Genomic DNA, 72,089 nt, shown 5'->3' with positions numbered 1-72,089 from the left:
AGTATTAGGTAGAAATTATATATATGTAAAAATGTAAAAGAAAATAAATTACAGATGATATTATATACTAATATCACTGTTTATATAGCACATGGTAAGCTGAACCTCTATAAATTCCAATGATACATTTTTACAGTTGTGATGTTCGATTCAGAACAAAATGATACATTGGCTCTTTTGTTGTAAACACATTCTATTCTTCCACCACAATATGAGTACAATCAAGGTTCTTCTAATTTCTTTGATCGGTTGCATTTTCGTACAGCGTCACCGACGGTTAGATATATATTGTCTTGTCCAACTATATCGACGAACTTGGAATCGTGAAGTTTTGTCATAACAACAGGTCCTGGATTTGCTAAAATAAGCTGTTCCAAAGAAGAAGAAACATAAATTAATACATATTTATTGTATTGATACATATTATGTTATTCTGACTCGTGTACCCATGTCGGACATAGATATGTGTGTATGTGTCCAGCTTGGTTGTTTTATTAAACATTTCATGTTTCTAACCCAAAGCAAAGTGTCAAAGTAAAATGAGGATGATGTTACTTCAAGTAAAATGAGGAGTCAACTGATTAATAAAGGGTTACCCTACTTATCGTATTGACAAGTCGAAGAAAATAAGGATTTGAGTATATGACAATGAAAGTAATGCAACATAATTTACAAATTTATTCGCCTTTTGAATTTGTGATCAAACAAAATGACCCAGTTAAAACCCAAAAATGACCATAAATTATTTTTCGATTGGCGGTTTATGAGGAGGTAAGGGGATTATATGACACTAAATCAAAGTATTAACTCAAATTTGGAGGCAACACTAAGTAAAAACAATACTAACCTGAATTTCCCTCTTCTGAAGACTTTTATTAAGGTCTTCTAAAGCATGGATACCACTGGTGTCAATGTCAATCACAGCTGCAAACAAAGAGTAACAAACAAAGTGAGTTAAAAAGAAGTGTCAAAAAGATGATGATTTCATTTTGTTATCTATATGTTACATGCCACAAGGAAAATTCACCACATTCCTCTGGCCCTCTCTCTGGAGGGGTACGGGTATAGATTATCCGTTACCTTCCCTCCCTCGAGCGAAATATTGGGTTGATGATGATGATGTTACAAGCCACAAGGAAAATAACTAAAACTATTCAGAAGATGGCTTACGCGACATATCAATAATCAGATGTTGAATTCTTGGGAGGTTGCTTTCTTTGTTTAGCTCTTCTTCATCAGACAGCCATCTCAGAATCCTAAAATCGAAATTGTTAACCAGTTATGGTCCACCAAATTGAAATTAACTTGAAGCGTCTACTGTATTTACACATGATTAGTAACATATTACCTGTCCTTTACGTAGTTAGAGTTCGAGAAATACATCGAAGAATCAACTCTAACAATCAGAACACCAGGGATTGTTGAAGCTGCTGGATACTGTTGAATATTCCTGTAAAGTGTAGTTCCAGGGAGGTTTCCGAGTAGAGCTACCCTGGGCCTCGTCACTTGCAAAAGAATTTTGAAGAAAGAAATGCAGACCTGATGAATTATACACCAAGAAACAATTAATAAAGCATGATTTAGTAGATGAGCCAAAAAAAGGATTTTGAAAAGTTTGTGTATTGCTATACCGCAATCAAGATGCCAATCTCGACAGAAATAAAGATCACTCCAAAGAATGCTCCCATGCAAGCTATGAAGTCAAACTTATCAATCTTCCATAGCAGAATTACAGCTTCGATATCAACAAGGTTAACCACAGCGGATATAATGATAGCAGCAAGAATGGCATTTGGAATGTACTTAAACAGAGGTGTGATGACCATCAATGTTAGGAAAACAATCATTGACATGACTATGTTAGAGACTGCTGTCTGACACCCAGCCATGTAATTGACAGCAGACCGAGAAAATGATCCTGAAAACACATCAAATTAAAACAATTAAGTATTGTTTTAACAATAATTTGATCAAAAGTATAGAAATGTAATATTTTTGTACCAGTAGCCACATAACACGATGTCAATGAACCGACAATATTCATGCTACCAAGGGCAAGCATTTCTTTGTTTCCATCAATGGAATAGTCTTTTAAAGCAGCAAATGTTCTCGCAATAGCCACTGCTTCCTGTAATTATATAGTTTGTACATGATTGAACTCTGTGTGTGAAAATAAATGAATGGTTAAATGATTAAACAAAATTCTCAAAGTTTTGATCTCACCGTTAGAGCTATTACACCAGCAATGGCACCAGCTTTGATGGCTTTCACAAGGTAAGGACCCGTCAAAAAAAGCTTACCAGCTGATGGAGGGTTGATGCCTTGGTCTATGTGTTTCACCTATAAATTTAGCACACAAAACCAATTATTTGCACTTACATAAAAAGTGAATCACATAATAATTTACATCTTCTGCACTCCAGAATACTTACAATTTGAACCCCTTGCTTATCTGCACGCGAGAGGAACACGATAAGAGTAGCTAAAATGACCGAGGTTAGGGGAGCCATTGCAGGCACCCAAAACAATTTCTTGTTTTTCTTGCCCTGTCAAAATAATGAATCAGAAAAAATGATGGTATACTATTATCTAAGTAGCAATAATAATATAATTGACTCAACTTACAATATATTTGGTGAACAAGAGGAAAGCCAAGAAGGAGATGCCTATAGCTATTGTTTGCCAGTTCCACTGTCACATATAAACAAAGCTGATAAATGGACATCATTAAAAAAAAAAGCTAAGTAATGGCCGAAAAGATGATTAGTGCTTACCCCATGGTGAGCTTGGCTAAACACGGAGTGCATAACAGAGACGATATCAGTTTCTTTCGTGAATTTCTTGATGCCTAGCAAGCCTTTTAGCTGCTGAAGAGCTATGGTAACTGCAGCTCCAGCCATAAATCCAACCGTTGCGGCATGAGACAGAAAGTCCACTAAGAACCCCAGTCTGACAATAACAACACAAAAAACCCAAAGGTTCCATTATCAGTACCCAACGTAGAGTAATTGAGCAAGTGTTCCACAATTTCGTTGGAGTACTTTCAAAGTTTCATGTTTTCCACATAAAGTGGTTATTTGGGTACTTCTAAATTTCTTATTCTGTCATTTCATTTCTCATCTATTCTTGTGGGAGTACCTTCATTATAATTTAGTCACTTGTAGAAATTAGAGTAATGTGAGAGTACGTTGTAACGTGAGGTTATTTATTCAACACTCATGAGCGTTCATATCAAGTGCAATTTTTATTTCTGTGAAAAACCTATTTGTTATCACTAATTGGAAACAAGAGTTAATTGGAAACAACCTATTTATTATCACTAATAAGGGAAAACTTATGTATATCCGACTCATCAAACCCCCCATAGGTAGAATTCATTTGATAACATCGGAATGCTGTAATCAACTTTCACAAATTTGAACTGATCTTTAATTTTTTTAATTCTGAATAAGGCCTATTTCGCTAATTTTTTTTTCTTTCAGAGTATTCACATGAAGACTTTTACTAATAATTTAAGTAATTTTTTAAGATCAAAGCAAATTTCATTGATCAAAGCTTACTTTCACTTACAAAAGCTTTATTCCCTTAGATTGCACTAGATGTCTAGATCAAAGTTATTAGAACTAACAAAATTTACTTTGTTGAACTAAACCTGTTAGAATTTAAATGCTAGAGAAATGTAGGAGTAAAACTTGTAAATGATGGACAAAACTTAGTGAAACCGAACTAAATTTATTGTAGTTGAATACTTGAATCATCGAATTGAACTAAGTTTAATAAAGACGACTTGAACTAAAATAAAGTTATGACACCTAAATATAACTTTTGGAAAAATTGGTCTTAAGAATGTTTTCATTCTCTAAACAAAAGGATTATGATCTGAAATCAAAGAAAATTAGAAGGATTGGAAATTTGGAATAGACACTGTCAAAAATTAAAAGGGTTAATAATCATGTTCTAAACACTTTACTCACATGACGTTTTAGTCTTAGAGCAAGTTGAGATTCTCCATACCGAGGTCAAGAAAAGCAAGCAATCACAAGTGAAGTATCCAACAGTTTTTTTGTGAATCATATAAAAAAAGTACTAGCTTTATAAATAAAAAAAAATAAAAAAAAAAGAAGCTTTTTTAGTGATCAAGTTGAGCTAGTTCAACTCTTGGATTGTTACACCTTCTGTCTTTATTAAATTTCACTTTTAATTTGAAGTTTGAATGTTAATTTGTAAATTAAGAAATTAGACAAACACAAGTAGATAATAAATGGATGAGATAAAGAAAGAAAATGCATTCGATATAACAAGATTATAAAAGAGAATGAGACCATTGCTAAAAATAAAAACAGGGTAAAGAGGGACAAATTAAAATACTCCATGTGTATAGTTTCATAGGTGGGAGGGAGTATTTGTTAGTCTATGAATTACTCTCTACTCTTTTCTCTTTCTCATAATTCAAATTATCTAATGAACTTTGAATAGTTATTATTAACATTTTAATGGTTACAATTATTACATGACCATACAAAAAAAAATTGGGTAAATTGTCTTTAAAATAATTTGAAAATAGAAGATTCTTTTCAAGCTAAGATAATAATAAAAAAAAAAAAAAAAAAAAACAGAAAAGACATAAAGGCATATAATAGCACAATGAGTATATATATATATATATATTATATTATATATAAAAATTAGAAGATAGCAATCTAGTTGGAGTACTTCTAACCAATTAAGGATATACCTGAAGAAGCCAAGTGTGGCCTGAGTAATACCAGCAAAAAAGGTAGCGGTGATAGCAAGTCGAGTATAATCAACAGGATTTGTCTCAGGATCAATAGTTTCACTAAGGACAGTCCCAAGCAGGAGCGAGACCACAGCCACAGGACCAATTGCTATATCTCTTGAACTCCCCATGAACGCATAAATAAGAGGAGGAACAAAGCTACTATCTGTACATTCACCGGACATGCATGCATGCATTCCTTTGTTAGTACTTGGTTACACTTACACCCATATTGAAACTACTCCATCCGGTTTAAATTAGTCGTTACACTTCTTATTTTCATAATATCAATTGATAAATAATAGTTACTAAAACTAAATTAACGTAAACTAAAGTAAAGATAGTTAAAAAAAAAACAATCATGGGTGGGTTAATGAAAAAACAGTAGGAATTGAACTCACATAATCCGTATTCAGGAGAGAGATAAGCAAGCTTTGCATAAGCAATATCCTGTGAGAAAAGTAAATGTGTCAAAAGTTAATTTGTACGATAACAAAAGACCATAATAGATCAAATAAAATGAACAATGTTAATAATATTACCTGTGGAATGCAAAGACTAGCGATGGTAATTCCAGCAATAAGATCATGTCTAAATTTAGTAAAATTGTATTGTCTTCCCCAATCAAAAATGGGAAAAACAGCACGTAAACCAAGGACAAATTTTTTCGAAACAGGCTGATCTTTATAAGTTTTCAATGGATCGTCGGGGAAAAATGTCTCCTTTATTGTATCCCCTAAATCCTTCCAAATGGATTGTTTTTCAGGTCTTCCAACACTATGAAGTGGTGGTAAGGACTCATTTCTACGAGACGAAAATGCAGTCTCAACGCCTTCATCCCCGATTCGACGACTCATTTTTTTTTCTGGCCCTTTTCTGTTCAGACCAGAAAATTACACTACAAGAAGAAATAGAAATTATTGATATTGTGTTGAAATGTGTAAAAACAGCAACCTTATTTATAAATGTTACACAGTAAGGCAAAGAACTGTTTCCAAAAAATGAATCTGGATCTTATACCATCCAGATTCAAAATGAAGAGGTCAACCTGAATAAAGATCATATCACAGATCACGGTTGATGGTTCTAAACTAATTTTAAATTAGGCTTATTGTAATCATCTAAAAAAACTATGGAAAAATATATTAGGGTGGCTTTTGGAGAGAGTTGACCTTTATAATAATAATGGTTAGTAGTATTAGTATTATTTTATAATTTTAGTTTAGTTTGGCTAACAAGTCAATGGACACGTTGTAAGGTAGAAAAGCAGGCAGGCGTCATATGACTCAGGAAGAGGAGCTTCATTACTTAATACTGATATAAGTTATTATCAATCAGAACCCAGAAATCAGAACCTGAAATCAGAAATGTAACATTTTCTAAACTAAAGTCTGAATTTTTTGTTTCCAAAGCATATGAAGAAATACATTTCACACTATCATATATTTTCGACTGAATAGGCTTTTTTTTTTTTTTTTTTTTTTTTTTTTTTATGTAAAATCGCTATTGTTGTTGAGTTTTACCCATTTCTATTTTAACAAATGCCTCATTTTTTTTTTGGCATATTCACATTTAATGTTTCAATTTTATATATATTTTTTTGCCTTACCTATACCTCAAGGAATTCAATCAATTATTATTTATATAATAATTATCATTAAATTATCACATTTTATCAAACTTTCTCTTTTCATATGGTTTCATGTGGTCTCTTTCCCTTTTCTTAAAATTTGTGTTAAACGAAATAGAACAATTGATTAAAAAGTAAAGAAATTATTTATTTAAAATTGAAATTATTATTAGAGCAAGGGTTTTTTTGGAGGATCTCAAATTTTCTTTTTAGAAAATCAATATAAATTTGCTACACTTTTTAGTTTTTTTGGCTCTCGAAAAGCATCATAGTAGGATAGTGAAAGTAGTAAAAAGGTAAATCCTTTGATGAATGAGAAGATATACTTTAAAGAAAAGAATTCAAAACGAAAATATAAGAATGGGTCAAGATTGAAGAGACGCAAATATCGAGTAAAAGAAAAAAGAGAATCGTTTAATATGGTTTAGACAAACCTAATAATAGTATTAGCGAACCAGTAAAGAATTCAGAAACTCAACATTCGAAAAACTTCTAAAAAGGATGAGTAAAACAAAAGATAATCCAGAAAGTAGTTGTAAAAAGAGATGTGAAAAATTTAAACTTATACATGGAGATGGTAAAAATCAATATGAATGAAAAATATATGTTAACTACTAAAAAAAATTTATTAGTTTATATTATCAGCGGGAATTAAAGCATTGTGACTTTTATGTTGTGTAGTTTTACATTAAATAGCTACGGAAGGTATGAATTTTTAGTCATTGGAAGGCTGGAGACAACAACTAAAATCGCTCCTCTCAATACTTATCTTACATGAAATACAACTAATGTAATTAGTCGCTTTCATTTTGTTAAGTTAGAACTTAGAACCACAAACAATAATACCGGCTTTTTCTAAATTCATTTAATTAATTAATTGTATGTAGTTGGTATTGTGACAACTGAGAACTTAATTTTAAAGTGATGTATTTTGAAAATTTGGAATCATTTTGATTTATTTTTTTAAAATAACAAAATGCTTCTTATAGTTTACTAAAAATGACACTTTTTTTTTTTTTACTAATTATGAAACATTGAGAATTGACACCATAAGATTAGGAGAAACAGAAGGACAATCAACAAAAGTAAAAATAGAATAAAGTGATAGAAAGCAACAAAATATTCCTATATTTAATTTATTTTGCATTATTTTAAAATACAATATAAAAGTATTTTAGTCTAAATGATGCAGAGGAACAAAAAATATAAATTAATTTGTTAAGGAAAAAAGGAAGTCATACACTCGTACACCTATAATTTATGCAAATGAATAACTTTAATATTCCCTCTTAGGTTCTATCATAAACCCTAAGTTTCTTTCAATTTTGTCCGCTCATCTTTTCCACTTACTTTTTTTTTGTCTAATTCTAATCAATTTTCACAAATCGGTGCCGATATCAATAATGCACTCATGCTGCTAATTATACATCCAAAGCTTTGAAAATTTTTCACATTAGTCGCAGAAATCAGGTTTTTATGAGAACCAATAATGCACAATTTTGATCAATTCATTAAGAAATCACAAATTTCAAACTTCCAACAAATTACAGAAAATTAAAACAAAATTAAAACATTTGCATGATTAGCAGAAACAATGTATCAAGACAAATTGAACAAATTCGGTCATAGAAATTCGAAACTCTGTTTCTCCGGGGGTACTTAAAGAGAAATTTGAATCAATAAACTCAGCCACATTCAAAAAGTGTTTTTAACTGAGTAGATAAAATTACAAAAAATCAAATAATTCAGGAAATTAAAGTTGGAACAAACCTTAATAGTGTGTGATCATACGATACGATACGATCAAATAGGGGAAGATGAATATACATTACAAGAAATTTGCAGAAATTATTGAAGTTCAGCGAGTATTAGGGTTTAGTTTATATTAGAAAGGCTAATCAGAAAATTCTAGAAAATAATTATCTAGAACTATCTAGTGTTAAATAAGAAGTAATAGTTAGAATATACTAGGGTATAGTGGAAGAAAGGTGTGAAGTAAAAAAAAAATATATCCAGATAAAATCCTAGCTTAATTATAACAAGTATAAATAGAGTATTATGATACTTGCATTATGTGGAGCAAGAAACTCCCATAAAAATAGAAGATTGAGCCATGAACTCAAATCACAAAATATATACACAAAAATAGAGAGATTGATAAACGAGACATGAGCTCACATAAAAATAGTAATGAAGAGTGTATAGGTGTAGAACAAGTGTCTCACAAAAAAAAATAATCGTATTATTGGGAATACGGCTTCCGCTTCATCATGACCACATTCTTCCATTGAGGTTACATGTGCACTTGTTACAAATACAAGTAGGCATTGGATCAACAGAATTCAGATCATCCCATAGTACCTTAAATTTAGTATAAAATTCAAGAACAGAAGACATTCCTTGTTCAATTTCAGCCAATTATTTTTCAAGATTGTAAATCTTTGTAGGAGAACTATAAGCAAACTTCTCATCTAAATCCTTCCATATTTCATAAGCAGTGTTAAAGGTCATAACACTATCAGCAATTTTGGGATTCAGATTAGAGATGATCCAGGACATGATCATATCATTGCATCTATTCCAAGCTGATATTTCAGGTTCTGTTTCTGGAATGGATAGAGTTCCATCAATGAATTTCAGTTTGTTTCTTGTAGAAAAAGTCATCAATATGCACTTCTTCCAATTAGTGAAGCCTGTGCCATTAAATTTGGTGCTAACTAGCTGTTGTGGAGTATAATCAGAAGGATGTATATAATAGACTGAAGAAGGATTATTATTTGGTAGCAAGAAATCAGATTCAAGATTAAAAAAATAAGACTAATGAAAAAGAATTAATACAAAATTGATGATGTCGTTGATGCCTCAAGATTGAAAACAAGAACAATTAGGGAAATTGTTTGTTGTTTTCCATTCGAATAAATCAGACCACAGATGGGTTGTTGCTGTTATCTGGTTCGTTGTTGCTCTCTTCTTTCTTCTTTCTGATTCTTGATTAAAGTTTTCAAAGGAACATAAATTTTGATTTTAGGGACTTAGAGGAAGATGATGAACATACTTTCTGGAGGATTTTTCAAAGGAACACAAATTCTGATTCTAGGGATTTAAAAGAAGATGATGAACATTATTGCATGCTCTGATACCATGTTGAAAGACAGAATTATCAAAAGGAAAAGACAGTTGTAATGGAAAATCGTTTTGATCTTAATAGATCAAGAAGCAAAAATTATTCTGAGAGTGATACAATTTTCTGTTTTTAAAGAAGGCATAAGGTCTCTAGACAAGCTTGCTTAGGTGGCAAAAACCTCTTACAAAAAGAAAACTAATTAACAAAAAAAAAAGTGGTCATGATGAAGCGGAAGCAGAATGTGGTCATGATGAAGCGGAAGCCGTATTCCCAATAATACGGCTTCCGCTTCATCATGACCACATTCTGCTTCCGCTTCATCATGACCACTTTCTTTTTTGTTAATTAGTTTTCTTTTTGTAAGAGGTTTTTGCCATTTAAGCAAGCTTGTCTAGAGACCTTATACCTTCTTTAAAAACAGAAAATTGTATCACTTTCAGAATAATTTTTGCTTCTTGATCTATTAAGATCAAAACGATTTTCCATTACAATTGTCTTTTCCTTTTGATAATTCTGTCTTTCAACACGTATAATTTATGATGTAATCAAATATTTGTATTCAGTAGATGTAATATAATATTTATTTGGATTCAACTACAAATTTTACGTGCGCTCAAAACTTCTATCAGTTTATGGACGGGATGAATGAGCGGGAAATCAAGAGAGAAGCAGGGATGGGAGGTCTAAGGAGAGGAGCGTGAGAGGGAATCTTACTGAAGACTCAAGAATAGGGTTAAAAGTTAAAAAGTAACTTCATTTCGATTATGAGACATTGTCTTTAGATGAAATAACGTTTAATAATTTATATATTAGTTAAGGGTTGAGACTATTTAATTCATATATAAAGTGTATCTCACATAATCACATTGAAATCATCTTATACAAGAATTTATAATTTCTCGAATTCAATTATAGTAATTTACAAATACATGATTTTTTTTTACATGGATTTTGGGTTGAGACATGTCATTTTAAAGTGGACTTTAAAAAATCTCTTGTTTTGAAGTACATGAGAATAACGAGAGTTATCCATAATTAACCGGTTAAGATCCGATCTGACTTGAACTACATAGGTAAAAATAAAAATCTAATTGTGAATATTTAATTCCACTCATAAATTGAAATTTATACATCTTAGAATATTATACTCAAAATCCTCTCCAACATTCAAATGAAAGTATGTAGCCTCTAGGAATAAGAAATGGAATTTAAAATCATAAATGAAAAAAAAAAAAAAAGAATTGTATATTTTCATCCCTTATCAAACGAAGGTAAGGCGATTAATTGATAGTTGATAGCAAATAGCTAATTATAATGAGTGAATTTGAATATGTTAGTGAAAACAATTTGTTGTAATTAAATTACTTTTTCTATTTTCATTTGTTCTTCTCATTTACTTTTTGTGCAGATCCCAAAGTTCTAAAAAATTGATATTTAGAAAATACATACATATATATATATATATATATATATATATATATATATATATAGATGAATTTATCAAGATCCCACATCAATATGTTTTTTCATACCGATCAATGAGAATCATAGTCAAAATTTAAAACTAAAATTCGTAAAATTTTATTTGAGAAAAGTATATGAAAATGAAGGGATTAGTTGATTCATAATATTAAATTATTATAATAGCCAATTTACTAATCACTAGCATCAAATAGTATGAAAACTCAACCATCTATTTGTATCTAAATAAGCTAACATTGTTAACAAACTATTTTAGTAAAAATCTCTATAATTTGTCGAGTTTTTACCTTTTAATCTCATAATTCACATACTTCATTGCCAAACCTTGCAGATTCAATAAAGACTAATCTTAGTTCAATTTATGCCAAAACCTAACAATACACTGACATCGATTTTTAAATTCGACTTTTTTTAATTGGTTAGTAGATTTAAAAGGTGTGAAAACCAATTAAAATGGTAAAAACTAAAAATGTGTATATACAAACATAAAGAGTGTACATATTTGGTGGCAGTGTTGTAAATAATTGTATATTTGCTAAAAAGTGTACATATATACTTAAACTGTATACATATTTTTGTGGCATTTCTATAAAAAACTCGAATTTTTTCTTTCGCAAAAATATATATACCCTTTAAGACAGTATTAATACCTTTTACAACAACATGTTTATCTCTGAATAATTTTCATTTTCAACATTTTAGTTAGTTTTGCATGATCTTCTACGGTTGATTAGTTATCACTAAATATTTTTTCTCTAAAGAAAAGGCGAAAGGAAATGTTATATTAAGAAATTAAAGATATTTATAACTATTTATTTGAAATTGCAAATGATGTATAATATCAAGGGTAAATTAAAAACTTTTGGTATTATCACTGAAAAGTGTATAACAAAGATAAAATTGTTTAAATACGATCCTCTAAACCCTACTCTAAGTATGAGCCATTTTTAATCTAATCAATTATACAATGTTCATTCTCCACAATATTCTCCAACCGCATATGGATGCTTATAAATTTTAATTAATTACGAAAAGCTTAGCTTAGCAAAACTTTATGATATTCAGAGTAGAGCTTTATTCCCTTTTTTTTTTTTCTTCTTATTTATTTTTTTCACAATTTTCAATACAATTTTTAAACAACAATATCTCTAAGTACATATAATAAAAATTATAAAAAATACATAATAAAAAAGTATACATTAAGACTAATCTAACAAGATCTCACATGGATATATTTTATTTTTTAAATATGTGTCAAAAACATTAAATAAATTTCTCTCTCATTAAGGTGGGATAGGGTAATATATTATGTAATTATTGCAAAGGATTATTTCTTAATGCAACTTTTTTCCCTGTCATATAAAGTAGTTTACATTTTATTTTCGCAAATTTCAATTATGATATATTTGATTGAGTTAATTTCAATTTTTATACCTGTAAATATCTTGAAAATATATATTTAATTTTTATAAATTTGTTATTAGACTTACACATAATAAAATCCACATAAACGAGAGTTAATTGTACAGAAACTTAATATTAGTGAATTTTTCTCTAATTTTTAAGAAAATTGTTAAAAATAATCTAACTTTTCACTCAACCGCTTTGAATAATTTCACATTTAGATTATTTTCTGATAATGTCACAGTTGTTATGTATTTTCGCCCAGAATACCCAATGACCTAAACTACTGTAACCCCACCCCAAACTACCATAACCCCACTTCGAACCACCACAAACCCACCCCTCCTCGCCCAGAGGGTATCATCATCATCATCATATTCAATATCCTACTCGAAGGCAGGGCCTAAGTGAGGAAAGATGACGAACAATTAATACTCGTAATCCCTTCAGAAGGATTAGAGGAATGTAATCAATTTCACCTTAAAAAAAAGAGCCCTACCTAAAAAGAAAATAAGTGACAACGCTATTTCAAGAGTAAAACTATATGCAAACAAAAACTAAGACAAGCAAATACTATGTCTGGAAAAGTAAAAAAATTGATGAGTAGATTATATAAATAGACAAAACAGAGTGAATAAAAAACAAGTAGACTATAAGACAAAATAAGTAAAAAATTAAATTGATGAACAGCAAAGTAGCCAAAAAGGTATTCGATGTTGTGAGGTAATTAGAAGGGCACTGGTGTGCAAAGGAAGGCCAGTCATTCGTTTTAAATGTTAAACTTTGTTTTAGGTGTGCGTAAGATTCTCTATAGTCTATAAGCGGGGGAGTCAATTAAATATTTTCTCCCTTTTGTTTTATTTGCTAAAAGACCATTTTGCATAAAAATTAAAAAATAAACATAATTATACCAAAAAAGACTATTATAACCCATAAAAAATAAGAAAAATTACCTAAAATAATCCAATATTTTTATGATTTTCCTACAATAATCCCACCTATTGATTAATTATGGATAATCCCAACTATATATAGGCTAATTTCCTAGAATAAACGCAGATAATCGGATGACCTATTATAGTAGGTAATTTACCAAAAAATAAACTGATTAATATAATGTTAGAAAAAAAAATTTAAAAATTTTCATTAAAAATTCTTAAAAAATTTTAACATTTTTGTACATTTTTTCGTCATTTTATTTTGATTTATCTTTTTTTAAATAAAACGTGGTATAGCAGGTTATCCGGTTACCCGAGTTTGCTCTAGGAAAATACCTCATAAAATTGGGATTATTCATGGTTAATCTGAGGTTATTGTAGAAAAAACAGAAAATGTTTGATTATTAAAGGTAATTTTTCCTAAAAAATAAGAGTAAAAGTTAATGACATACGAGGTCGGAAAAAAAAAAGCAAGGATAAAATAGACATGTATATAGTTATTTGGTTGCCAAAAAAGTAATATATAGCCAGTAATTTAAAACGATTAAATAAGAAAAAAGTAGCACATATAATTGAACAAAGAAAGTATGATAATATTAAAGAAACACTCCCTCAGTTTCGATATATTTAACTGCTCTAAATGATATTTTATTGCTTTTTAGTGTTAAATTTTATATTGGCTTGTAATATTAATTCTACAAATTCTTGTGAGAGGCGGCCTTTTTGAGAGACCATTTCTAATTGGGCCAACCTATTATATATTTTTTAAAATATTGTAAGTAAGCATTACGAATAATGTAAATAGACATTTAAGATTTTGAAAGTAGGCACTAAGGATACGATAACTAAACATTAAAGATAATGTAAGTAGGCATTAAGAATACTGTAAATAAACATTAATTTTTAATGGGCTGGACTTGAGATGCGTCTCTCAAAGAGACAGTCTCTCAAGAGACTAGCTGAATTAATTCAATGACAAACAAAGAAAGTTTTCCTTTACATTTTGACTGATATACTTCCTTATCAAAATTATTTTTAATAGGATATAGAGATGATAATTAAAAAAAATTGGCTTGGAAATGATTAATTTATATTCGATTGATAAATAATTTTTCTTAATAAAGAAATTAGCAAATGATTTAGAACAAGCCAAAAAAATTACAAATACAATAACTTTGAGAGGGACCAACACAAACCAAAGTGTCACTAACAATTAACAATACGTAAAATGGAAATCAAAACGTTGGTGTCTACTACAAAGTTCAATTTTAATGACATATGATCATGATGGAATTTCTTTTCATTATTAAAATCATAATCATATTATGTATTTATTTAATTATTTTATTTCTATTACTATAAAAAATTTTATATTAATTTTAATATTTATCATATTCAACTTTTCAAGTTATAGTTGTGGAATATCATCATACCCAGTGTATCTCGTTCAATAGTCGTGGAATATTGACCCAAATAATAAAAATTGATAAAAAAAATTAATTGTGTATAAGTCGAAAACGTTGATGTGGAACTAAAAACTTCACCAAATATAGAAAAAATTAGTCTGTTTGGTTAGATCTCAATCAGATAAAGTTTAATGGACTTTACAACGTGGATCAAAATTTGACTAATTCCAGATTTAATTAAGTCATATATATGTTTTAATTTATTCCTCCATATTAAGAATAAAGATTAATTAATAATGATAAAAATAATAATAATCAAAATGTAAATAGCACTAGATAGAGTATAGGGAGTAAAACAATTCCCATTATCAAGAGAGTATTAAATATCAGTCAATTTTTTAAGATATCGTCTCTTTGAGAGGTCTTTCAGTCTAATCCATTATAACTTATTTAAATTAAAAGATAATAATAAACTAATTAAATTAATGACAGTTTCTCAAGAAAACCATCTACCACATTAATTTGTGTTAAAGTGATTGTCTAAACTTGCTATTTTTTCTAAACAATGAAAAAGTATACTCGCATGTCAAAAACTGGTTAATGTAATGTCTTGGTGCATTGGACTTGAAAGTGGTAGAGTTTTCTCAATGCCAACAACTCATAATAATTGTAACCTTTTCTGAAAAATATTATTTTAAAAACATATAATAACATCAAATTTATCCTACGAAACACAATAATTCTTTACATATTGTCCATCTAAGATAAAAATAAAAAAAATAACTTAATATATATCACTATGTCAAATAGTAATATGTACTTAATTTAAATATCATCACATCCAGTGTATTTTACTCATAAAAATATTATTGATTTATGTATTAAAAAGGAGAATTGTTAACTCAAACAAATAAATAGTCTATTTTTACCTCTAGAAACATGTTGCTCAATGAAATATATATATATATATATATATATATATATATATATATATATATATATATATATATATATATATTCCTAATTCACTCAGGCGAGTTCAGTTATTTTTTGTTTTGAACTACTAAAAGGAAAGTTGTAATGTTTTAATTTTTAGCAATTTTAAGGAAAAGATTTCTTAATAGAGATCGGCAATTAAGAATATGAAATAGATTAGTTTATTTCTAATAGCAAACTTGTACTTATCCATTTACTTTGAATAAATTATTAAATACCCTCTTATAATTGAATACTAAAATAATTAGTGAGGTAAGCATATAGAAGGATTGCTGTGCAATGATCATCAAAAAGTCAATTATAAGGTTCTCTGATTTTGACATAATTCAAAATTAAATATAGTAAGTAAACCCAATCACCCCTAATACAATCAACTTATTATAAGTAGAATGAATTATTAGGGTTTCAAAATTAGATTAAATCAATAAAATAGTAAATGAATCTCTTGGTTTGGTGGAAATAGTGGTAATTACACTTTATCCATGGTTGAAAGTATGCCGTACATAACAAACCAATAAACTAAAATATAAGTTTATTACAATATACTCTATCCGTTCTTTTTGTTTGTTCACTTTAAATTTTTCCACTTTATGAGAGAGAAATTTAAATTTGATTGTTAAAGTATATATTCAAGACAAAATATATTCACGTGGGATCTTGTTAAATTCGTCTTGATTTAAAAAATTTTAATATATAATTTTTACAATATTTTATTATGCATACTATGAGATATCGAGACTTAAAATTTGCTTTGAAATACGTGAAAAAGTAAAGTGGACAAACAAAAAAGAACAAAGGAAGTATTAAAAATTACAAAATTAAGCGTCCAAACAAAAATATTTCCCAAAGTAAGCGTCTTTTACCAAAACCAGAGTTAAGGAATGCCTCGCTGTTAGTAATAGCGGGTGATTGTAAAACTGAGACAAAGTGAACTTAACAAACCTGTTGTTACTAACAGGGGGCGATTGTTGAGCTAACTTTGACTTGGTTCAATAATTGTCTTTTCTGTTAGTGATAGCTATGGGTGTTTAATGAGCCGGATAAGGATCGGGCCGAGTTTAAGTAAATATAGGTTGGGTCGGATAAGGGCCCTTTAAAATTAATATGGGTTTTAAATGGGCCGGACTTTAGTTCGGCCCAACCAGGCCCATTTTTACTACTAAAAATTATTTTAATCCCCATTTATCAATTTATAACTATTAAATTATCATTTATAATAATTAGATTGAAAAAATATTAATAATTTCATGACATTGTCATTTATAATATTTAAATTATAAATTAATTATACTATTTACAAAGACTCGTTTTCTGCCCTTATTGAGCTCTTTTATAGCCCGCTTCATTTTAATTGTAGTATAGCCCATTTCGACGCAACTCTTACAAAGCCCTTCTAGAAACTGGCCGGATAAGGGTTCAAAATGAGGACCCGGCCCATTGAACACCCCTAGTGACAACGAACGATTGTTTAACTAACTTTTTAACTCAATTCAATAATCGCCCACTGTTAGTAACTCTAGATAAAGTTGAAAGACGCTTATTTTAGAAATTAATTTGTTCCATCATTTATTTTGGATTTTTTTATTATTAAAGCTTCTTTTTTTTCTTTCTTTCCATAACAAGCTACGTAACAAAACATAGTAATGGATGAACAACCATTTTGAAGTCCAACAAGCACCAATTAGATGTCACAAGCCATGACTTGCATAAGCATATTTTTGTGGTAATGGCTTTGCCTTGCACTCTAAGAACCATTCAAATCTACTTCACTAAATATTGACAAGATTCACAAACTAAAAGTTTCCATGTCTAAGTAACTTTGCGAAGCGCTGAACTGCCCGCAGTCTCCTTCAAACGGGATCTATGAAATGATTCGGAATAACATACGACTATAAACAGGAAGGTAGATGTTCGAGATGATGTCCAAAGAACGCGTAGATTTTACATAGGACGCCCAACAACTATCAGTATCCTAGTCCCAGACCATCAAAATTCAGCTACTTGAAAGAGAAATATATCCAAACTAGTTATTTACATTGCTCGGAAACAGCAACCAAAGCTCTATCCACAGGACTTCAACGACGACCAGTGCTGCCAACCCTTGGCTTTCCTTTCACCTCAGATTCCTACATACAAAGATTACCACTTAATAGAACATCCCAAATAACCAAAAAAAACTACACAAATTTGAAGCAGCGACAATTTATTCTGAATTCGACTTTAGTCTGAATCAAGCGAGAGAAACAATCCAATTTGAATTCGAGGAAAAAAATTCAGAATCCGAACTAAGTCCATTCGGAACTAGAAATTACAAAATAAAGTATGACGATCCAACATGACTCCAACTCTTATGCCGATTCAAATCGACATTAGACTTCAACGAATTTACGTATTGTTGAACGAATATGATTCTCCAAAAAAGACATCACAATTCGACTGTGCCGGAGGTTCAAAAGTTCGAGTCGGAGCAAAGTCAGAATCTACAAAATATGAGTCCGAGTCAGAGTTGGACTTGAAAAAACTCCAACTTATATTCGGAGCAAAGTTAGAGTGTGCAAAAATTCGATCGAGTCCAACTCTGACTCGTTGCCATCACTAGTTATTGGTGACACACACCAGAAAGGTAAAGAGAATAATAAGCATACCTGTGGCAAGTGTATAAAAATGTAGGTCTTTGCAGTTGCTGGGTTATGGTTCTCAGCACCCTTACTCCAGTCATAGCAGGACTACCACAGTTTATCAGAAAGATTCAATGAGAATGATGTGATACTACAAAGTAATCCTTCCACAAATTGCATACAATATTTCGAAAAGGGCTATAAGTTTTGGTACATCTCCTAGAAAGTCGATTAATTGTAATTGAATTTTCAAACTTAGTTTAAAACTAGATAGTGCCTGTGCGATGCACAGTTTTATTAAATTTTTCGACATTAATTACATTAATTTATATTCCTAATAAAAGTATTACAACTATTAATAACACATTTCAAAATCAAGTTTAACACAAAATATATGTAAAATTATTTTATATAAGTTTAAACGAAAAAAATAATTTTTGTCATAAAAAATATAATTGACTTACATAAAAATAGTCATAACCTAAATCATATTAAAATTAAGTATTGCATTTAAGTAACCAATTATATAAATAACAAAAGAATCCTAATAAAAGTATATTATGTTTTTACCATCTCAAAATATACAGTTCACTAAATAATCTCATTTAATAAATAAAATAAAATTTTTTTTATAAATAATTGAAAAAAATAATATATATGATTTTCTAATAAAATGATGTAAGTAATAAAATCAAAGATAAAGAAAGTAGTCATAAAAACAATGACATCATCATTGAGTGTTGGAGGGAAAATTTTTGTTGAGATAATGACACATAAGCAATTTTAAATAGTGATGATGTCAGCAGTGTTTTGTTTTAGTAATAGTTATTATTATTATTATAGAAGATTTAGAGAAAGGGGACTTTACTACAAATTTAAGAGTCATTCCGACTAATGTAGAGTGTAATGTATAATGTAAAATATGTCATTACAAATTTAAGAGGATAACCTAGAGGGTATTTTGTAGAGTGTAAAATATATCATTACAAATTTAAGAGTCATTCCGACTAATGTAACAAGTTCTAGACACAAGGAATAATGTATAGATTTATCCTGTATTAGAATATACAAAGCCAAGTATAACGGGACGAAAGCACATGAAACTAGAAACAGTACAATGAAGAGGATCCACTTGAAGATGAATTGAATTATAAGAGGTGTATGGAGATTTCAAAACATACCGCATATGCAAATAAGGATCCATCATTGTTAAAAGTACTACACGGTATCGGCTGACTGCATCTTGACATGGCCTACCAAAAACATGTTTGTGAGAAGATATACAATAATGGAGAAACCGTGAATTGAGCGAACACATCAACCAAGCACTCGCTTCATGTTAAAGAAACATCATGGGAGATGCAACTCCATTAAAACATTAGACAAGGATTAGTCATGTACGAGGGGATTGAAAAAAATAACAGGAAATACAATGTTAAATACCTTCAATCTCTGTTTACTGTCCTTGTCCCAAAAATTAAAAGCACCATCAGATCCTGCGGTAGCAAAGGTTCCATGTATCTGGAAGGAAACAAAAATTTTTCCCATATTAGAAATGAATCTTATTCAGATGGGTTAGAAATTCAGAAGACAAAGTCATATGCAAATCCTCAAGATTTGGAATGAAAATAATGACAAATTAAGAAACCACACATCATCATCACCCACAGACGATGAGGAGTGGCTGCAATCATGACGTATATCTACAGGAAGCAGCACATAGACATAATTAATTGGCACAAAATTGAAAGGTAAGCATATGCAGCCTCTTAACAATGATGTGAAATGAACCTTGAGCTTTAGAAAACAGTGTGCGCCTGCTAATACATTTGGCTTGCCAAAAAGGCAACCAGGCAAGTAAACTATGATGTATGAACATTGAAATACAAATCATTGTGCACTACCTTCTTGTACTGCGGTGCTCAAATACTTTCTTACCTAAAAGTGCAATTGTCTTTGCTGAATTCAGGTGGTGGAATTGCCTAAGAAGTTAGCAGCTTCTAGAGGTGTTTAAAACAAACCCGATGATCTGATATTCACCCGATCTTAAAACTGAACCTGATTTGACCCGAGTCACCGACTTAAAAATTGATTTACTATTATGTGAAAACAATGTGGACACAAAACCCGATTTTGAACCAACCCGAAATACCTAATCCGAATTCAATCCGATGACTCGAAATCTTGAATGAACACATCTAGCAGTAACAACAGATCCTTCTTGACTTCAAGACCATTTATAGTATATGTACTATAATTTCTAGGAACACCCAATTAAGAATAATAGGCATAAGAATATTTACAAATAGGAATACTCGACTCCTTCCAATGGTGTTCAAGAATTGAAGTTTTCAACCCTTTAAGAATGTGCTTAGAATGTTTGGGTGGGCTAATCTGCCTCACGACCTATTCAATCAACTAGAGCACTTGACTAGCACACACAGAGTAAATTACAGTAAATTATGTCAATCCATGCAAAATTAATTAAAAAGCTAGAAAGTCACATAGTGTCGCTTACAGGGTGGAAGTTCAAAGAGTTGACAGAGTAAATCTCATTGCTTTCTCTGTGACATTTGAAAGTGAAATTCTTGCTTTGTAGTGAATCATCCAGATGATGAACTCCAACTCGTCCTTCTATTGATCCAACCTGGATGTTAAGATAAGATTCAACAGACATATCTGAATCAGTGTTACATGATTCACTAATCTCCTCACGAATCGCGAGCCGAAAAAAGCGAATTATGGTCGATTTTGGGCTATTCTTGGGTAAAGTTGAGCGAATCGCGAATTCAAAAGCCGAATTAGCTAGTGAATTATGTACCCTGATCTAAATAAAATGGAGTATCATAGACCATATAAAGAAAAAAAAAGCCCAACTCCAAATGATTAGAGGTACTAACAATCAATCACTAAGTTGACCTTCGGATGTATACCCGTCTCAGATAATAGTTTCCGAGTCCGGGTAATAGAGCAGCATGAAACATAAAATGGGTAACATTATATTTAGCTTCTGAAAAAGAACAAAAAAGGCAGAGCCTCAAGTAACTTCATGACTAATAGAAGTACATGTCTAAGTTAAAAATCATCGCAGCTAACCATGAAAGTCAAACCTACACTTCCAGCATTCATGATATAACCAAGAAGCAGACCAGGGAAAGAGCTCTTACCAGAAACCCCTGCTTATCAGGAAATGCAGCAAGACACCTTGTCTGGTATTTTAGCGGTGACATTATCCTTTTAAATTCAGTCTGTCATTGGAGATGTAAATGACAGTATTAATTCAATGAGCGACAAAGAAAAATGAATATACTAACTTTTACAGGGTCAACTTGTCTTCACAAAAAAGAATCACCAGAGGCAAGCCATTGCAGCTTGTTTTTAAATAGTAAACATAAAATTAAGGTGCTAAACCAGTCCCATTTTTTTTGTTTGAGACAGCAAGAACCAAAAAAATTGCAGTAATCAATTCAATATTGCAGTATCTAACTAAGAAAAATGAGTATGACCAACAAAGTTCACGTGCATTGCTAAACGAGAAAGAGAGAAAGGAAACCCTTTATTTTTCTAACTTTCTCCAACCTTCAGTAAAGTCCAAGGAGAGCAAAGAGAATCATACAAGAGATCTTACATTCATACTAACGGCTCTGATGCTTATATTTGGGTACGGGTGTCAAACTGTGGTAAGGGATCCAAATGTTAGACTCGCAAGTTCTAATTTTGACTAGTCGGGAACTTGTTCAAGGAAAACCCTAAAATCTAATTTGTATTAAGAAACAAATAATACATATATTGATTTTGTAATATTTAAATTATAGTTTTCATTTATTTTGAGTACTTTTGAGTTTTCACAACAAATAAAAAATTATTTTTTTAATATCTTTTCTCACTATTAACGAAGGTATTGGCATGAGATAAGAGTCATTTTTAAAATAGTAAACAAAAAGGCAAAGGAATCATTTATGTTAAAATAACGAATGATCTTTTAGACTTTTGACGCATTATGCAAAATATCGACAAATCGGGACCACAACCATAGTGTACAGGTTCTTGAGCTTACCGCGACCAAAATATATAGGTCCCAACGAAAAATTCGTTTCACAACCGTCATAAAAACCGTATTTTTGTACTACCGTTTTTGCCCAACCGCCCTATTAAATACCAAGTAGAAATGGACATTTCATCTTCTAAGTTCTCATCTAATTATGTAATTCTTTAGTTCTCTGTCTCAAACCCCTTTATATGTCTCCATCCCCTTTCTTTCTCCTTCTTTGTACATCAGTCTTCACTACAAGATCATGTTAACATATGTAAAGAAGTGATTACATCACAATTTGTTTAAATACAAATCCCTCTTTTGGTGAGAACCGTATCCAGTGTGTGTATCCCAGTCATGTCATATGGAAACTGCCCAAGATGAAGGCAAGTATGAGTTAAAGGCTTAGTTTTGAAAAGCTTGCCTAGGCATTTCTAAGGCGAGTGCCATGGGCAGGCGATGGGCTTGACACCTTGATAGGGCTAGGTGAGGTGAATCCTAGAGGCAATTGCCTTAGAGTACTTTATAGAGCCTAAGTGGAGCGTCTTGAAGCAATTTAGAGCGTCTTTTGGTCTTACTCTCAGACTCTCAGTGCGAGCCCATTTGATGAGGATACCCAACAAGTATACCTTCTTTTCTCTCTTTTTTTCTCTTTCTATTTTTATTTATTCTCCACTTATGATATTTTCTGAACTAATTTTTTTCTTGGGTTTTGAGGCGCCTCACACGAAAAAGCTAGGGCCTTCGCCAAGGACTTCGTACCTAGGTTTTGCGGACCCTTAGAGCCTAGGCTTGAAGATGATTTAACTTCTGACCACAAAAGCGGAGACTATAAATCTTCTCTCAAACAAAGGAAACAAAATGTGTCAACGTAGATCAAAAACAATTCCATCATGAAATCACTTAATGGTGAGGGAAAATGTGAGTCATATTCATGCTGCTGTCAGTTTTGCATTTACTTTATTTCCCTTTGTTCACAGTGGAGTTGGATTGGGATGAGAAAACATTTTTATCCTGATATTAACACAGTACTAAATACCATTCAATTGCAAACGTTCAAAAAGAAAACCTAAGCACGAGTTAGGACTTTGGAGTAGCAGTTAAAACAGAGATGAAATTATAAAGTACAGCAGACAGGATTTCTTATCATTCTCAAAAGTCAAAATAGCAGAGCATATGCGTCACCTGAGGGTTTTGCAAATTGAACACAATGAGGTTTCTATCTGCCGTTCCGACAACCATAAGAGGATGTCGCACTGTCAATGAATAGCAGCGCTCTGGCAGTTGTTGGGTATGGACTGGATTTGGCTGCCTAGTGTCCCAATACCTGAAAATGAGCTATTCAGTAGATAATTCTAAAACACTATTATGGAATAAAATTTACTAAGGACATAAGATGTTTTGATTTAAACTAAGTAATGATCAGTGATGAGCTTGTAGACTATAGTCACCACTCAGGTTAAAAAGTTACTGATAGAAATATTTAACACTTTGAAAAAGAAAAGTAAAACCATATTCCAAGCTTGAACACTGATGTCGATTAAGATTTCATTTAGCACATAATGCATGTAAAGCTATTACATGTCAGACTTAAAAGTTCTATTTCAGATTTTAGTTGTCTTCGTGAACAGAACACGCCAAGCCCTAACCCGTGCTTCTTTCTTCATAGGAACAAACAAAGCAGAAAAAGCAGTTCTACTAAGTACTTACTTGATTGTTTTGTCCCAGCTCCCAGTAGCCAGAACGTTCATTTCAGGAATCCAGGCCATCTCTTTGATAGGTGCATCATGCATAGCTACTGTAATTGGTTGGCCACCAGACAATAAAGGCCACATTTTCACCTGTTTGTCACAGCCTCCTGAAAAGACGGTTGTGCCATCATCTTTCCAAGCTGAGCACAAAACCTGCAACAATGTTCATGGGTTTACTAACAACTAAATTCTTCCATTATTCATTCATAGTGGAAATCAAAGGTTGCATTGTATTGCATAGCCGATTTGTAAGGGTTTTCAATCTACCAATGTTACCCACATAGCAGTGTGAGTGTGTACAAAAACGGGTTTTGGTGGATTCAAGAGATATCTCATATCTCATTGTCTCGGCTGATATTTAGTAGTTCAAAAACCGCATCACCTCCCGCTAACGCATCATTGTGACCAGTACTACAAGCGCAACCAAAACCACATTTTGCACTATGTTTTCAATTTCTCAATTTGATTATTCAATTACCGGTTGATCATGAGATATGGCTGCTTTCGGTGTACTACTAATGTTTGTTCCACTCTGCATTATCTCCCAACAACGCACCTACAAAAAAAGACAAACGGACACGCCTTGTAACTCCTTAAAAGTTTTTTCATTTTTATTTCTTTTCCAAAGCAACTAGTAAGTTATAATTTCTCACATTTAACAGCTTCAGCAAAAAGATAATCTCAAAGCATAGTCAAGTATTAATAATTTCAAACTACAGTTATAATGACGGGGAAAACAAGAAACAATCAAGGTGGTAAGATTACTCAGCACTAATTCTATAAGATTCTGAAAATTTACAATTCTCCAGCGCCTTTCAAACCATGCAAATGATTTAGCCAAACTACAACTAGTTTATTTAGGAATGGACAAAATGGCCAAACAAGCCATCAAATTATTTTTACTAACAGAACAGAAATTGGATACAAAAAGAAAAAAAAAACAGAAAAGGATAGGAGTATCAAATATTTCAATTAATCTAATTTACACATACACTCCACTCCTACATTTTCCTTTCATTGTTCACAAATCTTTTTTTCTTAATGTTGGGTTAAGGAGTAGAATTCCCTACGTACATAGGGAGACGGGGAATAATCCTTCATGTAGGTAACAAGAATGGATCCCCAAAGATTAAAGAGAAAACCTTCAGCTACTAGACTAACTCATGAACTCATGCTTCCCCATTGTTCACTTATCTTATACAATGAAATTCAGATGCTAAATCACACAGAACAACACCAGTTTATCCAATTGCATAATCCAATCAATATAATAAATTGTACTTACAATAAAACATGTACAGAAGCAATAAAGTGCAGTTTTAAGAGAATAAACCTGATTATCCCATGAAGTCGCAATAAGATGATTGGCTTTGGGACTAAAATTCAAGCTAGAAACTGAATCAGAGGGTGGTTGAGGAACCTGAAAACTCATAATTAAATCCAAATTCTCATCACTAACAAACTTAAGCATCTCAACAATCAACAAAATCAAGAACAATCTAGAAAAGTAACTAAACTAAAAATGAAAACCCATAAACATTACCTCATATGATTTATTAGGATTTGGGTTTTGAGCAATATTAGTAAGAGATGAAAATGTCGACATTGGAGCTGAACAAATAGATGATTAAACACAAATTAGTATCAAAATTGATTAAGAAAGTATGAAAATAGTATGCTTAAATCGAGGAAGTAAAAGACAATGCTAAAGAGTAATCGTACCTGGAAAGCGAGAAGATAATGGATAGAACTATTGAGAATTACACAGAATTAAGAGAGAATTTGGGGAATTAAGGGAATTGGGTTGGTTGTAAAATTGAATTGAAAAGAGAAGAAGTTAGCGTGGGAAGAACGCCGGTAAGGGAGGGTAGGGGTGACCGGAAACAGCCCAGCTTTGATTGAAAATTGGAACTCAACCGGCCGAGAGAAATAAAGCCGATTTGGCAATTAATCGTGTGTTGTTGGCCGGTTTGGCAATTAATCGTATGTTGTTTGCCGGTTTAGCAATTAATCATATGTTGTTGGCCGGTTCAACTTGTTATACCTCGATTTCGGATCAAGTGTTTTGGATCGGTTTATGTTGGTTTTACATAATTATAGCTCCATTTTTGGAGTCCCGGCATAATCTGGTTAGATTAAGTAATCGAGTATATGTCAGATCGTCGAGTCTGTTTTTGAAAATATTTACAAGACCATACAATCAACCTGTTTCCTTAAGATTATAAGTGATCAATTTAAAAATGAATGTGTATACTAGGTCTGTCCAATAGAAATAGTCTCATCGTAACACTGTTTCATTTGAGAATTTGTGAAATTTATAATCGATCCCTTCGCCCCATTTCATTTGCCTCGTATGCATTTGGTGCGAAAACCCAAAAATTGGGTAATTTGATAGTAAATGAAGATATGGGAAAAAATATGTTAGACGAAATAAAAAAGTAAGTTAAATATACAAATGAAAATTGAAAAAATAGTGCAAGTCATAGACTCATGGACAATATAAAAATGAGACAAATAGAGCGAAACAAACAATAAAATTAAGATAAATTTAATGAGAAAGAGAAAATATATATCTATCTTATTCTATATAGTACTCCTATGATCTATCTATTTATATATCTATAATCTATCTGTCTAACAATTTAATCATACCATATCATATACAACTTATTAAAAAAACTGTAAAATAACAAATGTCATTCTCACAATAATCCTTCCAAATGGATTGATTTTATTGAATAATATGTATGCCTACTTGGCGACATTTTACTTATATGGTGACCTTTATTAATGTAATTAATCATATCATACAACCTATTAAAAAATTGTAAAATGACAAATGTTATTCTCACAATAGTTCTGCCAAATTGATTGATTTTATTAAATAATATATATGCTTACTTGACGATATTTTTGCTTACATAGTGACCTTTATTTATGCAATACTATGGTAAATAATAAATGATCTGATTTTCATTCAAGAATAATATTCTGATTTATATGAATCTGCATTGATTGATGTAAAAATATGGTATATGAATTGATTGAGACATTAATATACTAACGAACTACTAATTTCTATATAATCTGCCTTGATTGATGCAATAATATGATAAATAATACATATTCAAGGCTCGTTTTCGATTAGATTTCGAAAATCGTACATGTATTAAAATAATTTATGTCTTAGTTGCCTAATTAGATTCAGAAAATAGTATGTGTAAGATTTGTTTTAAATGATATTGTTGAAGAAATATTTGTTTCTTTTCCCTTAATCTATCGTAGATTAGATTAGGGTTGTGATATTCCAATCCAACGGGTTCTGTCAAGTTGGAATTGATTAAATCAATTCTTTTCATGTGGATTAGATCAAAATATGGATATTGTATATCATATTTATTTGTGTGTTTTGTGTTTTTCTTGTTTCTATACTTGATGCGCGTAATTTCAATAAGTTTTTTATGAACAGACGTTCCGATGGATGAAGATTCTTCAAAATCCTATTAAATACAAACAAATAAATAATCATATCATTATCATTATCATTATACAGACTAATTAAGACTTTAAAAATTAAAATGTACGAGTAGAATTACATGAGAACGGAAGCATTAATAAGTAGAGTGCTTGTCAATAATTTGTATCCCATTCTCGAAATTATTTTTTTATAATTCTAATACGCCCACAATCAGAATTAATCTAAACTTTATGGAGTAAATATTCCAAATAACAACCTAAACTCTTATATATAGCATCAAAAAATATTCCAAACATTTAATTTACAGTTTTTAAACATTCAAATTAAAAAAAAAAGATTACTTTTAAATTAAACTAAAATATTGTACTAGGGCAACAAGTTTTTTATTTAGATGACTCGTTCTTGATCTTGTTTTTGTTCTTGGGGAGTAAGTTAAAACATGCTCCTAATTAGTAAGATAATTACTAATTATTACTAATAATTACTAGCTAAACGCAGCGTAAGAATCGTTATATGCAAACACGTCACAATTAGTATTTTAATCAATTATTTACACTACTATTACAAATAACGTAGTATAGAAACTCATGCAATGCACGAATATGTTTCGGCACTTTATTAATGGTACTTCTAAGTTTTTTTATTATTAATGGTACCTTTATATTATTGAGCGTCTTACAACCATAACCTTTTCAAACTTTTTCCGTCCAAATCCTCTAAAACCGTTAGTTTTTTTCTTTTTCTTCTATTTTTTAATTTAAAACATAAAAAAAGTTAACGGTTTTGGACGTTTTTGGACCAAAAAGTTTAAAAAGTTACGATTGTAAGACGCTCAATAATACGATGATACTATTGATAATAAAAAAACTTAGAAATACGATTAATAAAGTGTCAAAACTCAAAAGTATTATTGATAATTTATAGGCTTATAGCTAAGTCGTACTGCCATGCCCGTGATTAATCTGACCAAATTCCATGACAAAAAAAATCAATTGGTGGCCCGTGGGTGTATTAGACAAAACAAAATAGAGCAGCTTGAGAACCTGACTTCGAAGTAGGCCTATTAGTTCACGAGTTGGCCTTTCCCATTTTTTGTTCAAACTATGTCCCCTTAACTTTTTTTTTAAGAGCTATTCTTTTAAGAGACCGTTTTTCGGTAATAAGGAGCTCATATATATACTAATAATTTGTATTAGTTGAGCTATTCAACGATTAATGTATAGGGCGCGACTCATAGAAATATCGTTTCATACAAAAATTTATTTTTTAGATTTTAGATAGGTTGAGAGAAGGAAATAATTAGGTTAGATTTGATCTGAGGATCGGATTCGATCTCAGGCTGAGGAAATGAAATGATTAGCTGAACTTGGTGTTTTGGATCGTCAATGCTATCTATGTTGGTGGCTTGGTGTTACCATTGTTTTAGAATTCTGAATTCGCCTCTACATTATACTCATAGATTATTTATCTATCTACATTATACTCGTAGATTATTTATCTATCTTTTACGAATTATTTGATGTATTTAGTATGAAGAGGCCTTATATATATACCAAATTTAATTTGAAAAATTCTTAGAAGAAAGGGAATACTTAATAATGTACATAGAGTTCTTCCCATGTGATAGATGTCATCTTCTTCAAATTAATCATAAGACATATTGGCATTTTCCTATGCTATTTTTGTCTCAATGGAGTAATAGTTAGTTTTTCTTCTACATACATGTTAGGCTGAGAAAAAAGATAAAATAAATAAAAATCGCATTCCTTTATGGCCTTCTATTGGTTATTCAAATTCCTCACTAGTCATGCATAGCTTTGTAATCTTATGCACAGGCAATGGAAGATCCAAAATTTTCAATCAATCGATACTCTTGAGTTTTATACTCCCTCCAATTCAGCACTAACGTCTTATTTACTTTATACACTCTATCCAATGCACTTATTCAATCCTTAATATCTCTAAATGTGCATTATTAAAAATTATGGAAAGTTGATATGAATAATCCTTGCATTAAGGCGAATCAAACAAGATCTCACATAACTATGTTTTAACTTGTAGATTAATAATAAAATACAAATTAAGAGTAAGAGATGAATGGTGTCCAAAAAGCAAATAAAACGTTAGTGCTGAATTGGAGAGAGTATAATAAATTTTTCCTATATTTTATTTTTGTCTCCCTAAATTTCAAGGAAGATTAAAATTCAAGATTCAGCTCATATTTAATTTTTATATGTAGTTATTTCTCAAGTAGAGGGTCTTTCTGCCCACAATCTCCTTTAATATTTATATGATATGTCATTAATCTGCTTTTTCAAGATCATAATCATAACTTTTATAAGCGTGATATATTGAATATAATGATAACGACAACCACTAAACTCATTCTTCATAGTTTATAATATTTTGTTGTTAATCATATTCATCCCGTGAACTTTATTTTTAGAATAAATATAAAGAGGGCATTCTAGTAATTCACACCCAAATCTCTTTATTTATTGGTTCTCTTCCATGCACACTTCAGCAAACACCTTATCCAAAAACACAAGGCTATATCCTATAGTCACCTATGGAGTATTTGGCTACCACATTTTTATTCTTTTCTCTTCTCATTACAAACACCCAAGCTTTAAATCCATCTTTGTGTTCTCCTTCCAATTCCGATGATACCTCGGATCTCTCAATCTTCCACATTTATGGCGGGTGCTCGCCATTCAAGGCCCGAGAAACCGGGCCTTGGGTCAACACCCTCCTTGACATGGCCTCAAAAGACCGAAAAAGGGTAGCATTCTTGGATAGTCTAGCGGCCCGAAAGACTTCCGCGCCAATTGCTTCGGGCCAACAAGTCCTTAACATTGGAAATTTTATAGTCCGGGCTAAGATTGGGACTCCGGGCCAACTTATGTTTATGGTCATGGACAATAGTTTGGACACTGCATGGGTTCCATGCTTGGGTTGCCAAGGGTGCACTTCTAGTGGATTCTCACCCAATTCTTCCACTACTTACGAGTTGCTTAATTGCGATTCAGCATTATGTCGCGAAACCCATGGGCTTCTTTCATGCCCGACAACAAGCCCTGGCCCGGGCCTAGGGGCTTGTTTGTACAACCAATCTTACGGTGGAGATTCATCTTTTGTTGCAACCCTTTCACATGATTCTTTATCAATAGACAAAGATGTGATCCCTAATTATGCTTTTGGGTGTATTAGTGCAATCTCAGGTAACTCAATCCCACCACAAGGCTTATTGGGCTTAGGCCGTGGGCCTTTATCTTTAATCTCTCAAGCCCAATCTCTTTACAATGGTACATTCTCTTATTGTCTACCTAGCTTCAAATCCTACTACTTCTCCGGGTCTCTCAAATTGGGCCTAACGGGCCAGCCCAAATATATTCGCACCACTCCTTTGCTCCAAAACCCTCACCGGCCCTCACTTTATTATGTGAACCTAATATCAATAAGTGTAGGCAAAGTTAAAGTACCCATCCCACAAGAATACTTCGCATTCAACCCGTCTACCGGAGTCGGTACCATTATTGACTCCGGTACACTCCTAACCCGGTTCGTAGGACCCGCATATACTGCGATCCGGGACGAGTTCAGGAACCAAGTCCAAGGCCCATTTAACCCAATTGGTGTATTTGACACATGTTTTCCCGTGACCCATGAGCAAGTGGCCCCCACAATAACCCTACATTTTGAAGGGTTAGACTTAAAATTACCAATGGAAAATACTTTGATTCATAGTAGTGCTGGAAATATGGCTTGCCTTGCAATGGCAGCAAATAGTGCAAATTCATTGATTAATATTATTGCAAGTTGGCAACAACAAAACCTTAGGATTCTTTATGATACTACCAATTCTCGCTTGGGCATTGCCCGGGAACTCTGTAACTGATTGAAGTCAACCACTATAAAATTACCTCTTGTATTTTTGTTAAATGTTCATAGCTTTTATGTGGTTTGCTCTAAGTAATAAGGAGAACTATGAAGCAATTAGCAAGGTAGTGGATACCATTAGAAGCATCAAAGTAATACTTTTTGTATTTTTTTTTATTTGATTTAGTAGTTTGCTTTAATTAAGATGAGATCTTTTTGCACTATGTGTTTTATTTGTTTTTTTTGACATTATTGATCGTTTATTTTTAATATGTATTTTATTTTTAATCTATAAGTAAAAATTTATTTTATTGGTCTCAGCGTAAATTTTATTAATATTGATTTTTTACAATTTTTAATCATGTGTAATTAGAAACATTTTAAACTAAAAATTAGATTGAATTCAATTCATTTAGAATATGCTCATCTCATCTTTTTAAAATAAATCTTTGTAAAAAGGAACTAAGTTTAACAAAAATAAGTTCACTTCAACAAAATACAGTTAAAGTTCATGTAAATACGCTAATTATTAATAAAAAAAATAAGTTTAATAAAAGTAAATTAATTAAAAATGAATAATTTAATGGAAAGGGTTAAATTTAGCAAACTAAATGTATTAAGTAGAAAGAAAAAAATATTTCAACAATATAACTTAGCTAGTTGGGAATAATACAAGTTTATTGCGATTCATAAATTTTTATATGAGACAGTCTTAATCTTACTATGAAACACATCTTATATGTAAATCAGATATTCTAACTAATAAGTATTAATTTTTAGGCAAAATTATAAGAAACTACCTAATCTATACCTCTTTTTAAAAAACTACCTTATGTAAAATTTTTTCTCTTCACGCAATTGGATTCTGAAACCCAACTATGGTAATTCATAACCCATACATTGAATTTAAGGAGGTGAAGGCACCACGTAGTAATTCGTTTTGCCTTCCTTTCTCGGTGGTCGACCTCTCCTCCTGCCTGCTATGGCGGAGCACTGAAGATCACTCGGCAGAGAGGAAGGTTTTTAGATAAGTCAAGAAGAAGAAGAAGAAGAAGAATGACCATTGTTGAAGAAGAAGGACAGATTTAATAAGTCACGTGAGACTCACATGATGGTCAACGGGTGAAATTAACAGTCAACAAACGTTATTCGTTAAAAGTTAGTCATTTGCAAAGATTTGTATTATATAGGTAGTTTTTTGCAAAATACATAAAGTAGTTTTTTAAAAAAAGGGGTATAGATTAGGTAGTTTCTTATAATTTTGCCTAATTTTTAATATATAAACTTCTTATTTTGATATTGTCTTCACTGATAAACACTCTCTCGGAAAAGTAGTTTACTACCATTCACATAAAAATTGCTCTTGTGAGAGATTGTTTTTCGATGAGACGATCTATTAACAAGAGCCTATATGTTGATAGTTTATGAAATATTAATTAGACTATTTAACCCATATATAAAGTACGTCTCACGATAAAACCGTCTCATATAAAAATTTGCATTCACATAGACTAATTGTGCTGGATAGGACGGGGCGTCGGAATGGACATAGACTCTAATTTTATTAAGGTTAGGCCCATACTTATTAGGCTATACCTTATCAGTCTAGGATCTATCTTTTTCCTCTAATTCTATTAAGTTATTCATGTGCGCTATTTTTTATATTTGTTTATCTTATTTATTTTACATAAATTTTTTTACTAAAGGTTAATTTGGGATAAGTAAGAATTGTCGAGAAAGATCTGCTTAGTACGTCTAAACTATGAGAGATCGAAGTTACTTAAAGAAATGTTCGAGCTATGTATGTCGATATGCAATATGAGCAAACTTGACCGTGGGTGATGTCTCGTAATGGACCTATGAGTATGGCTTTCAAGTGAAGTTGAGCCGAATTATAAAATCTGAAAAAAAAAAAAAAAGTTTATCAGACTTGTTAGATATGATTAGGCATGATTAAAAGGGAAAGTGATTAATAATTATTTTTGTATAAACTGATAATTATTTTCATGTAAGAACTATTGAATCATTTTTCTTCAATTATTAAAAAGCAAAATAATACTTACTTTATTAAAAAATAAGGAAATTATCAATAATAATAATTCAATATATATTTAATCCGCCGAAAATAAACTCACTTATTATTTATTTTTTAATAAAACCACGTAATGGGGTACATTGCTCATAGCACTCCTAGATTACCAGCAACCGGTTAGTTATCAAAAAATGAGTTTGCCTTTAATTCTTCCACCCACATTAACTCATGCTCTCTCTTCCACCATCATGAACTCAGTTTTTAACTCCCTTAATTAAAGACATTTTTTAAAACTGAATGGGATTTTTAAAGGCAATAAAACTCCATTGTTGTTGCTGCTAACAACGAGTTAACCTTTCACTCTCTGTAAAAATGGTAATAAGTAATTTGAATTCCATTGCATGTTTTTGATTTGATTACCTTCAATGTTTATTTGAACATCTATTAGAATCATAATGTAATGCCTCATCTTTTGCTATTGGTATGTAATGTAAACAATGTACTAAGGTAAGTTGAATTCTACTTTTGGGAGATGAATGGAAGTACGCATTGTTGAGAATTTTAAATTTTTTGATTACTTTAAAGTGCATAATGCCCTGTAATCAATGGAAGTAATGCAAGCATAATGACAGTTGCTACAAGCAAATGGAATAAGTAAAAAAATTCAGAAAATTCCTTGATTACTTCTTCAAGCAAAATAGTACATCATGATTTTAAAGATGTTAATGGAGATGGAGTACATAAAAATTGTGAAAGTTGGAGTACATTACCGACCCGTTTGGTTGGTAGTAATAAACGGTGGTAATAGAAATGAAAAATTATGCAAATTTAGTTGAAAATCTCATGGCTACCTTAATGGTCATGCTTGTCCCACTCCAGTTATCTCATTTTCTTCATAAAATTCATTCCAATGCATTACCATTGGAAGAGGTGGTATTAGGTGGTAATGGAAAATTGTAAACAAAAAATTTTTTTTGTGATCAAAGTTTCATATAAGTTTCATTACCATGGGAATGATATGAAACTTTTGATATGAATGATATGAAGCTTTTGATGAAATTTTACACTATAAATCATTCTCATTACCACCATTTAGTACCGCTAATCAAACGGGTCGTACAGGTAGAAGAAAATCAGTGGAAGGAGGTTAAAATGTCAAAAAAAAACGTTAAAAAATAAAAAAAAAAAATTTAACCGTTTTTTACCGGTTATACACTTGCTAGGAATCACTAGTGGAAAAAAAATATATCTGTTGCTAATCAATTGCTGCGGTTTTTGTTGAACGCAGCTTAAAATAGCATAAAAGAATTCAAAAAAAAAAAAAAAGTTAGTTCAAATGCTGCGGTTTTGTTGTAGCCCGCAGCATATAATCTAAAAGACATGAGTATATGCTACGATTTTTGGCAGCCCGCAACAAATAGTTATTCTAAAAAATTAAAAACACGTTCAGACTTGAGTATATGCTGCGGTTATTGGCAGCCCGTAGCAAATAGTGATTCTAAAAATTTAAAAACCCGCGTTTCAACGTTCATTTGCTCAAAACCCTCCTAAAACCCACGACGACTGTTGTCTTCTTCTTCAAGTTTTTCAAGTTCTTCAAAAATTTCTTCAAAAACACACGAAAATCTCTTCAAATTCTTCAAGTTCTTCAAAAAACCCACGACTGCTACTGTGTTCTTCTCTTCAATTTCATTCATCATCTTCCAAATCCCACGACTGCTACGTACTGTGTTCTTCAATAACCACCCATTGCACGAATTTCCTTCTCCATCTTTGTTTAAATTCTTCAACCCACCATCGTTGTTTTTCCTTCAAAAACCCACGAAATTAAGGCTAAGTCTTGCTCTTCAAGGTATAAAATTTTCAATCTTTGTTTAAGTTCTTCAAGAATATAGCTTCATTGTGTTTTAAGGATTTAGTATTTTTTTATACTAATTTTGATTTTGTTTATCATTGTAGGTTACATAATCCTATTGTAGAAACAAAATTATCATATCTAATTACCGAGGTATGTATTTTATATTTAAATGTGAATAATTTTAATTAATTAGGATTTTTAGGGTAGATTGAATGTGAATAATTTACTTATGTATATATATAGTTGTATATTTGAATGTGAATAATTTACTTATGTATGTAGCTGTATATTATTAGTTTCTTATTATTTTGATTTATGTGTATTTGATTAAAGAAAATGGTTTTTTTTTGTTATATATGTTTTGTAATTAAAATATACATAATTTGATTACTTTAAATAATATAAAGGTTAAATAGGGTTAATCTGGGTTAATTAGGGTTAATTAGATATGTTAAAAGTTGTGTATTAATTTTGTTTTGAATTAATTAATCACACTTAGGATGACAAAAGATTGTTCTTGGATGTTTGAAAGCATTGAATCGTCAGAATTTATTGATGGCGTATTAGAATTTTATAGTATTGCGGTTGAACATCAAGTTAGGAAGGGGGGAGTTGGTTTTTATTTCCCATGAGTCACTTGTGGCAATGTATCAAAGGTAGATAGTGTTCATATCCTTAGGGAGCACATACTTCGACGTGGATTTAGGCCTCAATATCATGTTTGGGTTTGGCATGGTGAGGAGGGAGTTTACAAAGAGAAAAGTATTGTTGAGGATGTCAATAATGTGGCTGATGTCAATGAGGATGTAGTAGATCGTGTTGATGGGTATGAGATAGATGAAGAGAATGTCGATGAGGATGTGGATTGTGTTAATGAGATGATGGAGGGAGTCGAGGATGAGTTAGGAAAACGTCCTCGTGTTTTTGACTTGTTGACAGAGGCTTCTCAAAGGCCTTTGTACCCTAGATGTACAAAGTTCACCAAACTAACAGCAGTGTTGAAAATTTTCAACATTAAGTCAAAGTTCAATTTGAGTGACGCTAGTTTCACAATGTTATTAGAAGCGTTAGGTGAGATGCTTCCTGAGGCAAATGAACTTCCAAAGTCAACATATTATGCCAAAAAGCTCATGTGTCCTTTCGGCTTAAAGTACCAGAAGATTCATGCGTGTCAGAGATTCAATCCAAAATGATACCACCTGATGAAGTAGCAACTCTCAGAGCAGAAATTACGAAGGACATTCTCGTCAAAGTTACATTCATGTTGCAGAAGATGGGAGCATCCACTGTAGACTTGGCAAATCTGATTGTCGAAGATCAGTAAAGTCAACATGGGGATCCTAAGGCTTCGGCCGAGCCAACACCTGAGCCCATTACCCCCGTAGCACCCCAGCCCATTACTACCCCATAAGGGCAAAATCCTACACCGGAGACCATGAACTCCGTTGCTCAAAATCCAGAGCCAACTCCCGAGCCAACGGTAAAGGTACATAGTTTTTAAATATATAAGCACTTATTAATTTAAATTGCAACGTGTTTTAATATTTTATTATGATGCTTATTACACTAAACGACACAATATTCAGGAGGCGACTCCTTGTTCTCTTTTTCTGCCTCAGTTAGGTGTTGCTAGTGATGGCGACTTAATTGAGGTTACATTTGGTGTGGCACAACCAACTAAAGAGGGCCAAACAGTGCATTCCATGCCTGTTACAAGTGGCCACATCAGTGTGATCGTAGATTTTATTCTAAAGGGGTTTGAAGATGTCTCACTCCCGGTTCCAATGCCAGAATGGAGCCTTGAGAAACTATCAGACGCCCTAGGTAGTTTCGTCACATGGCCATATGCTTGGGTCCGATTCACTACCATGGTAATAATCATTTGTATCTTATTTATTTTTATTTTTTTAATTGCATGCTTACACTAATTTAATTGTATAAATTAAAATAGCAAAAGAGTCCAAAGGGCTCTAGGAGAGAGATCGGTTCCTCATCAAAGGTGTCGACTGGGTCAAAGTCGATGGCAATCACTCCAATTTTGACTGATGCAGAGCTAAAAGATCTTTCTCAAGATTGCAAATGGCTGCACACATGTGCATCTCGCATGTGTGAGGAATGCGTGAGGAGGACCCAATCGTTCTAACCCTGCAGAAGGAACAATTCTGCTTTGTTGAGAGCCCTTTTGTAATTATTGGTCCTAATGACATTGGGCAATTTTTGAGAGGAGAAATGTTGAATGTAGCTCTTATCCATGTCTACATGAGGTGATGCTCATTATCTTACAATTGAGGCATTATTGTTTAATTGTTTTACTAACCAAATTACTGGCAAAATTTTCTTATTTGTGAGTTTAGTACGGCTTACGAGGAGCTAAATTCTTGCGAACCTCTAATAAAAATTGGATGGTTTTGTCCTGAGTCGATTTCGGGTATTAAAAGCGTAAATGATCCAGATGACATCAAAGCATACATTGAAACTGCTTTGAATAATTCCATTGCATCTAAACACATGTTCATTCTGGCTCCATATGTGGAAGAGTAAGTTTTATTTTTGAATTTGAACATATCTGATCTTTTGATTTTTAATTTTACATAATCTCTAATTTGTTGATTTTAAATTTGAATTTGTAGTTTGCATTGGATACTTTTGGTCATATGTCCTTTGACGAATACTGTGCACGTCTTCGACTCATTACAAAAAGCTCAAAGTTACCTCACAACACAAAATTCAAAGCCTTGTTGAATGCGTAATTTTATAAATTATACCAATTTCATTTAATTAAGTGTTATATATATATATATAAATAGTATTACATTAGTTATATATTATTACATGCATTGATATATAAATAGTTATACTTTTCCTATGCGTTTCAGCACAATGAAGAAAGTGCGTGGAAAAATGGGATCTATATCCAGAGCCACATTTCCCAAATGGACAGCAGTAAAGGTACACAACACTATTCGAAATACGTTTCATTTAAGTGTTTTTGGCACCTTCGCGCATAAAGTAGCTCAAATATGGTTTGTTTTGCACGAAACTTGGCACACAACACTATTTGGTATATATTATTGTGTTGAAGTGGTTAGAATTGAAAATCATAGTCATATGCTAGAAATTACGTGCTAAGTAGCGATTTTAAGGGTTTTTAAGCTTTTTTGGCACTTTCACACATAAAGTAGATCAAACATGGTTTGTTTTGCACGAAACTTTGCACATAACACTATTTCGTATATATTATTGTGTTGAAGTGGTTAGATCAATTGAAAATCATAGTCATATGCTAGAAATTACGTGGTAAGTTGCGATTTTAAGAGTTTTCTCAAACTTGGTTTGTTTTGCACGAAACTTGGCACACAACACTAACATCTATTTTCTCTTAGTGCTTTTGACAAGATTATAATACCGTTGATTGCGGCTACTACACTCTTAAATACATGGACGATATCTTACAATCCGTGAAGGAGGTTGGAGTCGAAAACATTCATGCCATAAGTATTTGTTACGTTCTTAAATTATAATATTATATATTTACTATTGGTAAAATCTAATGTTTATGTATCATTTAATTTAATATTATATTATAGGTTTTATACGACACTCCAAGAGAAACACGCCCTTTGGGAGATGGGAAAATGCGCGAATTGAAAGACAAGATTGACGCGTATCTTGCTAATTTTTGTTCTTGGTAAATAATGTAATTAGTTTAGATTTAGGACTTTAATTTGTATATGTACATATTATTATATATACGATCGAGAGTGTATATATATATATATATTAGTTGGTGATTATTGGTGATTATCATTGGATTATTACATTGTACATTAATCATTGTTTATTACATTGTACATTAATCATTGGATTATTTATTAATATTAAACGAAAAAAGAAAAAAAATATATATGCTATATGCTGCGGTTCTCCCAAAATCGCAGCATATAGAGTATTTTTGATTTAAAAAAAAGACTATGCTGCGGTTCCTATAAAACCGCAACATATAGTCTTTTTTTGTGCTGCGGTTTAAAAACCGCAGCATTTAAAATAGGTCATCTGCTGCTATCACTAATGCTTGGGGTTTAAACCGCAGCATATTATGGCCAAAAAAACGCAGCAAATGAGGTTTTTTCCACTAGTAAATGCTATAAGCAATGTACCCAATTAAGTAGGTTTATTAAATAATAAATAATAAGTGGATTTATTTTCGACGGATTGAGTATAAGTTGCATTATTAATGAAAATTTCTCCTATAATATATGATTTGCATACTATATATCAATAATTGACACATGGACATGTTATGACATATTGCTATGTGACAAGCGACATGCTGAAAAGGGGAAATTTTTAAGTCAAATGAATAGCCTATTTTTACTCATAAAACATGTCGTGGAATGAATAGTGAGGCATACATCACTAATCCGCTATATCATTTAGTGACATACTTTCAACTCTTTCGATGAAATTAACAGAATTATTGTTCCGTCATAATGAAATTGTTATTGTTTTTTGTTACGACAATTTTAAGGGAAAAGATTTGTGATAATCTCAATTTTAAAACTCCTTGTCTACCTCCATCTTATGACTTTTACTATAAGTATAAATTTAATGCAAACCGAAAAATTGGGCAAACGCGCACATATGATTTATGGTCATATGAAGAAGTGTGAGAATTGTGTGGATATGATGAAAATATAAATTAAACGTGATGAGAAATGAATAAAGAGTTTGAGTCATGATCCAAAATAAAAAAACTCCCAAAATTTATGAGATAAACTAAAAAAAAACAATATAGCAAGATCCATGGGATTTTATATTTTTCTTGTATTTGTAAATTTGTATTCATTCAATTTATTATAACATTTATAAATTGAACTAAATGGCCCAATCAAATTATATAAAACATTAACTTTTGTATTAAAATCGACCCTTTACGAATTAAAACACTTATTTTTAAAATTTCGGCTCTTGTATGAACTTATCTCACCGTATCATTCACAAGGCGGTCTCATATAACAGTGGGATACCCCAGATTTGGATTTAAAAAGATTGACAAACTACTCATATTAATAAGGTGCATTTTTTTTTCATGGGAGCTTATTTGCTAAAAACTTCACGGTTAAACGTGCTTGGTGGGGAGTAATTTTAGGATGGTTTACCTTCCGGGAAGTTTTCACGGATGCGCACGAGTGAAGCCAAAGTGCCCTGGAAAGACTTGTGTTGGCCTATGGGATCAGTTTACAGGCTCCATGAATAGTCACCGGTGGTCTGAGAGGTCGGGGTGTTAGAAAGAGTTCATCAATTTATTTAAGAGTATAATGATCAGTGAATTACAAAATTGTTCGAACATACTTATCTGTCTAAATGAATTTGCCCTATTTTTAGCATTCCCAATAAATTCGCTCACCTCTATTATTGGTCATGATCAATACTTGTACTCTCTATATTTTCTTATTTCTAAATACTTTATTACTTTAACCTAATATACTTAACTTCTTAACCTCCATGGCAAAAGCAAATGAGGCTAGCGAATTCATTCAGATCAAGGATTATATGGTAATTTACCCTCTCTGTTCCACCAAATTTGCCCCATATGCAATTCGTAAAAATAATGACACAAAAATAAAAGTTAAACAATAATGAGAGAAATATGTGGATATAGGCGGGCAAGATTTTCTAGGAGATTTTCCTTATATCTACCACCTACTTACTACACATGACGGTTGACGCAAGATTTTCCTTACTCAAATTCATACCCATATCCACCAGAACAAACAAAAATAGTAAACTGTTTACATGTTAGATATGACTCAAATCAAGTATTTTGGTTAGCATTTACTTTACACGTTGGTTACAAAAAAGTCACAATTCAGTTTGCATTTTCTATTTTCGTGTTTCATTCAATTCAGATACATTTAATTTAAAAAAAAATATTTTTTAAATCGGATAGCTTTCGATTTCAAATTCTTTTGAACATCTCAATATAATGGCAAATAAAGTTTTACACAAATACGATATTTTCAACTAATTTTAAGGGAAACAAGCATTTTAATTTTAATTTATAGTCCTTTTATAATATAGTCTGAAATTAGTGTGCATAGTCTTTGAAACGTCACAATCAAGTTCAGTATCCCGTTCCGCTTTTTTTGCATTCTGAAACTACTCTTCTCTGTCTTTTCTCTATTATGAATTCCCCACTCTTCCTTTCTCCCATCTTTTTTCTCCCCATATCTCTTCAACTCTTCCTCTTTCTCTCTCTACAAACAATCCCAAACCTCTTTCTACCTCACCTTTCTGGGTTTTATCCTTTAATCACGCCCACAACTAAGTCAATTTTCCCTATTCTCTTTTTCTCCTTCCAAATTGTGGTTGTACTTATGTTTATCATGCTGATTATTGTTTTTTTTTTTCGTTTTGAATTTGGTTTCTGAATGTTTGCTGTAATTGGGGTTTTTCTACCCTTTGGAAATTGGTAAGTTCTTCACAATTGACCTCAATTCTGGGTTTACTTACTTATTGCTTATCCTATAAATTTGACGTTATAGTCTGAATTGAAGCCATTGTTAGACTAAACCATATTCAATTCAGACTTTGAATTTGTTTTCTGAATGTTTGCTGTAATTGGGGTTTTTTCTACCCTTAGGAAATTGGTATGTTCTTCACAATTGACCACAATTCTGGGTTTACTTACTTATTGCTTATCCTATAAAATTGACGTTATAGTCTGAATTGAACCCAGTGTTAGACGAAACCATATTACCTTGATTTTCTTTCTTTTTTTAAGCTGGATCGTATTTGATTATTGGGGTACTTTTCCGTTCTATTTTCTTTTATAGAAACTGCAGATCCTTATTTTGCACCCATTTGTTTGGCTTCTTCCTTGTTAAATTATGGATGTTTGGGAACTTTTGATTATAGGAGTATAATGTTTGGTGTTGCTTAATCGAAGCACATTATTCTTTATTACTGTATGATAGTACTACTACTATTTAGTAGTCATGGGTTTGGTTAAATTCATTAGGACTCACCAAATTTAAGCACACTCCATTGCTCCTTGGGTGATAAGTGATAACAAAGATGTTTCCAATCACCCCTAGTAGGAAACATTATTTGCATAATTGCATCATTATACAAATTAGAAGTACACATGATTTAATTTGATCTGTAATAAAATAACTATAAATTAATTATTTGGAGGAAATTGTTAAAAATAAACCAATTTTTGCTTCATAATCCAACTATTGTTTGTTTTTGAACAAACCTACATATTCGGTATAATTGCTGAAAACAAGCTCAATTATTGTTTATTTCACATTCTTGATTTACAAAGAAGCTTTGAAAATTGTTTATAAATAATAGTATGCGAGTTTATTATTCCGCAAATATAACTAATAGACTGGTTTATTAAAAATTATTGTGTGGGTTTATTTTCAGCGGATCAAGCAGATTGGTTCATTATTAATAATGTACCTTATTTATTTTGCATGAATTGGTTTTTTAGAAGTGTTCCATATTAACTTTTCTCTAGTATGGAATTTAACTTTTGGTGGCTTGGTCTCTTGTATTTTGCTGTTGTTGGGTGAAGATGTTGTTGTAGAGGTGAGAGCCTGAGAGGATAATTGATGCTGCAACTTTGTGGTGCATGATGGAGAGTTTGATGCAATGGGCGATGTCGTTTGCACGTCAAGATGAAGGAGCGGCAGCGTTGGACTGCTGAGGAGGACTCTCTATTAGCTGCGTACGTTAAGCAATTCGGTCCTAGAGAATGGCACCTCGTCTCCCAACGAATGAACACAACCCTTGATAGGGATGCAAAATCATGTCTAGAGAGGTGGAAGAATTACCTCAAACCGGGTATTAAGAAAGGCTCGCTTACTGAGGAAGAACAACGGCTTGTTATTCGTCTGCAAGCAAAGCACGGTAATAAATGGAAGAAGATCGCTGCTGAGGTTCCTGGGCGTACCGCTAAAAGGCTCGGCAAGTGGTGGGAGGTTTACAAAGAAAAACAACAACGGGCCAACAAGGAAACTACCAAGTGTTTGGACCCTATCGAAGAGGGCAAGTACGATCATATATTGGAAACGTTTGCTGAGAAGCTAGTGAAAGAACGTGCACCTTCAGGACCCTCGTATTTTATGGCAGCTTCAAACGGGGGGTTTTTACATAGTAGTGATCACCCGCCTCCTACGGTGCCTGCCTCGCCAAATGTGGCTTCGACTACCACCATGCTCCCACCTTGGCTTTCAACTTCGTATGGAGGGCGGCCGCCTTCTTCGCCTTCCGTTACCTTGAGTCTTGCATCCACGACTGTACCTGTGCCAACCCCGACTACAGTGGGTTGGCTTCCACAAGAAAGGGGGCTCCACAACATTGATGATTCCGCTCTTACTTTGGGCTGCTTGCCATCTTGTCCCGGGGGACTTCCCGAGCAGATGCTAATGTCGGAACTCATGGATTCTTGTAGGGAACTAGAGGAAGGTCATCGAGCTTTGACAGCTCATAAGAAAGAAGCTGCGTGGAGACTGAAGAGGGTGGAGCTTCAACTCGAGTCTGAGAAGGGAAGTCGGAAAAGGGAGAAAACCGAAGAGATTGAGGCAAAGATAAATGCTCTTAGAGAAGAGCAGAAGGCTAGTATGGAGAGAATCGAGGCAGAGTACCGAGAGCAACTCGCTGGGTTACGAAGAGATGCTGAAGCTAAAGAGCAGAAACTTGCCGAGCAATGGGCTGCAAAGCACACGAGAATTACTAAGTTGCTTGAGCAGATAGCGTGTAGGACCCGAATTCCTGAGCCAAATTGATTCAGCACTCACAATGTCGTTCGAGTATTAGATTTTATTGTACGATCGAACATCTATGTTCTTGTTAGTTGCTGAAATGCTATGTTCTGCATCTTGATTTGGTTACTTTTTGGGTCACTTTGTTGTATTAGAAAACGTTAATTTGTGCAAGAACAAGGGGCCGAATGGCCTCCAGGCTCCCACTATTATAGCCTAGTTTCAGCAAATCAGCTTATTTCAGAAGAATTTTAATGGCTTAAGCACAATTTTGATGCTTAAAATGTCATGTAATTCTTGAGTTTTTACCCCTTTCTTCTCGTCCTTTTACTCTTATGTTCTTGTTTCATGCTTTCTTGTTGCTCTCTTTTAGAGCCTACTATTGTTTTTTGGATGAAAATTAGTACAGTGGGGAATTGAGTTGGAGATTACAACAAATGAGTTGGAGATTACGAAAACAATAAGTGCATTTAAAAAGAAGAAAAGAATACTCTTATTATACTTCTTTCATTTCAAAATATGCAGTTTAATGCTCTAATTTAATCTTTATATCTCTGATTAGGTATAATAAAAAATTATAAAAATTTGATATTGATACATTGACACGAATTAACAAGGTTTTAATTATTTATGTTTTAACTTAAAAATAAAAAACTAAATTCAAATTAAGATCTTTGTTTTAGTGACTTTGTCCTATTTAATTTTTTAATAATATTAACAGTTAATTTTTCATTTGTATTTTATTCTTAATATATAAGTTAAAAATACAATTAACTGAGATTTTTTATTTGATTCTCCTTAATATAAAAATTATTAATATTAATTTTTTATAATTTTAAACTATGTATCCTTAGAGATATTAAAACTTCAATATATATTTTAACAAATATATCCAAATAAAATGGAAAATGTAATAGTGGAATAGTTTAGGAAAAACAGGTCGAAAATGAGGTGGTCTAGTGAAATTCCAATGTCTAGTCATATCCTGCTAAGTGCTTACTGCCTTAAGATGACATTTAGGGCTCTGTTGACTGTTGTAGGTTCCTAAAAGTGTAGACATCTCCTACTGATTTTACTATCCATGTTTCCCCCAACCTTTTTCCCTCCTTCCAATCCTTCCCATTTACAAATAATTGTTGTGTGAAGTTTTTAATTATTTTAATTTAACGGGTTAAAAATATTAATTGTTAAATTAGTTATTTAAGTAAGCTATTATAAAAATGTAATAAAATTAATTTTTGGATGTTGCTCGTTTATATAGAAAAGGTAGATAAAATACCACTGAATGAAAAACTATTTGACTTAAAGATCAAATTTATAGCTGGCTAAAAATTATTTATCAAATACTTATTTATCATATTTGAATAACTAAAAAGTAAAAAATTAAGTAAAAAGTATAAAGAAAAACCCTAGTTTTGCCACAACAATTTACGGTTTTGATGTATGAGTGCATTGTTATTTGTTGGGATTTTAAATGCGTTTTTAATGAGTTGGAATTGTATTAAGTGCACAATAAAATATTACCTATTAATTTTAGGAAAAATTATCTAAAATAATTTAATTTTTTATTGATTTTTTTTACAATAATTTCTAATTTTGATTAATCGCGAGTTATCCCATTTTTAGGATCGCTTACCCAAGAGCATGGTTACCCAAATAGTGATCGATTATTACAGGTTAATTGTTATAATAAAAAGATAAATAAGAATCAAAAATATTAAGAATAAAAATTTAAAATTAAAAAAAAATTACTTGATTTCTCTTTTAATTTTTAAAAATATTCAATTATTTTTTATAATTTAATTTAGTTTTTACTTTTTTTTTTATGCAAAATGACTTGTTGTATAGGTAAGAGGTTACAATGGTTCATTCTTAGCAAATACCCCTTATAGTTAGAATTTTTCATGTTTTATCAAAAGTTTGAATTGTAGGCAAAATCAATAAAAAGTTGGACAATTTTAGATAATTTTTTCTTCATTTCAAACTTAGACGTATAAATTAGGATTTTAGAATTAATAGAGCAAAGAGGGCTGAGTGTAGCTCATAACCAACAAATAGCCTATATCAAACATCTCCTTGACAATTAGATTAAATAACTGACTTATTAGTCAATATTTCAGCTCGTCAAATCAGTCAGCTAAGCTTTAGACGACAGACATGCTAAACAAACCCTTATTCCTATTCATGTTTCACAATGGTTCAAAATAGTTGCTTGTGGCTTACATTGTTGTTTGGGCATTTTTTGATTATTTTAAGTTAAATTAAATTATCTTACAATTGGGTTCGAAAAGGTCACGGAAAGGCCCTAATTCATAATCTGTCTGGAACTTTTTAAAGCGGTCTCATCATGAAATAATAAGAAATTAAGTAAAAAGTAATTTAATTAAATTAATTAAAATATTTATTTTAAATATTAAATATTTGTTTTTTGCATTTAATTTCTTATATGTTATGTCTTAGTTCTTATAAAAAAAATAATCATAATTGCTCTAACTTTTATGCTTAAATTACCAAAAAAATCCAAATTTTAGTATGTTTCCATCCAAAATGCCGTCATTTTGACATTGTTATTGTTGATGGTGGTTCGAAGAAGGTCGATGGCTAAGTGTGAGAATGAAACCACAATGTTAGTTAAAGAAAGTGACACTTGCACCAACTAAAATAAAAGACGATTTTCAATTTGCGCTCAATTTTTATTTGAGTTTACTACTTACTAAGCATTCTTTTCTCTTTGGAAATAGTTCACCATATTTCTCTTAGAATTTTATCTTCAAATTTATCATTTCTTTTAATTTTGTTCAATCCTCTTCTTATCTCACTTATATATATATATATATATATATATATATATATATATATATATATATATATATATATATATATATATATATATATATATATATATATATATATATATATATTATATATATATATATATATATATATTATATATATATATATATATATATATATATATATATATATATATATATATATATATATATAAGGTGCAAGTCAAATGAAACAAATGGAGTATTAATATTATAATGTCACCGAATAAAACTGAACGTGACCCTTGTATTTGAAAGTAATAGATGTATCATTTTAAAGTAAAATGGGAGTGTTTGGTACTGAAGTTTGGTTTTTCACTTTTTGATTGGTCAAACAATAAAAAATATTTTTTACAATAAATAGTTTTTTAGTTAGCTAAAAAAATCGACTTGAAGTATTAGTATTACTAGTTCGTTTAGCTATTGTTATTGGCATATTAGCGCACCTTTTATTTTGATAGAATATGAAGTATATTTTGGGTGGATTTGCTATATTTTTTTCGTCTGACTTATATATTATGCTATATTTCTATTTTTGATAATGGACTAAAGACATTCTTTAATTCCCATTAATTTATTTTCCTCATTTTCCCATAAATTACGCATTATAACCCTATTTCTCCATTTATATAGCAAAATTTACGAGACTAAATGAGTATATCAATTTCATAAAGTTGATCAAACAATCGTGCTTGGCTAAAATAAATTACTACATACAACGATCTGACTGTGAGACGTATTCTATATATAGATTAAATATTAGTATATTACAATTAATACGTATATTGAGAATGTATAATCCTTATTTAATATCTTCCCACTGAAAGATAATCTTTCACTAAAACTGTTCTTTGCGTGATATTCCTACTATTTTTAAATTAAGCTTTTTTCAGTGTGGTTTATCTTATCTTATATGTATGGTCCAACTTTTATAAAGTATCATTTTATTGTCTTTGTTTATTACTTTATTTTTTTAAATAACAATTATTTTAATTTTTGTTCTTAATCTTGTATTTTTCCCTTAAAATGCACTATTTGCACTTTGTTTTGGAATCAAATAATGACAATGCACGAACATAATGTTAAATAATTAATTTACATTCACAAGCGTTAATTTATCCTTGATTAGAGTTTTTACTTTATATACTTGCATTCTATTTCGAATTATTAAAAAATTAAATAAAGAAAGATTAGAATTAGAGATTGATCAAAAAGCAAAGATATGGGCTCGTGTGAGTAGGAAACTAAAAATATCAATATTAATTTTATTATTATCAACTAAGAGTTTGAATTTATGAGAAACTAGTACATATCCCGTGCCATGCACAAATATTTTAGTTTATTAAGTTATGTAAAAAGTTTATTGAATATAATTGTTTATTGTTCAAAATTAACATTATATTGATCATAACTATATATTACTAACTAAAACGATTATAAGTACGTAAATAATTCTATTTTACTGATTAAAATAACATTTACTAATAAAACATAATTTTTACTAATGATAATTTTTCTTTCCTAAATGGATTGAGTAATCTGAGTATATATTAAATTTTTGGTTTACTAAACAGAGGCTAAATTATTGTGCAAACATTATATTAAACTTCCTTCTATGAAATGAATATACGGTATACTCATACACAAACACTTTATTGATAGCATGCTCAAAATATATACTTCTATAATTTTTTTTATCATAATCATTGTAAAATTATTCTAAATAAGATTTTAGTTATTAGTTTGTAAATATTGAAGTTAGCTGAATAATTAAATTGACAAATTTTTTGACGTTACATAATTTAAGAGTTTTTAATTTTAAGGTTATTTATAGTTAACAACTATTTTATATTCTAATAATTTATAATTTAGTCATTTAATTTACTAAAATCGAAGTACCCAAAATATTTTTTTTGCCTTAAAAAAGTGTATTTAAAAAATTAGAGGTTTTAGAATTGACTTTCTTCTTACTATTATTATTCATTAAGAAATAAAGTTTAATTAAAATTCAAAGTTTCCATATTTAATTACTTAAAATTAGGAGGGAAAATATGATGTATAAAAGTGACATATGTCATATTCTTTTATTGTTTAGTAGAATGTATGATATGATTTTGGATAATATTTACTACTCCCTTCGTTCCTTTTTGAGCTTCGATATCTCTTAGTATGCATTATAAAAAATTATAAAAGCTATTTATTAAAATTCTTTGCATCAAGGCGAATTTAACAAGATTCCACATGAATGTAATTTGTCTTTAATATATACTTTAAAAATCAAATTTAAATTTCTCTCTTATAAAGTGGAAAAACTTAAAATGAACAAACAAAAAATAACAAAGGGAGTACTAAAAAATTTTCTTGTCTTTGTTAAATGATGAAAAAAATAAGGTCCAAAGAAAATGTCATTTTGGAGCTTTATCAACAATGACTTGTATGGGCCGGATGAAAATCCAGTATTTTCGGAATCCTTATAAGGATCTACCTTATGTAAGAACTTGCATAAAGTTCTTTCAACAATGATGTGAATTAGAAAAAATTGATCGACAAAATATGAACAAGCAATTGAACCTTGCTAATAAATGAAAATTAAAAATAAATTCCATGAAGAAAAATAAGTGATTTAAAACTAGAAATTAGAACTAGCGTAGTTATCAACCTTCTTATGTAAAATAAATTCTTAACTAAATTATTCATCATTATTCCACTATTTTAAATCATTACGGAAACAAGCCGATAGTAAATCTATTCAAAATTACCAACCTATATACTTTGATGACCCAAATAACAAATTAACTTGTTTCTTATTTGTTGACACATTTTTCACCCTTTTTTTTTATTTTTTTTTTCCAACCCTGCCTTTCAAGCCCTTTTATAAATATGCTCTCAAACTCACTTTATTTCTCTAAATCTCTGAAACTCTCTCAAACTCAATACGTTTGCATTTGGATGATTTTATGACAAACTTATTACGACAAATCAAAAGATAATTCTAAACCCTAAAACTCGTTAAATAAGATTATGACATATTTTTTTAATGAAAACAAAATTAAACTCTTATTGACAAAATTAAATCAAAAATGAGTGAACAAAAAAGAATAACAATTTAAGTGAGAATTAAATGAGTAATACTAAAGTTGATATACTATTCTATTGTACACTAAACGTACACAAGAGTTACTCAAGAGAATTGAGCCGGTTCAGAATTTGCCCTGAGTTTTGAGAGGTTCAGGGTAAAATAATAATTGTGGGCCCCTAATTATAATATAGAAGTGAAAGAATAGAAGTATCCAGTTAGATAAATATGAATTTGAATTAGACTTATTTTAATTCTTTAAATGAAGCCGAAACGCTGATCCCTCTTGCCTCCTAATAGGACCGGACCTAAGTTAAAAGAAGTAGTTAAATTGACAGCAGTAAAGAAGCACCGCCACTAATTATTCACGTGAGTGATCTCTTAACCCTGCTCAGTGATGGCTGTTACCCAAAAAACACTTTGTACTTATATTACTTAAAACACAATAATGTCCTCAAATGCCAAGACCCCTCCTTTACCATTTGTTCACGGGCAGCTATCAAACAACTTCTATAACTTATTTTCTACGTCAAATATCATTCAACTTTTGTGAGGATTATTCCCGAATTAGTGAGATGATCTTAAAATAAAAAAATTTTATTTTTATGCTTTGTATTAATTATTGAAATGATTTTAAAATAATAGTTGAATTAGTGATACAATTAATATATTTATAATTAAAAAGTTACGAGTTTAAATTTTTACAACTCTAAATTTTTAACCCACTTTTGAAGTATAAAATTTAGCTTTTACAAGTAAGGTAAAAATAAAAATTAACTTATTATATAGGTAATAAGAATTTAACCTTTGTGACAAAGATAAAAGAAAGTCTTCGATTATTAAGTCAACTCGTAATTTTCAATACAAGCATAATTTTAATAAAATATTGAAAATAGTTGAAAATCATGATTTCATTACTTGTAAGTACATTTTTTTTGAAAGGAACTTAATAATTCATTGATAAAAATATACTATTTATTCATCACTTTTAATTTGTGATTAGTTTTTAATCTATAAGTGAAGATATAGTCAAGTGAGATCTTGTTTGATTCGTCTCATTGAAAAGATTATTAATATCAATTTTTATAATTTTTTAATAATAAAAAATATTAAGAACTGAATTAGCGCATTAGACTGCGTGAAAAAGCAAATTTGCAAGTAAATTAGAACGACGGAAGTAATTACAAATGTTATTGTATTCCAAATGTTGAGTACGTGGATTAGTTATATTAACACATAAGCATCTTATGTGGCATTAAACTATTACCGTATTTAATTATTTTATGTATAATCAGATTTGGAACAATCAATTAATTTAAATGTGGATTGATATAGATAAGGCAATATGTTTTTTCTTTTATTTATTGATGATTGGCATAAAAACAATGTTATAACAATCAATATAATGAAATAAAACACTATTTTCTTAGGTACTATCTCTAATCTTTTTTATTGGGACTTAATCACGCTATAGGGAAGAATTTTGGAATATTTAGACTATTCAAGCGTAAATAATTTCATAATAATATGCATTAAAATTTTAATATTTATTATCTTATACTTATAAAAATTGGAATATTAAAATGGTCATTAATTATCATTATGCTCATTGCCTTATTTTATTGGGACTTAAGCCACAATTTAGGAGAATTTAAATGTATTTACCTAATGTTATGGTAATTAAAAATGAATTATTTATTTGATTGAGATTTAGGTTTTAGGTTTTCATGTTTAATTACAAACATTTGTTTTAACATGTGTTATTATATATGGCATTATTTGATTTGATTTGGTTTTAGTTGCAAGGTCTTTGCTTAATTATTAACTTTATGTCTTTGTGATGCTTCAGATTTTTTTTTTTCTGTCATATTTGTATGATTTAAGAAACAAATTTTAGAAATAAATTAAACATAGCAGTGGTATTCTCTTTCACTTTACAAAGTTATAAAAGTATGTATTAAATCATATTCTTTAATTTGAGTTAATTAATGGGGAATTTAGAGCATGTGGAATGTTTCATATCAAATGACTCCAAGTTGGTTATTATTAAACATTATCTTATATTTAAAGTTTTTTTTTTAAATAATTAAAGTATATAAGATGATCATTTGTAAATGGCAAATGATGAATTTAGGATTATAAGTGATGATTTAAAAATTACAATGGGTTATTTGGTTAGTGGTACTAAATGGTGGTAATAGGAATGATTTATATGTAAAATTTCATCAAAAATTCCATGTCATTTTCATTATATATAACTTTGATCAAAAAAAAGTTTTTTTGTTTACAAGCCATTACCACCTCTCCTAATACTAATGCATTGGAAAGAATAAAATGAGATGATTGAAGTTAGACAAGCATGACATCAAGGTAGTCAAGAGATTTTTCCACCAAAATTACGCTATTTTTTGTTCCCATTACCATCGTACCACCTACCAAACAGGCTGTAAGTATACATTGGATCAATCTAATAGAGATTGTCTCACCATGATCACTTACAATGAAATATCTTTATTGAACTGACATTTCGTAAGCTTACAGTTTTAAAGTGATTACTCATAACATTAGAGTGATCATTTACAACTTTAACGAGATCGATTAGAATCTTAAAATAACCAATTATAACATTCAAGTGATCACTAATAACATTAATTAATCACTTACTTTTTTTTAATTGTATGAGCTCGTCTCATTACGAGTCTGTCTCATACTAGACTTAACCTAATAGAACAAATAATCACAAATTCTTATACAAGGCAATTTCACCATAAGGCATATCTTATACATAAGTTAAATAATTCAACAAACACAAATTATTAACATCTTATTTTAAATTTATCTCGCCCAGATCAGCCATCTCACAAAAATAGCTCAAATATAATAATAGCTCAAATGCTATTTTTTTTATGTTATCCACCAAAAAAAAAGCAAATCTAATAATAAAACCAACCATCCACTATAAGTGAGAAGAAGGGCCACCCAACCCAACCCAACCCAACCAATTATTTTTCTTTAGGCCAAAAATGGCCTTCCCACAAAAAAAACACTCTGTTTTTCCTCTTCTTCCCTCCTTCCCCTGTTTTACCACAATCATATACATTACATTACATTGTGTATCCATCTCAACCATAATCAACGGGCAATCGTTGGGCCCGGTTTTTGCCTGCGACCCGACGAGCAATGCCTCATTATCCACCCTTGGATTCTGCGACACATCCAAGGGTGTGGATGAAAGAGTAGCAGATTTGGTTGGAAGATTAACATTACAGGAGAAAATTGGGTATTTAATAAGTGGATCAGCAAGTGTAAGTAGACTTGGGATACCTAAATATGAATGGTGGTCTGAAGCTTTACATGGAGTTTCTTATGTGGGCCCGGGTACCCGTTTTTCTAATCTGGTTCCGGGTGCTACTAGTTTTCCTCAAGTTATTACTACTGCTGCTTCTTTTAATACTTCTCTTTTTCAAGCTATTGGAAAGGTACGTACCATTCTCTTTTTTTTTTTTTTTTTTTAACTTTAAATGATCGTGTATATAACATATCTGGTGTTTTAACGATCAGCTTAGGTTTTTGGTATTTGGTTTTCTTAATGGTTTTTTTTAATAATTTGGAATATTTGATAGAGAAAGCCCATTTATGAACATTAAGAGAATTAGGAGGGAAAGCATTTCTATCATTGCCTTTGAATAGATAAGAAAGATTAGTATAATAATAATTTGCAAAGAAAATAATACAAGATAATCTTTTGGTTTTCTTAAAAGAAAGCCTATTCATTTTATTTGTTATTTGCCTTTATAATAATATTTATCGATTAATTTTAATTTGTACTTTATTTTTTTATTTAAAAGTTAAAATATATTTGAATGAGATATTATTTGATTTATTTTTAATATAAATTAATTATAAATAAAATTAGCATTTTATAATTAGTAATTATGCAATAATTGGGGGTGAATTAGAGGGAACATTACAACCGATGAGTAGATTCATGAGATATTATGTCTATCATCAATGCTTGCGATAACGATATGAAGAGGGGAAATACACAAATAATGTTGAATCTCATATTATTCTTAATGCATAAGAAATAAATTAGTTGAATGAGATTTTATCATATTCTTCTAGACATCTAATTTTCTTATGAATTTTATAATTTTTATAAATATTGAATAATTGAATATATTTAGTTATTTACGAAAAAAAAAGTGTTGAAAAGCAAAAATTAAAATAATGCAATTAAGACATAAGATTACTTTAAACAACTAAAGTATTAAAAGGTGATCTTTTTCTGAAATTTGGAATGATTTACATACTATCATTGCAACATTACAATATTCGATGTTAGAACAAGCTTTGTAGTAAGTCTTCTATGACACTATACTCCTCATATTTTATTTTATTTTTTACACAATTTAATATATTATTAAGATTATTTATATACTAAATTATATACATTTAAAATTTATAAAAACTTAATATTATTAAAGTACGTGACTAGACTATTAAAAAAAGATCTCAACTGATTAAATTTTTCCCTACTCATTAGCCGTTATATGTAAAATAAACTTGAACAATAAATAATGTTAAAAAACAAAAATAACGAGTATTTCAGAACGGACAAAGTAGCATACGAAAAAATGTATCGTTGTCATAACTTGCTCAAACAATTTGCTCTTGTATTCCTTTACTCTCTTGAGTTTGAACTATATAACTCAAATTCAAAGATAATAAATTATTATTATTATTATTAATTTTCGATAAGAACGAAATTAAATTGCAACAATTTATGAAAAAAATAATACATTAATTTTGTTCAAATGAACAATAGCACTTGAAATGCATGAGTAAGTAATTAGTAGGTTAGATTGATGAAAAATTAAAATGACACTTTATCTCAAATTGCAGTCTATTTTAAAAAGAAATATACAATTGAAATGTATTTTTTTTTATCCTTGTAAATTTTTTATATAGCACAAATAAAATTTAGGAAAAATTACAAAAAACTACCTATTCTATAGCATCTTTTGCAAAAAATTATTTAGTGTAATTTTTTTTTTTTGCAAAAAACTACCTTACATGATATTAATGTTCGCAAAAGACTACCACCGGAATCAGTTAGTTCACCGTCAAGTGGGTCTTTGACCTTGCACGTGAAAGGTCATGTAAGCTAGTCTTTTGGAAACACTAATATCATGTAAGGTAGTTTTTTGCAAACTACCTATTTTAGTATGCCTGTCACGTGCAAGGTCAAAAACCCACTTGACGGTCAACTAACTGATTCTGTCAAGTGTTAGTGTTTTACAAACAATAATATTGTAAGGTAGTTTTTTGCAAAAAAAATTAAATTAGGTAATTTTTTGCAAAAGATGCTATAAAATAGGTAGTTTTTAAATTTTTCCTAAAATTTAAGAATTTTTTACACGTTGAATAACAAAAATCTTAAAAAGGAAAACTAGGGAGGGAGTAGTTTACTTTATATAATGCTTTCATTCCATACTTTCACTTAATTTACATTATTTGTTATTTTGAATAATTCTACTCATTTTGCATTATTTTCATATTAAAAAATTGACTCATTATTTATTTTTAATTTCTTCCATATATTATAATTTTCTTTTATTTTCATTATATAATTCAACATATCTCTTATGAAAAAAATAAATTAAATTTTTTTTTATAAAAATAATTTATTTTCTATGTGATGCTAATTTAAAACTACGTAGTAGAGTATTAAGGAGAAGGTAGTATTATAATAACTGAAAGAAAACAACATAATCGTCAATCAGACAACATATTATTGTCTATCTTGTGAAACAATCACGGTTTCTACAACACATATTTGCAACTTGTATTATATTGGACACCACCTGTAATTTTCTGTCTTTATCTTTGCCTATTTATATACTCCAATTTTTACTAATTTTGAGTATTTTAGGAAACTATTAATAGTTTTCAAAAATTAAATAAAAAGACTACATTGTCCAACAATATAATTAGATAATTTATTCTATTAGATGATGAATTATATTAATATAACTGATAACGGATTGAAGTGACAAACTCTACTAATAGATAAATGAATAAGTGTTTGGTAAAATTATTAGTAAACACACTTTTTTGATTTGAGATGTTTCTTTAAATTGATTATATATATATATATATATATATATATATATATATATATATATATAAATTTTCTATAATCAAATATGTGTTTGTGGTTATTAAAATCCTAATCATTATAATAATAGACATCTGGGTCTGCCAGAAAAGTAGGTGCAACTGTAGTCCTTTGTGTTGAAAATGAGTGGCAACATAAATCTTTCAAGATATATTGGGTATAATTAAAGATTTTCGGTATATTTAGAATCGAGTCTTATTTTTATTAGAAAATGGATATTATTTTTAGAAAAAATTTTCAAATTGATTTTCAATTAGCGTTTTTATTTTTCAGTCAACTATATAATTAAAATATATATATATATATATATTGAAAGATTATTTACTCCAATTAAAATGCAAAAATAAGATGTAGCATGGGAGAAGGGGATTTTGGTGGGTGGATGATTTAATTGCGTAGTAGTTAAGTGTGGTGGATGAAGTGTTAGTGTTAGTGTTATTATTGTTCATAATGTAAAAACAAGACCTTCTCATGATTTCATGCAACCAAACAAGATTTGTTTACTTAACATGTGCTTTTGTTTCACTACACCTAATGTTTTATTTAGATTCCAAAATCATATAATAATTCCCCATTTTTATATCTATAATTAAATTATATACATTTATGTGATTTGATGGTTTTTCTGACTGCAGACTCCTTTGATAAGGGTATGATTTATCGTATTTTTATTTTTTCAGACTTTGATTAGTTTTAAGAGTAAAGTATACTGAGTATGATGATAATGATGTTCAAATAATGGAATAGTACTAGATTTATAGGGAGGTCTATGTGATTAACTGTTCTCCATCCCCAAAGTTTCTACTGTGATTTGCAAATACTATGCACTTAATATAAACTATTTTTATTATAGGGTATGTCGAGGGGTAGAGACGTGAGAATCGAATGCAAAATTTTAATTGAAAAAGTGATATTTGCTTCAAATAAGATTTGATTTTAAAATGTAAATTAAATTTTACTCTTTTGATGCTTTATAAAGAATATGCCAATTAGTTTAGGCAAACAAAAGAATTAGAAATTTCATTAATTAATCTTGCTATTTAAGACAGCAAACCTATTTTATGTTTGAGAAACACAAACGTACCTAATTTTTTTAGGTACCTAAGTAGAAGCACGAATAAGCCTCTTAATTCTTGCGACTCAAATTCTCGATCTGAGAAAAGAGATCATCTCTAATTAAGTTGACTCAAAAAGAAAAATATCAGGTAAGTTTTTTGATAGACATTTAGAATATTGTAATTAGGTATTTAAAATACTCGGTGGGCATTAAGTATTTGTAAGTAAAAATTAAGAATATGGTAAGTAGGCCAGTAGGCTAAGTTTCCCGGTAAGCATTAAGTATATTGCAAGTAAGTACTAAGGATAATGTAAGTAGCCATTAAAAATATAGTAAGTAGACATTAAGGTCTAATAGGCTGGGTCTGAGAAACGTCTCTCAGGAGATCGGCTGTTCTTGCAATATATGCAATTTATGAGGATTTCTAACAAACTAATATGTAATGTTGTGCTATTTAAGAGTTTCAATTATCTTCTCCATATCATTTATTTTACATTGTTTTGTCATTTGAAAATAAACCACACCACCTTACTTAATTTGAACAATACATTTAAATTCTTTTTTGATATCATATATATATATATATATATATATATATATATATATATATATATATATATATATATATATATATATATATATATATATATAATTCACATACTCTTCATTTAATATCACTTTACATGATTTCTCATAATTTCTTTATAAAAGCACTATCAATCTCTTTAATTCTATCCTAGTGGGACATAGGGAGTAGCCACTTTCTATAAATGCACCAAGTTGCTTGTTGCTTGGTATTGGTTAGCAATAGAATGCAAGTTGCAAGATTAATTGCAATGAATCTTTAATTATACATATTGCTTCCCTATGTCCTTTTCTTATTCTTCATCATTCTATGTCCTCAATCACATCTTATCTACCTTTTCTTTAAAAATAGGTTACATATTTTAACTTTATTTTTAAAATTTATGGACTTATATTGATAATAGGTTTACAACAACCTTTCATTATCTTAATATTAATCGATTCCTATCAAAACGGTTTTTAGAGGAGTTGATTCATTTGTTGTGGACAGTCTTTCACTTATATGAAGTATATTATTTTAAATATATATGTTTATTTTCTAATTGTAGTACTATACTATTATAACCAAAAAAAAAAATTTAAATCTTTTGAAATTAGTTAAACAATATTCCCTTAAATTTGGAGTTCATACTTGATACTTTTCTCCACTTCCATAGTACTATAAATTGATGTGACATTTTTAATTAATTAAAGGTCCACATTCTTTTCATTAAGAATAATCAATATGTCAATTTAGATTAGATGGGAATAACATGTCTCATTCCCGTAAGTTATAAGCATATATAACCCTACCACTTTATTATATATTCCATCCAAATTTTAAATAATTAATTAGAATAATCTTTACATTAATATGAATTAAATAAAATTTTATTTGATTATTTTTTAATTAAGTTATGAATAGAAATCAAATTAAAAATAATTGATCATTAGTGTAAAAAAAAAATAGACTAATAAGCTTAATAAAAAATGGCATATAAAATACTAAGTGGTGTCCTATGTTTGATAGGGTTGAGGGCAATAACAACACTTCTATGGGAAAAGAGTAGTTCATTTGTTTCAAAATAGGAGTATCAAGTATGAACATTTAGAAGTTAAAGTAAAAGAATACATGTGTTGAATTAAAAACATGGCAGATTCTAGGCAACTGTAACATGTTCGTTTGTATAGGATTCCTAAAAATAAAAAGCTTTTAATATTAAATGATATACAATATGCTCGAGAATATTTAGGATTGCTCCATTAATTTTTTGGACTCATAACAAAAGATAAAAAAAGACCTCTAAAAACTTGACGCGTAATGAATAATACAATAACCTTTTTTATATTGTTTATATTTAAACTATTTTATAAAAAAAGCACTAAGAACTCATATTATTTAGCAAAAAATGTAAATTGTATTTAAATTTAATTAAAAATTAATATCACTTATATACATAAAAGTAAGTTTTTTGTGCCCTAAAAAATTCGAGGCCCTGAACAGTAGTCTGTTTAGCCCTTGCTAATCAACGGCCATGAGTATATTAAGATAGAGCAGGTGGTAAGAGGTTATAATAAACAAATATGCGGCTTTTAATAGGAAAAACGCACAAAATCATAAAATTATTTGTCGGTTTTTACCATGACCCTGACTAAAAAAACAGATGCAATGGTTGAATGAGATGATCCTTGATGGGCTGCAGGTAGTATCAAATGAAGCAAGGGCAATGTACAATGTTGGGTTGGCAGGATTGACATATTGGTCTCCAAATGTAAACATCTTTAGGGATCCAAGATGGGGAAGAGGACAAGAAACTCCAGGGGAGGACCCACTTCTTTCAAGTAAATATGGATCTTCATATGTTACAGGCCTACAACATAGTGATGATGCTGATCCAAACAAGCTCAAAGTTGCTGCTTGTTGTAAACATTACACTGCTTATGATGTCGATAATTGGAAAGGCGTCGATCGATACCATTTCAATGCCGTGGTAATTACATTATTTCGCATACGTAACTACTCTTCATCTTTTTCCGCTGTGCAGCAAATGTAGCAAATTGAATGAGACTGATGCTTTCTGTATGTACTCGTTTACATAGGTGACTCAACAAGATTTGGATGATACATATCAACCACCATTCAAAAGTTGTGTAGTAGATGGGAATGTTGCAAGTGTTATGTGCTCCTACAACAAAGTCAATGGCAAGCCAACCTGTGCTGATCCCGACCTTCTTTCTGGAGTTATCCGAGGCCAATGGAAGTTAAACGGGTAAACTTCACTCGCCCCAACTTTCGCCTTTCATTTAGAACTCTGTATATACGAGCCTCATACTGATTTCCTTCCGCCATGGTTTTCGCAGCTACATCGTTACAGATTGTGATTCTATAGATGTTCTGTACAATTCTCAGCACTACACCAGCACTCCAGAAGCTGCTGCTGCACAATCTATTTTAGCAGGTCAGTTTGTATTTGACATATAAACCAAACTTTCTAATTTGGTATAAATGATCTATTGGTTCATGTAGCCGACCCCAGTCTTTTGGGATTAAGCTCTTGTTGATGTTTCTGATTTGGGCTTAAAGATTCTCGACTTCTGAGAATCTAACTGATCAAAGATTTGTTTCAACAGGGGTAGACCTTAACTGTGGGTACTTCCTTTCCCAGCACACACAAGCTGCAGTAGACAAAGGGTTAGTCAAGGAAACAGACATCGACAAAGCCATATCGAACAATTTTGCTACGTTAATGAGACTTGGTTTCTTCGATGGGAACCCTAGTAAAAGACTATATGGGAACCTCGGTCCTAAAGACGTGTGCACCCCCGAAAACCAAGAGCTAGCTCTTGATGCTGCAAGACAAGGAATTGTTCTACTCAAGAATAGTGCAGGAAGTCTGCCATTTTCTGCTGCCAATATCAAGTCACTTGCTGTTATTGGACCGAATGCGAATGTTACCAAGACAATGATTGGGAATTACGAAGGTAACTGACTCATATGTTATCGATTAGATTTCCTAATAGTTTTTTGTTTGATGACAGAGAATGGATCGAACAAATTATAAACGGTATATATATGTCTTATTCTTAATTATAATAGGGTGTTCGAAAAAATAGTTTGTTCGACAATTTTAGCTTATATGATTGGGTGTCAAACCATCTAAATGCTAGTGTTTAGTAAATTAACTAGTTAAAACAACTTGTTATGAATCAACTAATTACAACAAGCTGCTTCCATCAGCTTGTTCAAAATCAACCAGTCAAATCAGCCACTCCAATCATGTATCAACCATTAGTTGTTTGTCTCGCACTCCCAACATCTTGAAACAATTCAATTAAAGCAATCTTGTTTAAATTCATCAAGTTCTGGTCTACCTGAACTATTCTAGTTTGATGGTCCAACCTACGTGTGATCCTAAAATGGGGTGAAGATAACAATTATTTCAAGTTATTTGACTCGTAATCCCTTTTTTACCTTGCGACAGGCACGCCGTGCAAGTACACAACGCCTCTACAAGGTCTTTCTGCGTACACTTCAACAACATACCAAGCCGGTTGCTCTAACGTAGCATGTGCTACAGCTCTAGTTGATGAAGCAAAACAGATAGCATCCACTGCAGATGCTACAATTCTGATTATGGGCGCCGATCAATCAATTGAAGCAGAGAGTCGAGACAGAGTCGATCTGTACCTTCCAGGACAGCAACCACTGCTAGTTTCAGCAGTAGCAAACGTTTCCAAGGGGCCTGTGGTTCTGGTAATTATGTCTGGTGGTGGTATGGACATAACCTTTGCACATAACAATGACAAAATCAGCAGCATACTGTGGGTTGGTTATCCTGGTCAAGCAGGTGGTGCAGCTCTTGCCGATATTATTTTTGGCGCTTACAATCCAAGTAAGTTCCCTCGAATTCTCTACATTCAAGTTCTTCAGAATCCGAGTCCCCTTGGAAGTCTTACGAGTAATATTCTGGAAGACGGTTACTTGTTTTGGCAATTGGTTGTTGTTTGGTGTTGGTTGTTGTCCGTAGGATTTTAGTTGACTTGTTTGATCAACCGAAAATGTTGGCTGTTGTGGTTGGCTTTTAAGCTAGTGCCTAGTTGTATAAACTAGCTGTTTAGGGAAATATTTGGTAAAATTAAATATTAGTTGTTTATTAGAGAAAAAGTGGACAAATAGCCAAAAGCCGGTGAAAAAGGCTAACTAAAGCCACTTTTTCATTTTGGCTTAATAGTCGGTTTTTCAGCTGTCTTTGAAGCCATTTAACAAAAAGTTTTTTGGCTTGTTGACCAGAGTCCGGACAACAAGCAGAAAGTCAAAAGTTAACCTAAAAGTCAACATAACAGTCATGAGTCAACAACCAAACACCCGTTGACAATAAACAAGTAGCGAAAACATGGTTATAATAATGAATATTTAGGTACTCAAGTATTTTACCTCTGCAGGTGGAAGACTACCTATGACATGGTATCCACAGGCCTATGCAGACAAAGTACCAATGACCAACATGAACATGAGACCAGACCCTGCAACTGGGTACCCAGGGAGGAGCTACAGGTTCTACACTGGAGAAACCGTCTACAATTTCGGGGATGGCTTAAGTTACTCGGACTTCACCCACCACCTTGTTAAGGCACCCACTAAAGTCTCAATTCCCTTGCAAGAAGACCACGTTTGCCATTCTTCGACCTGCAAGTCAGTTGATGCTGTTGGACAACATTGTCAAAACTTAAGCTTTGATGTCAGCATTAAAGTTAGAAATAACGGAACTATGGCAGGAAGACATACGGTTTTCCTCTTCTCGTCTCCTCCGTCTATTCACAATTCTCCTCGGAAACACTTGCTTGGTTTCGAGAAGATTTTCTTGCGTGAGAAAGCAGAAGACATGGTCGTTTTTAACGTGGACGCTTGCAAACATTTGAGCGTTGTTGACGAAGAAGGTAACCGTAAGGTGGCTTTGGGAGTTCATCAACTACATGTTGGCAACTTGAAGCACAAATTCAATGTCGGGATCTAATCATTAGCTTTGGGGGTTATCTCTACAAATCAGAAACCTACGGTAATTCGTTTTCGGGATAAGGAAAGAGGGAAAAAAGAACAAAAATACAGATTTAAAAGTCATGTTCGAGTTGAATTTCAGGAGTCATAAGATTCCTTCAATTGTTCATTGTTCAATACTTCAATTTTCATAGATCAATGGCTTGTAAAGATGTTCATTTTCAAGTGTAAAATGAATATATTCACAAGACTCGTAGATTTCAGAATTATGGCTCAAAAAAACCAGCATATGACAAGATCAGGGAAATTCACTAACCTGTGAAGGTAGAAATGCAGGACTTTACACCAAATGATAACCACGATAGTCCATAAGTAATTGGCCAAACCCTTGATGTCAATAATACTTCTATCTCGCTTCTCAAAATCGCAAAAGTCGTTTCACAACTAGGATCGAACCTGCATTTTTGCACTATGCTCTAAACATTCACAATCTATAACCAGCTCAATAAAGTATACATCATCGTACGAATGTTTAATTATTCCTTCATATAGAAATTTTATCTCCCTGTTGATAGTAGATATATAACAATACCAAAACCTTAATTCCAAAATCGGCTACTTTTTTATTCATGATCATGATATGCGACTAAATTTTCTGAACTGGTTGTCATTAATCTGCCGCTCACTCTCCTCTATTATCCAGGCTTGGAACCGTAGTAACTTTGATAACTCTCTTCCATAAAATGCTACCGTAACAAAAATCTTTCAGAAAGAAAAAACAGTTACTCAAACTTGAAGGTACTGATAATAATGATGACACTTGATTGGACAGTACAACAGGAAAAACTCAATGAAGGTATCCAAATTTTTAGTACTCACAAATAATCCAAGGGTGAATGCCACCATCAAAATAAGTACATTGGTTTCACAGAACTATTTGTACATGAAGTGATAGAACTTACAGATATATACACATACACAATTACAAGAAAATTACAAGGGGGAATGGATAGAAGAAAACCTTGGATGAACTAGTAACAGATAATACAAATAACATTGTTTCTTTACGCTTCATACCCCATGCACGAAATTACTAAGATTTCCACCGAGCAATGACATAAGGCCTCCACCATGGACTCTACCCTCGGGAATTATAAATTGAAAACTTTCATTTCCGTTATTAACACTCCATTGATTGTTCTGTTTATCCGTTGCCTGCGTTGAATAAGATGAGGTAGATTTCATTGACAGGGGAACTAGAACCTCTGGGGGGATAAGATGCTGCCTTTTAGCTGGCCTTCCTGATGAATCTTCACAATCAGATACAACACTCACTACCGAAGAAGAATTCTTGTTGTCCAGGCTACTCGCAATAGTTGAAGAAGTCGTTGACACAAGCCCATGGAACAAACCAGCTGCAATTATGCCTCGCCTGTTTTCTCTATCCTGAACCATGCTACTGTGGGCTGCACATAGCCCACTTCTACCGCGAGCAAACTTGTCACATTTGCCAAGACTCCAGCTGCACCGTTTCCCACCTCCATGGGCTTTGCAGAAGTCGGTGCTCCCTTGGGCACTCTTCCCACAGTTTTCAACTTTGCATCGCTTCCCACCACCATGCCTCACACAGCAATCTGTGCGGCCGCGTGCACTCTTTGTGCATCCAGGAACAGAACACCTCTTCCCACCTCCATGAGCAACACAGAAGTTTGTGCCTCCATGAACACTCTTGGGACAGATCCCACCACCTTCAAACATACATCTCTTACCACCACCATGTCCTTTGCACAATGGAGTGCTCCCCTCAGCACCCTTCGTACAACCAGCAAATATGCATCGCTTACCCCCTCCATGTGCTTTGCAGAACATAGTGCTGCCTTGAGCACCCTTCGTACAATTTAGAAATTGGCAACGCCTACCACCTCCATGAGAGATGCAAAGACCAGCACGGCCTTCAGCACTTCTAGTGCATCCTTCCACCTTACATCTTTTACCTCCACCATGACGAATACAAAGCCCTGATTTACCACGTGCTGCTTTAGAGCAACCTCCAGGATAACCACATCGATGGCCCCCACCATGAGCAATGCAGTAATCGGTCTTTCCCTCAGCACTTTTAGTGCATCCTAAATGCTGGCATCTCCTGCCTCCTCCATGGGACTTGCAGTACGCAGTACGGCTTTCTGCACCTTTGTTACAGCCAGGTTTTTGGCATCTCTGGCCACCACCATGACCAATGCATAAACCCGTTGCTCCTCGAGCTCCTTTTGTACATCCCATAAAACGGCATCTTTTTGTATTATGTGGTCTATTTTCCACAGATGTAAGAGTAGCCGAATTCTCAGATATAGTACCCGCAGTGCAGCTTGTTGCATTAGAAGGCTCCGAAACAAACTGAGATGGTTCAGAGGGGGATTTAGAGCCAATATCAAAAGCATCCCACAACTGCACCGGGGGTAGTTTGCAAACACTTTTAGGACCCAAAAGAAGAGACGACATATAACCACCTGATTGCTTAGCAGACGTGGAGCCCTCATCAGCCACAGGAATAGTGTATTTAGGGTCAGCTGCAGATACTTGACATGTGAAAAGATGTGAATTCAAATCAGTATTTGTTGAAGATGAAAATTCAAGAGATCCAAACAAATTTCTATTTTCTCCAGAAAGTCCCAATTTCAAGATTGAATCATCATCACCTGACACCCCTTGGAACAATGATGAAGATAATCCTTTTGTCTGTTTATCTTCTGAATATGCCCTTGGTGTTGGGCCCAATCCAAGTAACAGTCTGCAACCACCATCCAGAGTCATTGATGTATTCAAAATTTGGGAACCATTGCTCCTTCCATAGCCAAGACAGTCCAATCTCAAAGCGGTATCACCAAAGTTATCATTACTAGGAAAGTCATTAGAGTAAGAGAACCCCTTTTCATTCATATCCATCTTCAGCAGCTTATACCTCGAGAAAGAAGAAATAGTACAAATACTAGATGTATGGTTTCAGCCACAAGCTTCTATTGCAATCAAAAAAAGTAAACCAGTGACAACTAGAGCCTTCAACAAGAAACTTCCACCACTTACAAAACCAGAAGTGTCTGCCCTATCCATATTAATTAGGTGCTGACCAAGTAAAAGCCTAATTCAGGCCAAGTTTAGGACAAACCTAATACTAAACCTGTTCATCCCAACGCACAACAGTTTCACAAACTTCATGGCAGGAAAATTCTTCAGTAAACCTGGCATGCAAAAACTTCTATGAAATTAGCAAAACATATAGTTGATAGATTCAAAAAAAAAAGTGGAAAAAGAAAACAACAAAGAACTCATTGCAATGTCATTTATTCATCAATACATCAGCCAGTTCAAACTTATAAATGAGAGGTACACACATGCTGGTTGATATTTAACAGAAAACAGTGAAAAAAACATACATAACAGAAGAAAAAGAATACAAATTCTATTATCCATTAATATATTACTCCCTCCTATTCACTATTATTGTCTCATTTGGTTTTTACACGTATGCCAATGCACACATTCAATCATAAATATCTCAAATTATATTTAATTAAAAATTATAAAATGTTGATGGATATCATAAAATTTATATCAAGCAAACAAAATCCCACTTGACTATGTTTTAACTTATAAATAAAGAATAAATACAAATTAAGAGTGATCGATTAATAGTATAAAAAAATTGAATGAGACAATAATAGTGAATAGAAAGGAGCATAAAGCTTTACCAATCCTGAGCAGGAGCTATAATATACATGCTGGTTACGTAAAGTCAACCAAACTTGATGTAAATAAATGAACATTTGAAGCATCTTAATTTGGCAACCCTTATATAGTCCAAAAACCTTGCACATTTATAAAACCACCTCATTTAAACGACCTTCCAAGCAAAATCAGTTTGTAGTATGTTCATTAAAAGTGATAATATAACAAGCATAGTCATTAAATCTCAAATCACCAGTAATACATGAAGAAACCCAATTATAAATTCAGATCCAAACAAAACTTAACTATTATTCATTAAGTATAAATCAAGAAAACACCTCATGACCTCGACCCAATTATTACTACATATCTTCCTAGAATTTCTTAATCAGTCAAATTCACTGTGAATAGTCTAATTGTTTCAAAAATAAATTATCAAAACTCAAATCTAAGCTCTAACTAATCAATTTTACCAAAATATTTAAAAGATTCTGTGTCTTATACAATTACAGAAGAATTATACAACTCAATCAGCTAACAAAATTTTACAATTAACCAATTAAAAAAATTACATTACATGATATACTCCTAATTCCTAAAATATGCTTACTACAAAACGATGAGCGATTTTATAATAGAACCGAATATTAACAGTATTTAAAAAAAACATTTAAAACTAACCACTTTTACTCCATCATTATATCAATATACAACATAAAATCAAAATAAAACAAAATAATAAACCACAGTTAAATTATTACAACTAATTTTATAGATCAATTCAATAACCTAATTCAATAAACACAATAAAAATTTAACCATATAAAAATCTAATAAATAAATCACAACTAAAAATCAGCAAGAATAAAAAAACGATTAGGATTTAGGACTATATCACTAATAAACCTCGTAAAAAATTATTTTCTTCAGAGTTGAAACTTGAAAGAACAGGAGAAAAAAAGTACCATAAAAGGATGGAGACATTGAGGAACTATCAAGCTTTTGGAGATCGTTACACGGAAACCATTGAAGCTCGATCACAGAAAAATAGAAAAAGATAGTAAGAAAAGGAAAGAAAAAGGGGAAGAGAGTGAAAGAAAGAACAAACAATTTTGGGGTTTGGAGAAATGACAATAGATAATTAACGGAAGCAATTGAATCTTTTAGCGGTTCAGATTCTTTTAATTCCTATAATATCCTTGTGGGGTATTAATAGTCCTTCGTCTCCGTCATTTTGCCTCAATTGTTTTTGCATGGAGACTAAGAAATTAGGTATTCGGGTCATCAGATTGATTTCGAGTGAAAAGTTTTAAACCGCTTTAAAAATGAATATTGCGTCCATATTAATTTTTATATAATTATAAATTCAATTTAAAGTCGGGTCATGTCGAGTTAGGTTATAAAGTTAGGTGAATATCGAATCGTCGGATCTATTTGAAACACTTCTAAATATAATAAGATATTGAAAAAAAATATAGAGATTTAAAGTGGCGTAATCATATTCAACAATAAAAATAAAGCGAATTTTTAATAATAAATTAAAATGAAAAATAAGGTAAAATTAATTTTCATTTGATTGGGACAACACAAATTTTTAGCGAGATGGGGACAGCAGCTGACTAAAGACTATTTTAGCCCTCGTACTTAGTATTCCATCTGTTATTTGATGTTTTGGTTTTTTAATTTAGAGAACTTTATTTGTTATGCACTTATGCCTCTAAATAATATTTTTATTTATATTATATTATTTCTTTTTATATAATTAGCTTTAGTTATTTAATACTTATAGTCTTCACATATTTTTTACTAATATTACTTATATTTATTATCTTAGAAAAAAAGCAATTAAGTCGGTTTATCCAATATTAATAGATGAATAAAATATAAAAGTATTTGTTAATGATGAGTTGTATTTTCCTATTTAGTAATTTCTATTGGTGCCTTCAGTCTTTATTTAATGTAATCTCATAACAAAATCGACTCCACTAATCTTTATAGTTGGTAAAAGCTGATTCCATGTTTGAAAAAATCACTAAGAATTTAAGGCATCAGTTAAAGTCAACTCATTTTTATGAATCTAATGAGCTTTTTGTGTACTCTGTTTTCATGTCTTAATGTCATATCTTATAAATATATTTGATATGAACTATAAATTGCCTAGATGTATCAATTATTATCCTTAGTTAATTGTTAAACTTTATAATATTGGTCAATAATAGTTTTTTAAAATGGAATTAATTATACAAGATAATTTTGTAAATATAATTGTTTACAAATTGATTTTTAAATATGTATTATAAAACTAATCCTCTGAAAAATTTCTATACATTTATTTAGAGAGTAATGTATCCTATAGCATGAGAAAAAAATGTTCTTCTATTCCACTTAATTATTAATATTTAGAATTATAATACTTTCTCCATTCTAATTTATTTGCAACGTTTACTTTGTCATGCAATCCAATGCATTAATTCAATCTTTAATATCTCTAATTATGTATGATAAAAATTATAAAAATTTAATATTAATAATCTTCGAAATGAAACAAATCAAACAAAATCTCAATTGACTATGTTTTAACCTACAAATTAAGAGTGATGAATAAATAGTGTCATTTAATCTAATGTTGCAACTAATATGGAACGGAGGAAGTACTAAAAATTTTTTAACTTAATGATATAGCTCCCACCCGTTTTTTTTTGTTCCTCCCATTTATTTTTTGTATAGTTTTCAATGTAAATTTTAAACCCCAATATCTCTAAATACACATAATAAAAAGTTATAAAAAATACATGAAAAAAAACATTAATTAAATTTCTCTATCCTTAAACTGAAATATTTTAAATAAAAACATTAAAAAATAGAAGAAATATAAAATTAGTGAGATTAACGAAAAATCCAAAGTTTATGAAGTGTTTGTTGTCGAATTCATGTGCCTCTTCCCGGCAAAACAAACAAGATTATTCATTATATGTCGCTGATGTCACATTATAAGTTGGTACTATTATGATTTTTTAATTATTGTAGGCCAAGAATAATGCATTTTTATAAAGTAATTCCCATTTTGCTTGAAATGCGAAATTAATTCTCACATTATCGTCCACGTAGGATAGCTTTGAGGAACTTTTTTTAAATTTTTTTTTAATATAACCGCTACATGAAATAGCGGTGTTGTTTAGGGATCTGAAGTAAACCGCCAGATTAAATGACGGTTTGTTAATTTTTAATCTAAAAAAAAAAATTATCTTGAGTGAACCTCCACTTGAAGTGGCGGTTTAGTAGCAGTACAAAACAGAATGTTGAGCTTGGTTCTTCATTCCATTATCTTTTTTGCTTCTTGCTTCTTGGTGCCGGTATTTTCTTTAAAAAAAAAATTCTTCACTCTTATTTGCTTCAAATATACAATTCCTCTCATTCAACTAAACTAATCAACTACATTCCCATCCTTTCCTTGCATAGTAGATCATTTTCATCCTCGTTTAAGGTATGAATAAAACCCTAATTTTTTTTCAATATGTAAAATTTTTTTTTGTTCATTATTGTTGTCAATTGAAGTTATTAATATGTTGATTGTTTGTTACATTCTCTTGTTTTCATGATTTAAGATTACATTTTACACATTTGTAGTTGAATTTTATGATTTGGTTTGTATGTATATAAAGTGTTTGATGAAATGCTTCAATGAAAGTTTATTACTTTGTAGGGTTAGTTCAATGGTTTTAGTCTATATTCATGGTATTTTTAGCTTTTATATTTGAAATGAACCTTCTAACAGCGATCATGGCGATGCCGGGCCCAGTTGATCCATCAGTGCTTACACTTCAGGCGACACACAGGAGCGTAGCTGCGTGGGAGGGCTCCACTGCCCAATTGGTTACTCGTCATCACTACCAGGCGAGTACGTTACACTGGGAGGTGGATGACAGGGTATTAGAGGTAGTCGAATTAGCTAGTTTCAGATACATTCACAGGTTGTGGGACGGAGGCTTAGAGCTCGATCGAGCTCTTATCACTGCATTGGTGGAGAGGTGGCGACCGGAGACACATACCTTCCACCTCACTGTTGGCGAGACAACGATTACGTTGCAAAATGTGGCAGTTATAATGGGACTGCCCATCGAAGGTCAAGCAGTGATAGGCCATGGAGAGGGAAATTGGCCAGCATTAGTTCATGAGCTACTAGGGTTTGGCCTGAAAACCCCCAAGACCCCACACAGCCGAAGATCATCGTTGGATCGTCATTGAAGCTGACTTGGCTTCGAGAACATTTTAGCACGCTAGAGGATGACGCGGATAATGTGACAGTTGATAGACATGCGCGAGCTTACATCTTGTACCTGTTTGGATGCATCTTGTTTCCAGACAAGAGCGGCGACTCGGTACAGTTGATCTATCTACCTCTACTGGGAGACTTGGAGCGCGTAGATGAGTACAGTTGGGAAAGTGCTACCCTAGCGTATCTGTATCGTAACTTATGTCGAGCATCTCGTAAGGGTGCCAAGGACTTTGGTGGCTGCTTAATGTTGTTACAGATATGGTCATGGGAGCACATTCATATAGGGAGGCCCATAATTCGGACGATTCGACCCGATGGGCAACATGATCAGGATGATGACCCGGATGATTTTGAACCGGTGTTAGGGTCATAGCATTGTCGCGGGATGGATCCTTTAGCAGTAAGGTAGCAACACTCAACTCACTAATCAAATTCATAATTGCACTTTTTTATGATACATGAAAATGTTAAACAATGTTCATTTGTTTGCAGCTGGCTTCGTGCATATCTTTCGAGATCCCACTCCCCACATACTCTCGTCTACTACAGAGACGCACTTGATCGACAACGGGACGAGCAGGTTATTAACATTTACTATTTGTATTAGTTACTAATAAATCGTATGTATTACTGAGCATATTGATTTCTATTACAGATTGTAACACCCCGGCCCCTCGGACTGCTGGTGACTACTCTTGGAGACTGTAGACTGGCCCCACAAACCAACACAAGTCTTTCCAGCGCACTTTGGCCTCACTCGCGCACACCCGGGAACACTTCCCAGTATGTCACCCATCCTAAGATTGCTCCCCACCAAGCACGCTTAACCGTGTAGTTCTTAGCAAATGGGCTCCCTAGAAAAGAAGATGCACCTTGTTGATATGAGTAGTCTATCAATCCTTTTTTCAGTCTAAATTTGGGGTATTACACAGATGACATGGCAGCCTTACACAGCGGCTAAGATGGACGCTCTACCGCACATATGTACATCGGGCGACGAGATTTGGAGATCGCGTTGTCCACTTATTTGCTTTGACATTGTCGAGCTACATCTCCCGGATCGTGTCATGCGTCAATTCGGTTTGGAGCAGGTTATTCCGCATGCCTGTGACACCCAACCTCAACTACATGCGATCGATCGAAGGACTGGGGACAAGAACTACGTCCTACGACATAGATCGCACGTAGATGCGTGGAATGACCGA

At 31.4% G+C, this 72,089-nt stretch overlaps 6 protein-coding genes across 9 annotated transcripts in view; 3 read left to right on the top strand and 3 right to left on the bottom strand.

Moving 5' to 3' along the window:
• Window positions 1-5,938, bottom strand: part of LOC130824334 (sulfate transporter 1.2-like) — a 6,044-nt gene extending 106 nt beyond the window's left edge. The window contains exons 1-13 of the mRNA XM_057689295.1: window positions 5,320-5,938; window positions 5,179-5,227; window positions 4,736-4,943; window positions 2,775-2,949; window positions 2,626-2,691; window positions 2,433-2,546; window positions 2,224-2,340; window positions 2,002-2,128; window positions 1,632-1,918; window positions 1,349-1,539; window positions 1,171-1,256; window positions 848-924; window positions 1-368 (exon numbers count right to left, since the gene is read on the bottom strand). The exon at window positions 1-368 is cut by the window's left edge and continues 106 nt beyond it. Of these exons, the coding sequence (XP_057545278.1) occupies window positions 222-368; window positions 848-924; window positions 1,171-1,256; window positions 1,349-1,539; window positions 1,632-1,918; window positions 2,002-2,128; window positions 2,224-2,340; window positions 2,433-2,546; window positions 2,626-2,691; window positions 2,775-2,949; window positions 4,736-4,943; window positions 5,179-5,227; window positions 5,320-5,634 (1,959 nt within the window). The 5' untranslated portion in view covers window positions 5,635-5,938 and the 3' untranslated portion in view covers window positions 1-221. The remainder of the gene's footprint in view (window positions 369-847; window positions 925-1,170; window positions 1,257-1,348; window positions 1,540-1,631; window positions 1,919-2,001; window positions 2,129-2,223; window positions 2,341-2,432; window positions 2,547-2,625; window positions 2,692-2,774; window positions 2,950-4,735; window positions 4,944-5,178; window positions 5,228-5,319) is intronic.
• An 11,477-nt stretch (window positions 5,939-17,415) lies between these two features.
• LOC130824060 (protein RAE1) lies at window positions 17,416-26,103 on the bottom strand. Its single transcript, XM_057688940.1, has 12 exons — window positions 25,882-26,103; window positions 25,703-25,770; window positions 25,493-25,579; window positions 24,638-24,715; window positions 24,119-24,312; window positions 23,594-23,735; window positions 21,543-21,623; window positions 20,894-21,022; window positions 19,819-19,896; window positions 19,557-19,628; window positions 18,403-18,483; window positions 17,416-17,883 (listed from the first exon to the last, which is right to left on the bottom strand). Exons 2-12 carry the CDS (start codon window positions 25,763-25,765, stop codon window positions 17,833-17,835), a joined length of 1,056 nt encoding a protein of 351 aa, XP_057544923.1. The 5' UTR covers window positions 25,766-25,770; window positions 25,882-26,103; the 3' UTR covers window positions 17,416-17,832.
• Window positions 26,104-30,103: 4,000 nt separating this feature from the next.
• On the top strand, window positions 30,104-31,740 carry LOC130824238 (aspartyl protease AED3). Its single transcript, XM_057689158.1, has one exon. The coding sequence runs from the start codon at window positions 30,207-30,209 to the stop codon at window positions 31,533-31,535; it is 1,329 nt and encodes a 442-aa protein (XP_057545141.1). The 5' UTR covers window positions 30,104-30,206; the 3' UTR covers window positions 31,536-31,740.
• Window positions 31,741-41,531: 9,791 nt separating this feature from the next.
• On the top strand, window positions 41,532-44,474 carry LOC130824166 (transcription factor AS1-like). The gene is made up of 2 exons (XM_057689060.1): window positions 41,532-41,878; window positions 42,992-44,474. The coding sequence occupies exon 2, from the start codon at window positions 43,095-43,097 to the stop codon at window positions 44,202-44,204; it is 1,110 nt and encodes a 369-aa protein (XP_057545043.1). The 5' UTR covers window positions 41,532-41,878; window positions 42,992-43,094; the 3' UTR covers window positions 44,205-44,474.
• Window positions 44,475-53,018: 8,544 nt separating this feature from the next.
• On the top strand, window positions 53,019-63,135 carry LOC130824459 (beta-xylosidase/alpha-L-arabinofuranosidase 2). The gene is made up of 7 exons (XM_057689471.1): window positions 53,019-53,566; window positions 59,593-59,880; window positions 59,990-60,159; window positions 60,251-60,348; window positions 60,521-60,871; window positions 61,372-61,782; window positions 62,333-63,135. The coding sequence occupies exons 1-7, from the start codon at window positions 53,111-53,113 to the stop codon at window positions 62,902-62,904; spliced, it is 2,346 nt and encodes a 781-aa protein (XP_057545454.1). The 5' UTR covers window positions 53,019-53,110; the 3' UTR covers window positions 62,905-63,135.
• A 597-nt stretch (window positions 63,136-63,732) lies between these two features.
• LOC130824460 (uncharacterized) lies at window positions 63,733-67,779 on the bottom strand. Of its 4 annotated transcripts, XM_057689473.1 has the most exons (3): window positions 67,574-67,768; window positions 66,632-66,748; window positions 63,733-66,121 (listed from the first exon to the last, which is right to left on the bottom strand). In XM_057689473.1, the coding sequence occupies exon 3, from the start codon at window positions 65,826-65,828 to the stop codon at window positions 63,957-63,959; it is 1,872 nt and encodes a 623-aa protein (XP_057545456.1). In that variant the 5' UTR covers window positions 65,829-66,121; window positions 66,632-66,748; window positions 67,574-67,768; the 3' UTR covers window positions 63,733-63,956. The 4 variants fall into 4 exon arrangements, with proteins under 4 accessions (XP_057545456.1, XP_057545455.1, XP_057545458.1 ...); XM_057689472.1 differs by lacking the exon at window positions 66,632-66,748 and having other exon boundaries at window positions 67,574-67,779; XM_057689475.1 differs by lacking the exon at window positions 66,632-66,748 and having other exon boundaries at window positions 63,733-66,135.
• Window positions 67,780-72,089: the final 4,310 nt, after the last annotated feature.

This window comes from Amaranthus tricolor, chromosome 9 (assembly GCF_026212465.1).
Source record: "Amaranthus tricolor cultivar Red isolate AtriRed21 chromosome 9, ASM2621246v1, whole genome shotgun sequence".
NCBI lineage: Eukaryota > Viridiplantae > Streptophyta > Magnoliopsida > Caryophyllales > Amaranthaceae > Amaranthus > Amaranthus tricolor.
This window is presented reverse-complemented; position numbering and strand designations above follow the sequence as displayed.

Coding starts and splice junctions, on each gene's coding strand:
- LOC130824459 (XM_057689471.1), top strand. CDS start 53,111: ATGGCCTTCCCACAAAAAAAACACTCTGTTTTTCCTCTTCTTCCCTCC. Junction 53,567..59,592: donor TTTTTCAAGCTATTGGAAAG/GTACGTACCATT, acceptor GATGGGCTGCAG/GTAGTATCAAATGAAGCAAG. Junction 61,783..62,332: donor TTTTGGCGCTTACAATCCAA/GTAAGTTCCCTC, acceptor TTACCTCTGCAG/GTGGAAGACTACCTATGACA.
- LOC130824166 (XM_057689060.1), top strand. CDS start 43,095: ATGAAGGAGCGGCAGCGTTGGACTGCTGAGGAGGACTCTCTATTAGCT.
- LOC130824060 (XM_057688940.1), bottom strand. CDS start 25,765: ATGTCGACATTTTCATCTCTTACTAATATTGCTCAAAACCCAAATCCT. Junction 21,624..23,593: donor TCAATTTGCAAAACCCTCAG/GTGACGCATATG, acceptor CTCCAATGACAG/ACTGAATTTAAAAGGATAAT. Junction 21,023..21,542: donor CTGATAAGCAGGGGTTTCTG/GTAAGAGCTCTT, acceptor CTTAACATCCAG/GTTGGATCAATAGAAGGACG.
- LOC130824460 (XM_057689472.1), bottom strand. CDS start 65,828: ATGGATATGAATGAAAAGGGGTTCTCTTACTCTAATGACTTTCCTAGT.
- LOC130824238 (XM_057689158.1), top strand. CDS start 30,207: ATGGAGTATTTGGCTACCACATTTTTATTCTTTTCTCTTCTCATTACA.